This window comes from Melanotaenia boesemani, chromosome 5 (assembly GCF_017639745.1).
Source record: "Melanotaenia boesemani isolate fMelBoe1 chromosome 5, fMelBoe1.pri, whole genome shotgun sequence".
Classification (NCBI taxonomy): domain Eukaryota; kingdom Metazoa; phylum Chordata; class Actinopteri; order Atheriniformes; family Melanotaeniidae; genus Melanotaenia; species Melanotaenia boesemani.
In genome coordinates, this window is record NC_055686.1 from 11,010,420 (window position 1) to 11,082,508 (window position 72,089).

The 72,089-nt window shown below is 38.7% G+C and overlaps 2 protein-coding genes across 9 annotated transcripts; one reads left to right on the forward strand and one right to left on the reverse strand.

Moving 5' to 3' along the window:
* The first annotated feature begins 443 nt into the window (after positions 1 to 443).
* On the forward strand, positions 444 to 6,161 carry LOC121639761 (gastrula zinc finger protein XlCGF57.1-like). 6 transcript variants are annotated; one of them, XM_041985236.1, is made up of 4 exons: positions 444 to 708; positions 3,704 to 4,585; positions 4,754 to 4,787; positions 4,956 to 6,161. In XM_041985236.1, the coding sequence occupies exons 1-4, from the start codon at positions 626 to 628 to the stop codon at positions 5,175 to 5,177; spliced, it is 1,221 nt and encodes a 406-aa protein (XP_041841170.1). In that variant the 5' UTR covers positions 444 to 625; the 3' UTR covers positions 5,178 to 6,161. The 6 variants fall into 6 exon arrangements, with proteins under 6 accessions (XP_041841170.1, XP_041841166.1, XP_041841168.1 ...); XM_041985232.1 differs by having other exon boundaries at positions 3,704 to 4,787; XM_041985234.1 differs by having other exon boundaries at positions 4,754 to 6,161.
* Positions 6,162 to 17,580: 11,419 nt separating this feature from the next.
* LOC121639725 (GRB2-associated-binding protein 1-like) lies at positions 17,581 to 39,823 on the reverse strand. 3 transcript variants are annotated; one of them, XM_041985184.1, is made up of 13 exons: positions 39,257 to 39,823; positions 31,400 to 31,528; positions 31,118 to 31,283; positions 28,716 to 28,908; positions 27,271 to 27,920; positions 24,919 to 25,001; positions 24,676 to 24,785; positions 24,140 to 24,423; positions 23,531 to 23,602; positions 21,325 to 21,421; positions 20,871 to 21,000; positions 20,563 to 20,697; positions 17,581 to 19,275 (listed from the first exon to the last, which is right to left on the reverse strand). In XM_041985184.1, the coding sequence occupies exons 1-13, from the start codon at positions 39,329 to 39,331 to the stop codon at positions 19,090 to 19,092; spliced, it is 2,310 nt and encodes a 769-aa protein (XP_041841118.1). In that variant the 5' UTR covers positions 39,332 to 39,823; the 3' UTR covers positions 17,581 to 19,089. The 3 variants fall into 3 exon arrangements, with proteins under 3 accessions (XP_041841118.1, XP_041841117.1, XP_041841119.1); XM_041985183.1 differs by having other exon boundaries at positions 20,563 to 20,721; XM_041985185.1 differs by lacking the exon at positions 23,531 to 23,602 and having other exon boundaries at positions 20,563 to 20,721.
* Positions 39,824 to 72,089: the final 32,266 nt, after the last annotated feature.

Sequence of the window (72,089 nt, forward strand, 5' to 3'; positions counted from 1 at the left end):
TTTCCCCCTCCTTTTTAATGTTGTTTGTCTGTTCAATCATTTGGATTTTTTTTGTTTGTAATATAAACTAAATAAAAAAAGTTATTATGCCTGTACTGATCCACAACAATATGTTTGTTTAATATTGTATTTTTGTAGCTTTGGTAATAAGTAAATTTCATATTTTTTAAAAAAAGGGACTTCATACCTCCATTTCTTTCACATTTTCTATAATTATAGAGGCGTTCTTATATCTTTTACATATATTATATCTTTATTTTTACTTATTTATGTGTCAATAATGACAATAAAGATCTTTAATCTTGAACACCGTTTGGTGGAGGTAATGCACCACTCGTTCTTTGCCAACCACAAAATAAAAAACAGCAGAAGACGGGGAAAGAGACGAAGAAAGAGCAAGAACAAGAAGAGAAAAAAAGAAGCGCTCGAGCATGACGTCACTTCCGCTTGGTTTCCAAACGGAGCGGGTTTGCAGGCTTTGTTGCAACACTGTGTTGTGTTTGTTGGACAGCAAGCTGAGGTAAAGATTGTAGATCTCGAGAATCTACTTAATTCCATTTAAAGGTATTTTCTGCAACTTTATTTAATTATTTAATTAATAGTCGGTGACGCCGACGTATCTTGGATGCTGACGATTGCTCCTCTCTGTCTTCTGTGGAGAGCAGCTCGCTGGGGAGAAGGAGGAACGGACAAAGAGTTGTTAACGAGGTGAGAATGTACATGTCGTTGTGTGATGTGTTTGGTTTAATGAGCATTTGGTAATATTCTTGGGAGCAGTGTGGTTGTGGTTTTTGGTGCTTTGTTAGGTTAAGTTGTTGGTGCGGCGGAGTGGCGCTCTGTGAGGTTAATAATGGATTTGAGTTGCGGTGGAAAATGCTTTATTTTCTTTAAGCCTTGCTTTCTTTGCAAGATGAATTTTATATTGTATTTACTTGGGCTGTCGGGGTTCCAGTTCGGCATGGGCGTATAGTGGGTATCCCGGCTTGTTTTATAGGTAACACCTGGGAAGGTCGTACATGCTTTTGAATGGGTAAAACAGCTAGAACCCGTCTGACTTTATTGATGCTGCTCTCAACTAACAAATGTTAAATTTGTAAAAACAAATTAAGTTGAAATAATAACAGTCTGACACAGTCTGTGTGTGTGTGTAACTATTTCAATTTTATATAAATCCTTTTGTAATCCTTGAGGTTATAAAATGTGAACAGTTAGCTTTGAGCTGTTCATCTGCAGTGCTGCTGCTTCTTGGTTGACTTGTAGTTGTATTCCAACATACAGAACATTTACCCTGTTTCGCCACCGCATTGAGTCTGATGTGTCCACTATACTGCATATATTTTTCCATTGACGTATTCAGATCTCTTATATCAGAATGATTTTACAAAGCAACTGATCGATCAGAGTAATCAGATGATATAACAGACAGACGAGTTACCTTCCACTGATCTGTAAAGTCAAATGAAAGTGTCTCCGTAGAGACAGAGAGAGTAAAAACTCTGTTGAGTTTTGAAGAGTCTTGTTTTAGTCTATAAAGTCTCGAAGTGGACTGCAGCACAAATCTGGAAAAAAAAAATAGACACCGGCAGAACGTGAGGCAAAGCCTGTTGCGGCGGGTGAAAAGCTCTGATCTGATCTGCCAGTAAATATTCTTGCTTTTTTTCTACATGCACATGCTTCTTTGTGCACGACTGCAGCATGCATGTGGTTGATACGACTGCAGTCCGGCAACAAACTGTATCTCTGTTTTCCTTCATAAACTCTGCTAGGTGCTCCTCCGCAGCTGCTGCAGAAACTGAGCTATTTGGGTTTTAATGCACAGATGATGTGGACATTTATTCCTCCAAGATCTCGTATTATAAAACATGCAGCAAAAAAACAACAAAACAAACAAACAAACAAACAAACAAACAAAAAAAACAGCATGGATCCATCTCTGCATACCAGAGTACTCCCATCTGATCTAGAACAACAGGAGCTGACCCTGTACAACGGGCTGCTGTCAAACGAGATAACTGGAAACTGTCTCTCAGCTCTCAGCTATGTAGCGAACACTTATATATATATATAATTTTCTTTTCTATTTTCCTGATTATTTGTAGAGCATGTACATGTCTGAACTGTTTGTTGCTTCTTCCTCTTCAATCCCTTTTTGACCAGGACTACTTACACTTTTAATGATGTGTCCATTGGATGTCTGACCTTTTTATGTTTAAGTAACAAAACTAATTTTTGTCGTATTTTCAGCTGGTTGGTTGCTGTGGTTGTGCTATCGCTCAGTCAGTAGGCCTCATGACGGAATTTTTCCATAACTTTCACCTCTTAAATTTTCACCCTCTTGAAGACAGTTGTAATATGAGGTGGTGGTAGTTTTTGCTTGAAAACCTTATACAGATAATGGTTGAGATCATTGATTGCATATCAGTGCTGCAGTATATTTAATTATCGGTAGTCACTGGGCACTATTCGAGGTGTAGTTATTTAATCAGGCTAACATATGACATAACATATTTTAGGGCAGTCTTGGAGTCACAACTGTTGCTCATTTCCATCCTGTTTCTGGACGTTTTCTAGTTGGGGTAATACGTCTACTTCTGTTGTCATCAGTATGCAAGTTGAAAATTTGGTAAAAGTTTTATCACCTTCCAAATGAGGGGTTGTAGTGGTCTGAAATGGTTGATACTAGTCAAATGTAAATAAAATATGTTCAGTAGCAGTTTAACCAAGCTGCTCATATAAGTAAGGCACAAAATGGGAACTATGTGACCAGTCATTTACTTAAGGCTGAGTGGGGAAATAAATAACTTTGCTGTGAATGGAAAATTGGTTCAAAAGACTAAATCCTGCAACAGATTCCCTGCAATGTTAAGAAGTGCAGTAGACTGAGCTAAGCTGTTGTATAAGATAGGGCTGCAACGATTAGTTGACGTTGTCGACAATAAAAAATAGTCAACACCGAATTTATCCGTCAACTATTGTCAGCAAAAAAAAAAAAACTACAGTGAGACATCGTCTTCTAATCCTATCTCTGCTGAGAGTTGCACAATGCACATGTGCAAAGACAGGAAAAAAATACAGAGTGAGACATTGTCTTCTTTTTTTTTTATCTCTGCTGATAGTTGCACATGCGCAATAAAGTCCGCCAGGGGAAAAATGTGGTGACGGGCTAGGGAGGAAAACTTCAGCGGAGAATGTTAAAAGTCTGGGATAACTTCACGTTAAGCTTACAGTAAAAAATTAAATACATGTGAGATTTGTAAAGCGGACCTTGTGTACCACGGAAGTACGTCTTCAATGCTCCAACACTTAAAGAGGAGGCACGTCGGACTTACTTAACAACCTTATGCAAAATTTCAGACAGTTTGAGACAGGAAGTTTGATTCCTGGGCAAATCACCCGAGAGAAAGAATGAAACTAGGGGGTATTATAGTGTGAGAGAGTCAATGAAAATAAAAAAGAATTACAGGAATTTGTCATTACTGCAACACAGTGTTTTGTTTGATCAGGTGGTAATAAGCTTTTCTTTACAAAGTCTTCACTGCAACATTAGTACATTTTTTTTATACAACACAGCTCTTCTTGACTGAGGTATTGTGCATGCAGACATTTTAAAAGTGTTACTTTGAAGAAACTCTGAAGGGATGAGGTGGGAATTTCTCTGCTGTGTGGTCTTGAATTCCAACTTTATATCTTTTTTTCCTTTCAGTGTTCTCTGCAGATGTGCAACAGAAGTTGGGGGTTACAGAGAGGGTTCCTTGTACATGGAGTCTGGACAAGCAGGACCAGGAGGGCCGTCCCAATCAGGATGGAGAGCAGCTGGTGATGGTTTGGTGATGAGTGTCACCAGTGTACCAGTGATAATGGCTCCTCTGAAAAGTGAAGATGATGATAAAGAATCTCAGGCCCATCTTCATCAAATCAAAACTGAAGGCAACACAGAGGTAGAGGCTCCAACCAACAACCCAGCTAAACAGATAAAACCTGAACGTGATGGAGAGGACTATACAGGACCAGAAAAGACCAGTAACCCAGACCCAAACAGTTATTTACAACCAAATAGTGACCAAAAATCTTCACGCTCTTCTGAGATAAAACATTTGTCACATTTTGGACCTGAAATGGACGACAGTGATGATAGCTTGGATGACAACAAGGCACATAGGTCAGTTGTAAACAGTGATGTGGAGAGCAACACCACCAAAAAATCCCTCAGCTGCTCCGAATGTGGTAAAGAGTTTCACTGCCAACGATCTCTCCAGAGACACATGAAAAGGACTTTGAGCTGTTTTAACACTAAGAAATGTTTTGGAGTGACACAAAATGTAAATCTGCAGAAAAAAGTCCACACAGGGAACAAAAGAGTTCGATGTGATGACCTTAGGATACACACGAAAAGCTACACAGCAAAAACACCATTCAGCTGTGATGAATGTGGGCAAAGATTTATTCGAAAAGCAAGCTTAAACCAACATGTTAGAAGCCACACAGGAGAGAGACCATTTAGTTGTGATGAATGTGGGCAAAGATTTAGTCGAAAGGAAGGTTTAAACCAACACATGAGAATCCACACAGGAGACAAACCATTCAGATGTGATGAATGTGGATTTAGAAGTAGTCACGGGGCAAGCTTAAAGCTACACATGAGAATCCACACAGGCGATAAACCATTTAGCTGTGATGAATGTGGACACAGATTTAGGCAAAAGGCAAACTTAAACCGTCACCTGAAAATCCACACAGGTGACAGACCATTCAGCTGTGATGAATGTGGACTTAGATTTAATCAAAAGGTACATTTAAATCTACATTTGAGAATCCACGCAGGAGACAGACCATTCATCTGCGATACGTGTGGACAAAGATTTAGTCGAAATACGCAGCTAATCTCACACATGAGAATCCACACAGGAGAGAGACCATTCAGGTGTGATACATGTGAACAAAAGTTCAGTCACAAGACAGACTTAAACCGACACATGAGAATCCACACAGGAGAAAAACCATTCATCTGTGGTGAATGTGGACAAAGATTTACTCGAAAGACGCACCTAATCCCACACATGAGAGTCCACACAGGAGACAAACCTTTCGGCTGTGATAAATGTGAACAAAAATTTACTCGAAAGGCACGCTTAATCCGTCACATGAAAACGCACACACGAGAGACCATTCAGTTATAGGCAAGGCGATAGGCAAACACAAAACCGACACGACAGATTTTGTTTGAGGTTTGTGTTGAATTATTTAGGTTTAGGACTGATCTTTTCCAATATTGGTATTGGGCTCTGAATTCTCTATCTCAACAATCCACAGAGGGAGCTTTTATGGTCCCGTGTTTATAACACCTCACCCAGATATTCTGTCCATAGAAGTAATGAAATCATTTGGTGACTTTGGTGAAATCCAACCCTCACTGGAAACAAATGCAGTGGAATCCAAATCTAGCTCTGGCAAAGCTCTTCGAATTATTCATCCCTCTGACCCACAATAATCTGAATCAAGGTCAGCGACCACCCATCCCCCAGTACAAGGTGTTGATGGTTAACAGCTTCCCCCTCCTGAGTCTTCAGATGATCCTTCGCTGATAGAAAGATGATATTCCATGTCCCTAGAGAAATTATCCGACCGCCTGGTTCCCTTCCACAGGTGGTGAGTCCTCAGGAAGGATAACTAAGGTTTATGGGGTAAAACGTTAAGCTAAAAAGGGATGAGAAAATAGTGCGTCATAAAGCGGTTAACATGCAATAGACAAGGGGAAAACTGAAGGGAGGAGCCCACAGAAAAGTTGCTCCAATTCATCATTCCAGCCAGTCAATGTATATATTAAGGAAAATTCTAGAAAAGACTGCTAGCTAAAATGTTTCTGTCCTTCGGGACAATGTGACTCACATGCAGAAGGTGAAGGAAGACATGGGAATCTTCAGCTTGGGTTATTTTGCTCATACGCTGCAGCTTGTTGAGCCCGATGGACTAATTTTGTTATTGATGTTTTCACTAATGCACATAAAGTTGTACTGCTTCAACTTTAGTTTTTTTTTTTTTTTTTTTGGTCAAACTTCCCCTTAATCTTGCTTCATGAAATACCTAACCAGGTTTAACATATATTATTATATATTGCAGTTTTTTGTATAAAATATTTTAATTAAAGTGGATTTTTATGCTGACTTTGTTTTGACTTTTTTTTTTTTTAAATTACTGCATTTCCCCCCTATAACCATCAGTTTTCTTTCCAACGATGTAAAAAAAAAAAAAAAAAAAACACCAATAACTTCTTTTAGCTTTTCTTTTCTTGTCTGTTTCTTTATCAGATATATAATTATATACTACATATATTATATACTATAATTCTAGAATGCGCCGCTAGGTGGCAGCAGCAATTGTAGTAGCTCTGTTTTTAACTTGTGATTTTTTACAATATAGCCGTCTTTTTTAAGACATCAGCTGTCAATCTGTGTCTGTTCGGGTAGATTTTTTCGCGCTGGTCAGAGGCTGTGCTATACGGGAGATTTTTCTGAATATTTTTTCTTTTTTGCAAGACTTGTTATTGTGAGTCTCCATGGCAACGAGACTTGTTTACCATCGGGATCAACTGATAAAACTCTCCAAACTCAAGATTATCAGTGAAACAACACTTCAAATCCCAACGGAGTTGAAAAGAAAGAGAAGAGGATGCAGGGCAGGAGCGAGGCAGAGAGAAAAACGGTGGCGATTCAAACCGTTTCTTCCAACGGTTGTTATGGGAAACGTGAGATCGCTAGTTAACAAAATCGATGAACTTCAGGTGCTAACCAGGTCTCTTAAAGAATACAGAGAGTGCAGTATTATGTGCTTCACCGAGACATGGCTGCATGAAAACATCCCAGACTGTAATGCGTCTGTACACGGCTTCAGGACGGTCCGTGCAGACCGCAATAAACAACTCAGCGGGAAGCTGAAGGGAGGTGGAATTGCGGTGCTGGTAAACCAGCGCTGGTGTTATCCTGAACATGTCACTGTTAAAGAGAAGATCTGCAAAAGAGACATTGAACTGCTAGCTGTGAGTCTCCGCCCGTATTATTTACCCAGAGAGTTCACATGCGTTATTCTGGTAGCGGTATATATATTACCTGGTACCGCTCCAGACGCAGCCTGTGATGTCATTAACTCTGTAGTGGCCAGGCTTCAAACACAACATCCAAACGCATTTGTGGCTATCTCTGGAGATTTTAACAACATCTCCCTCTCTGCAACTCTACCAACTTTCCAACAGTTTGTCAGCTGCTCCACCAGAGAAAACAAAACGTTGGACTTATTTTATGCAAATATTAAAAATGCATACAGCTCCTTTGCCCTGCCACCTTTAGGAAGATCAGACCATAACCTAGTTCTTCTCTCCTCCTCCTACAAGCCCATCGTTCAGCAACAACCAGTCATTAGAAAGGCTATTAGAACCTGGTCTAATGAAGCTGAAGATGCTCTGAGAGGATGCTTCGAGGCTACAAACTGGAACGTCCTATGTGAACCTCATGGAGATGACATCAATGCCTTGACTGAGTGTGTGACAGATTATATTAACTTCTGTGTGGACAGCACCGTTCCAACAAGAACAGTGAGGTGCTTCCCCAATAACAAACCCTGGATCACCAGTGACCTGAAAAAGCTGCTGAACATCAAAAAGAATGCTTTTAGGGATGGAGACAGGGAGTTATTGAAGTCCACACAAAAACAACTTAAAACACAAATGAAGAAGTGCAAGGAGGACTACAGGAAGAAGTTGGAAAGTAAGCTTCAGAAAAACAATGTGAGGGATGTGTGGTCAGGAATGAAGAAGATCACTGGCTTCGGGATAAAGGAGGATCAGACTGATGGAGGTCTGGACAGAGCGAATGAACTGAACATGTTCTTCAATAGGTTTAGCTCACCTCCTGCTTCAACCCCAACTAGCCACACACCCTCCATGAGCCCACAGCTTTCCTGTCACACCTCCACTCTGTCACCCTGCAGCTCAGTCAAGGACCTGGACACAACCTCATCTCCCTCCACATCAGGACTTCCTGAAACCTCCTCTGCCTCCACCTCCACTCTGTCTGTCTCCTGTAACCAAGTCATGCAACAACTGGTGAAACTGAACCAGAACAAGGCTGCAGGTCCAGATGGTGTCAGTCCCAGAGTTCTCAAGACCTGCTCAAAACAGCTATGTCCGATTCTCCAGCACCTGTTCAACACCAGCCTGAGCCAGAGAAGAATCCCGGTGCTGTGGAAAACATCCTGCCTTGTTCCAGTGCCTAAAAAACCACAACCAGCTGAACCAAAAGACTACAGACCAGTCGCCCTGACATCTCACGTCATGAAAGTCCTGGAGAGACTCTTACTGGCTCACCTCAGCAAGCAGGTGAACACCTTTCAGGACCCATTACAGTTTGCATACCGTAATGGGCTTGGGGTTGAAGATGCCATCATATACCTGCTTCAGAGAGCCCACTCTCATCTGGACCAGTCAGGCAGCACTTTGAGGGTCATGTTCTTTGATTTCTCAAGTGCTTTTAATACGATTCAGCCTGCTCTGCTGTGTGAGAAGCTGCAGAAATTCCAGGTGGATCCCTCCACAACCACCTGGATTTACGAATACCTCACAAACAGACCACAGTTTGTGAGACTGAAAGGTTGTGTGTCTGAGATGGTGGTCAGCTGCACTGGAACACCACAAGGGACTGTACTTTCACCATTTCTATTCACGCTGTACACCTCAGACTTCCAGTACAACTCTGAGTTCTGTCATCTGCAGAAATACTCTGATGACTCAGCAGTTGTTGGGTGTATTAGTGATGGACAAGAAGCAGAGTACAGAGAACTGGTCGGTCAGTTTGTGAAATGGTGCGGTGACAATCATCTCATCTTGAATACCAAGAAAACAAAGGAGATGATTGTTGACTTCAGGAGGAACAAGAACACACATAGAAGTGTTTCCATCATGGGAGAGGAGGTGGAGGTGGTGGAGGAATACAAGTACCTTGGAGTTCAGCTGGACAACAGACTTGAGTGGAAAAGCAACACTGAGTACATTTACAAGAAAGGTCAGAGCAGACTCTACTTCTTAAGGAAGCTGAGATCTTTTAACGTCTGCACCAAAATGTTGCAAATGTTCTACAGGTCTGTTGTTGAAAGTGCAATCAGCTTTGCAGCAATCTGCTGGGGCAGCGGCATCAGAACCAGAGACTTGAAAAGAATTAACAAACTGATCAAGAAAGCCGGTTCTGTGCTTGGAGTAACTCTGGAGCCGCTGGAGTTGATCATCAAAAAAAGAATTCTGTACAAGCTGACGAAGATAATGGAAGATCCTTCACACCCTCTACACAACGCCGTGACGAAACAACAGAGTGTGTTCAGTGGGAGGCTTGTTCAAGTCCGATGCAAGACAGAGAGATACAGAAGATCCTTCCTTCCAGCAGCTATCAGGCTGAAGAACAAAGCCCTTAATTAATTAATGTGATTGTTTTACTAAAAAATTACTACTACTACAATATTGAATTTCCCTTTGGGATTAATAAAGTATTTTTCATTTCATTCATTCATTTCATTTCATCATGCTGTTTAACCCATTTGGCCCAACAGATCCGGTACCAGGTTAGGTAGCTGTACTATTTCACGTGTATAAAAAGTTATCAAAGTGCAGAGGGGATATTTTTATTCTATTTTTTTTTCTAAAACAAGAAACCCAAACACCACTTAAACAACTCGTGTTTTGTCAACAGAGTATTTGTTCTTTTACAAACCAGTGAGAAGGATGACATCCCTGCTGTGACCCACCCTGAAGCACAGCAGCCTTTTAAGGATTCTGGTTGTTTTTCTTTTATTATACACATTGCAAGTTGCCTTTCTTATACTTTAACAGTTTATACAGCAAAATATACATATTGTGTTTGCATGTTCATTATTGTTGCTTTATAAGTGATGTCTGAGCTTTCATATTGCAACAAGTTCGTATTTTTATGTAGTTGATTGTAAGAAATTTGTTCCATTCGGAGACAAAATTATATAAATAGGCAGTTTTATTGATTTTATACTTTTCACAATTATACAAACGTGCATAGAAATACATTTTATAACAAATGTGATAGCTTAATGAGGACAGGACCTTTATAGAATGAATGTTGACTCATTCATTAAATACTGGTTTGTGAAAACATCTCAGTTTTAAAAAAAATCTACCTGTAATTTACAGAAATTTACACTGAGGTATAATTGTGCTTTCAGACAGTGAAAACAATTTAAATTCACCCAATAAAACAACCAAAAGGAAAGATTAGCTACAAATCTGCTTTAGTTTTCTGTGTGTGACTTTCTGCTGATGAGTTGCCCTTTTCTTGTACGTTTTTCACATTTTACAAATAAAAAAAACAACAGTAGAGGTAATCTCATTGACACCAATGTGTTTATCACACCTGTGATAGAATGGCAACCAAAATCCTTGTAAACTGTTTCTGTTCTTCAAACATGCATGAAAAAAGCATTTCAGTGCAAAATCTGAAAATGTCTGCCTTAATACATGTTTCCAAAATAATGTTTGTGGACAGAAAGCAGAACTCACAATAGAAAAACCTGCACGAGACATGCAGAAATCACAGAAGATAAAAGCTGGACTTGTCATCACCACTTTTTATAATTTACTTCTATCAACTTGACCTGTTTTGTTTGACATGTATGAAACTTAACACTAAATTAAACTTTCTAAGTGCAATACATTCAAATTGTAAATATATGTATATATCTGCTTTCTAGTACTTTTATTTTACTTTAAGTATTTATTTCTATTTATTTCCTCCTTTTGCCTTTATTCTTAACATATTCTTTTTATTATGATGCAAACACCATAAGGAGTAGCACCCCCTAATCTCGTTGTATGCTCTGGTTTACAATGACAATAAAGGCTTTCTGATTCTGATTCTGATTCTGACTAAACCAAGAGACAGAAGAAAAGACTACTGTCCCTACACCTGCATGGTTCTGATTTTACCAGTAGGGGGCAGCAGAGGTATGGTTATACAACAGGCAGAGCGCTCCTACTGCACACAGGTAACTTTGAGCAGCATGGGGTCCAGTATCTGATAAATGAGCTCACAGCCAGAGCAGCTACAGCTGCACCCACTACTGCCAGTCCAATAATGACACTGGTTCTGTCTCCACCTGCTGGTTCTGGTGGTTCAGTCACTGGTCTTGGCTCCTCTGTGGCTGCTTTAAAGGGAGAAGAGAAAACTGTGAGATCTGAGATGGGGACATTAATGTCCACACAGTGAATGACAAGTAAAACTGAGCAGTTCTGATGGTGATTCTAGTACAGGGGTGTGCAAGGCATAAAGCTCTACTGGGGCACAGCCCCCCTGCCACATATACCCCTTCACCCATACACACACACACACACACACAGCCCCCTCCACTGCCACATTCCCACCAAAAATACTAATTGAGTGTAAGAACATATTTATTTTAACAAACATGAACACAAACATGGCAGCAAAAGCATAAATGACATAACAAACGATAGAAAGTCAGAACTCTCTTCATACACATTCCACAGTAATGGTTTTTACCTGGTTTTCAGGGTGATAGTTCAACTCATTCTGAACAGTTTGTTTAATTTTTGAGCATTAAAGCTACTGTCTATTTTTCAATTCCAGAAAGTGGTCAATCATTTGACTGTGACTCAGCTTTAAGAAAATCAGAAAGAGTTGTATATTGTTTGGATGGTCATCTGCTTCAATTCAGCTTTGGTTTGAAGTGACTTGGTCACTTGGTTTAGGAGCTATTGGATTTTTTTTTCTTAAAAGATTATTAAACTCTCAATTAAAATTTGAAGCAATTCAAAAGATTTGGCACCCTGTATGAAAAAATTATGTGTTTTTTCTCTCTGTTTACGTCAGAAGTCCGCTTTTCTTTAGTATGAAAATATTGTTATATGAATTTCCGTTTCACAGAAAAGCTGTCATTTGTTGGTGGTCCCTAAATGAGATGCTGGTAGCTCCAGTGCAAATATCTGTCGAATATCCAACCTATATCAACCGCTCTCCTGAGCTGTTTCTTCTATTTGGAGTTAACGCTCTTGCTACTCATTTGAGTTGAAATATATATCTTCTCCCGTCTGAATTATCTGAGTTAATGTATGATAAATATTTGTTGTCGAACATTAATCGTAGCATCTATACTGGGACACAGCTCATTTATACTGGGGCATGTGTCCCAGTAAAAGGGGTCTGGCGACACCTCAGTTGTAGTATATGAAGCGTAAGCCTTCCAAATAGTAGGCTAATCTTCATTTTGTCATTTTAAACATGTTCTGTCATTTACAATATTTCATATCTTCACATTCCATGTCTCAAAAGGAGCAGACAGAAGTATTAACTTGTGCGACCCTAGCCCATTTCTACAATACACACATCTCAAATCTTCTTCACAAAGATTTACACCACACAAAACGTCACAATATTTCTGGTTCTAAAGGGGTAGTGCACCCTAAAATGTGACAGCCGTGTGGCGTAGGTGCTCTGTGAATCTTGCTTTCCATCTGGCTAGTGGCCGTTGAGCTGCTGTCTGTCATTCAATCATTTCTGCCTTTGTATCCCCAACCTGACCACCCTCCACCCCTGATCACCCACCATCTCACCCCCCAACCCTTGCAGTTTCTGGCATTTTGGCAAAATTTGGCAGTGGGTGGAGTTACGCAAAAAGTAGGGGGTGTAGTTACACTTTAAACACCATCTCACCATCATTACCAGACTGGATTAGACTCTTCTCCAATATTTCTTAAATATCTACATTTTGTACCTTCTCTTAAACTGGTAGATGTTTTAACTTTCCTTTAGGTGGTCTGTTAAACTGTTCCATAATTTTACCCAATATTGAAACTCATACTTTTTAAAGTTGTTCTGACATGCTGCATTTTAAAATTCAGTTTCCCTCTTGTATATGACTGTATATGTATTTCTTCACACAGTAACTCATGTATGGTAAAAATGAATGTACAATCTAAAGCATACAGAGCTTTTGTATGTGTCTTGTTTGCCCCAGGATGGCGATGCAACATATTAACTGTGCAATAACTGATGATAATAACTCATGTTAATGTGCTACAAATTACGCCAGGTTTAAGTGATGTTTTGAATATGGAAATGTAAAAATAAAAAAAAAAGTTTAAAAGAGAAAGTGAAAGTTTTTCTTAATCAGTCTAGATTGATTTCATTCTACTCTGTGTCAATGTGATTAGAGATAATCTTTTCATTCTGCAGCCCAAAACAGTTTTGGTAAATATATTGACAATCTGTGATTTAATTGAGAATATATAATGTCTAACGTGCACAGCTATGTAAAAAAATAAACGTTACCAAGTCTACAAATGTGCATATTCACTAAGAACATGTTGGTTTAAAGATGGCCAAAAAGACTATTTTCAGTTTTTACCAACATTTTTTCATGCTTTTTTTTCAATGCTCTTTTGTAATAAAATGCTTTTTAAAAAATGGACAAAATTGTTTAAATGTGCATAAAAACTTACAAATGATGTTAAGCGCAAACTCCTTAACTTTTCTGCCAAATTCCGTGGCCATCCTGCAGAGGTACTTTCCCGAGTCATCAGTCCTGACTCTGGACAGGTGCAGCCTGACTCGCCCTGTCGTCAGCGCCTCTTCATCACACAGAACTCTTCCTGCAAACTGCTCATCCTGATCCTCCTTAACACTGCTGTCCAGTTGAAAGAAAACCTTCAGATCAGGGAGATGAACACAGTGGATCTTCACGGAGGAAACTGTAATGCCAGATTTGGATGCAAAGCACCATTCCACCGTTATGTTGCTGTTTTCCTCAGCTTGATAGGATAGGGCCTTGCTGTAACTGAGACAGATCCCTGTAAGAAACACACGTTTTATTAAAGCTTTAAATATAGTAAAAGCATTGGTTGCAAAGTAACATATGCTACGATGATGTATCTGTACCTTTCAGAACCCATTTGTGTTCAGATTCTATCAACAATTGGTTAGAAAGTGTCCCTTTCTAAGTAAACAAGGTGTGGCTGTCTGCTGTGCACCTTTTGTGTTTGCAGTGCAATTATTTCAGATCAGATAAACGACTGACAATGACTAAACAAAGACATAACACCAGTTTTTTAGTGAGGAAATGATTTTATAAACAAGATGAGTCATAGTCGCTGATGCCTTCAAGACTAATATGAATAGGTTACTTAACAGTCTCATTGGGTGTAAAGAAAATAACATGGGCATAAGCAGTGTGTTACAGCTTAACCTCAGTGGTCATGATATCATTTAAGTCAGTTATATTTATGCGATTTATAAGATAATGACTGATATTTTCCATTGTGCTAGTATCATTATCATTATTCTCAGCAGCATTTTAAGATGACCAAACCTCAAATTGTCTAGATTTAACTAATTTTAGATGATTTCCCATTGTGTTTAATGCTTAAAGATTTATACTAACCACAGACATTAGAGGCCAGGGTGATGAGCAGCAGAGCTCCACAGATCATCCTTTCCCTGTGGTCAAAAAAACAAATATAAAAGCATAGGTAAAATACTACAAAACTATGAGAAGATTTACAGTGCCAGTACTAGGATTTATTATGAAGACGGTGCATTAGTGGAAATGCATTAAGCAAACAGACATGTTTCCACAGACATGCACACAGTTATAGCATTTTCTTTCTAAACAGTCCTTTTCAGTGTGTATACTCACATATTTATATCCTTTTCAAAGAGACTGATCTCAGTGCTCCCCTGGAATCTTCCCTCTACTAATGAGTAGCAAGTTGAACACTAACTGTTATATGCTATTACTTGGATGTAAGTATGCATCGTGCACACTCACCTGACTGCCTCTGCTGCAAGCCATGCATATTTCTGAGTCAAGTGCTTCAGATAAAGAGGGTGAGGAAATGCAAGTGAATGTAGTGATTGGCTGGTTGACACGCTCCCTCACACTTCTCATGACATTTAGAAGAAAAAGAAGAAGAAGAAAAAGAAGAAGAAGAAGAAGAAGAAGAAGAAGAAGAAGAAGAAGAAGAAATACTTTATTAATCCCTTTGGAAAGTCCTCAGGGAAATTTGTGATTGATGTAATGACAGCAGGGTGTAAACACAGTTGGTTTCTAAGTAATGGGGAATCCCTTTCCACTGAAAAGTGAAAAATGTTTAGCTTGCTGAAATGCATCAAGCAAATATGGAACTTCACTTTATAAAATAAAATTAGTGCAAGTCTAAGAAACATGTAACTAAAGAAAGGGAGGAAAGGCATTTGCCTTTAAGGCTGGTTGTTTAAAAAGGAATCGTTGCCAAATTTTCTGTTATGTGTAGACATGATACTGGTTCATGGGGTTTTTATTAATTTTTCATTAATATTGACATTGATTTTATATATGATTTTGTATATTATATATATATATATATATATATATATATATATATATATATATATATATATATATATATATATGTATATATTTTATATATATATTTATATAGTATATATATATCTTCTATATTTATAATGCTACATATTTATTTGCTTTTCTTAGACTTTTCTTGTAAATAATTTATATTGCACCTTCTTGTTGTGATGCATGTTCACCTTATTCTGTCTGCTTTCTGCACTTTATTCTATAACAAGAGCTGCTGTAACAAGTGAATTTCTCCACTGTGAGATTAATAAAGTCTAATCTAATCTAATCTAATCTAATCTAATCTAATCTAATCTAATTGATTTGCATGACTGACAGGATGTAGCAGAGTGCAGGTGAAATGCTTCTCTTCCATGCTGCTGGAGTTCTCCACCCCTCCCATGGACTGCACATACTGGTTTTTGTACAGTGTTTTTGGCAGGGAAAAGTGCAAATTTTGCTGTGTCATGCTGGAAATGTATGGCTGGAGTATCCGAGTGACTGAAAAGTGGTACCGTGGGATGAGATGTTCAAGAAATGTAAACAAGTCTGCTCATATTTTGAAAAATCTTTTCCTTAATAAATTAATCATTGTACAATAATTTAATTCAGCTTCTAAATGTCTGGAATTGTGTTGGTATGGGCAACCCATGTCTGACAGCTGCTGCAGGTGGGGGAAAATCGGGGTTTCTTTAAGGTTAACCTGCCAGCGAGGAGGGTTACTTCATGGAGTCAGTTACCAGACTGGTTTCCTGGAGCATAAAACCTAATATTTCCCTAAAGTCAGGGTTAAGATACTAGATAAGAGTTTCAACATGACTCATTCTGGAACAGGCCCCAGGTCACACTTGAGCGACTTTGATAGTGTCGATAGGGCGATTGTGCAGCAAACCTGAGAACAAAGGAAGGTTACCAAAGCACTGAGCTAATGGGAAACAAAAAAGTCAATTTAGTCTAAATTTCTGTTTTTGTTTTAATTGTTTTTCCAGCTTATACTTGTCAGGTCGGTACTCCAGAAGCTTTTAGCTGCAGAGGAAATCCACAGCTGAGACGCACACTTCTTGATCAGTAGTGTTACGACAGTTGTCAAGGTTGCATTCAAGTTGTTGTCTGAGCCAGAATTTTATAGCTGTATAAACGAGGTGTGCTCCTAGTGCCTGAGGAGTTGACCAACAGACCCCCCCCCACCTTGCTGAATTGTGGTTATTCTTGAATTCATTCATTCTTCACTCTTAAAATTTCAATAAATTGTCAAATTTGTGCTCTCAAGTTAAATTAATGTAGGTGAACAAGTTATGTTGAACCTAAACCCAGAATTTTTTATTGTCACAAAGGTGGCATTCTCTTTTTTTTACATGCACAGGCCGCCATGCTAACTGGTGCTGCACACCTAACCTGCTCATGTCCATGTTTGAATTTAAACTGACAATAAAATGCACCAACTGCTGACAAATTCTTTTCCTGATTGGGTTTTTTTTAAAAGAACTGCAGCATTTTATGCGTCTTAACCTGCAGAGCTTTAGGTTATTAAAATCACTGAAACAAGCCTGCAGCTACGAACTGCATCGTCTTGGTTTGAAATTGAAATGGCATAAATGCATTTATGCATATTTAATTACATTACCTTGATTTGTGCACTGTTGTTTCCTCTTTCTTCTGTTTTCATCTTTGGACTGCCTCAATGTTGCGTCATATTTATGCACTAATGTTGGTTTTGTTACTCTTTTGCTTTGCATTTGCAGTTTTAAGTTTGTCTTCTCACTGTTTATGTCTGAGGTTTGCATCTCATTTCTGGATCTGTCTCATCTCTGCATGCTTTTGGTCTGTTTCTAGCTTCTACTTTATTTTGGTCCTGCTATTATCTTGTCCCTGCACCTTTCTCTGATTGGTTTTTGGACTAATTTTGTCTTATCTGCTTTTTTTCCTGCTTTAACAGATTCCTCTGCAGATTTCAGCTAGATTATAAATCATCTGTGTCATGCATGACTAATTTAAAGCCAAACTTAAATTTTTTCTTACAAATACTTATAACTTTTTCATCCCTTAGAAAGAGGAGATTTTAAATATGCAGTGAGGAGCCATGTACCAGTTAAAGCATGCAAATATCTTACACATGGATTAAAGTCTTGTTATTTATTAGTAAAAACACACAAGAATAACAAAGAGTGACTTTTTACTCTTTATTCAAACTTTGACTGTATATTTAAACGGTCACAGATTACTTACATCGTGTTTTGATTTAAAATCATTCACTCCAGGATTTCTTTTTACATTAGAAAATAATTTATCTGATTTTGTCTATTTTCTTTCTTCACAGCTCACTTTCTATCTCTACTCCAAGAGGAAAATGTGATGTTAAGAGAGTAACCGTGCTTGAAATAATGCCATATTTTGCATACATCTCTGGTCTTTGTGGTCTTACTGCAGATTTTATATTTATTTCATTAAGAAAACCAGTTAATAAGAGAAAAAAACTTTTCTATGCATTTTCAAAAACATTTTACAGTTTCTAAAAGGAGAAATTCAACAAGGAGAGCAAATAACCCTGAGACCTTATTTTATATCTTTTTCTGGGCCAAAGACACACTGGAAAGGGAACAATCAAGTCAGCTGACTTGAACCTCAGTAGTTCTGGTTCTCTGGCAGAAACAGTTTAAACTTAATGTTGATTTTTAGTGAAATCTCACGTTGTATTACTTCCTTTTTTGGTGGCACTTCTTTCCATCCAAGGAAACTGGTCTTCCTGCAGATTTAGCTGTTTTTAAAATGTAGACTTGAGTGTGTAAAGGAGAAGTTCCTCTGCTGCATTAATAACTTTTGACACACATCTCATTAATTCATAAAAGCCGTAATGTGACAAACTTGTCCATCTTTTATCAGGCTGGATCTCAAACAGCTACTTAAAGTCATACATTTCTCCTTCTAACCTCACACTGGATCATCCTTATAGCAAACATTAGAAATTAAAGGGTTTATAAGTTGTCACAAAGTGCTTATTAAAGCATTAAAAATAAATAATTTACCCACTTAACCTAACTGAAACATAACAGAGGTAATGTACCTTCTTATTTATTATTAAGTGTAACTTATTTCTCTTGAAAATTGGTTGATTTATGGCATGAGAAGGACTTTTCTAGTGCTCATGCTTCACTCTTAAAGACTAAAACAGCTTTAAATGCAGAAGTTGGAGTTGTAAAGCTAAAATGAACAAGAAGATCATGTTGGGAAGGTTTTGAAAATGATTACTCGAGAAATTAAGTTTGGATGCCAAATAGATATACTATGTGAGAGTGACACCTGTGGTCTGTACTGGAAACAGTCCAACTCTCGTGGTGTTTGCTGTAACTACAGAGAGCTGTTTTGGAATATCAGAGTCTTTCATAAATTTAAGCTGTTTTTGTAAGGAATGCTGAAACACAAGCTAATGCTAAGCTAATACCTTAGGCTAATGTGGTCCATCATTCACATGTATGATAGATACATGTATCTACATTTGATTAATGTGCCTGCTGGAGTATTTTTTATCACTGTTAAGAATTTGGTGACAACTTACAAACACTTAGTGATTTAATTGCTAAGTAGTATGAAACTTGTTCAATAGCCAGAAATAAACACTAGAAAATGAGGCGAGAGATCTGGAGGTTAATGATTTGCTGTTTCTGTGTGCTCTTGTGACTAGTTTTTCTCCTTCTCTGTGGACATTCTTCCATCGTGCCACGCTTCGCGGGTGTTTTTCAGGGCCTTGGTCCTTTTAGGGTCCACCACCACATAGTCCACACGTGTGCGCTCGCCTCGTGCACGCTCCTCACCCACTCCACCCTGCTCATTGCAGCTGGCTCCACCTTCAGCTGTACAGCGTTTCTGGTTTTGCAGAGACACAGAAAACAGGTCAACTTCTCAGCTTGCAATTATCTTTGTTTATTTGCTGGGAAAAAAAATGAAACATACTATGCAATACTGGGATGTGAGAGCAAAGCTAAAGCAAGATTTTACGGGATAAAATAGTGATTATTTATTTATTTTTTTGTCTTCTAATGGTCAAAATTCCATCATTTTTGTTTGCTAGATAATTGAAAATATTCAAACAGCTATATAGTCTATATAAGTCTAAAATTAGATCATTTCTGTAACCAAAACATTTTTGCACGCTTTCATTGTTTTTACATCTCATCCTGTATCACCTGTTGGGCCAGGCATGTGAATCTGCCATCAGACCTCTAGTATGACCATAAAACAAGCTATAAAAATCATGTAAGATTCTTCAGAAACATAACTTATTGAGTTTTAGCCTATTTTTAAACTTGAGTCTAGTACGACCATAAATGGTCTGCCCCTGCATGTTTACTGGATTCTGTCTGCTATCACCCTGTTCTGTAAGATCCACCAGAACAGCTTCCATCTACACCCTTCTGCAGCACAACTTTTGGACAATTAGCCCTTTCTTTTAAAACTACTACACAGTGGAATGCACTCAGTGACAACATAAAGAGCTGCAGCTCCATAAACTGTTTTAAATCTGACCTGAAGTTGTTTTTAAAAACAATCCAAATCTGTACCCACTGACATGGTGCTGAATAAACGTGTTTGTCTGGGTGGGAGGGGGGTTGGGGGGCATATATGGTAACTGTATGGTTTTTAGTATTCCCTGCCAGGTGATTGCAGGTGTAAATTAGCCTACTCTGGTACAACGAATCGAATGGCAACATGTTTAAATTGTACATGATGTCTTATAAATATAAACAAAAACTACTATAAAAGTAAACAATATTTAAGTGTTTTTTTTTTACCTATGCAGAGGCAGAGGTCATGTATTGTGGTATTGGTTTGTCTGTTAGCAACATAACTCAAAAAGTTATTAACCGATTTTGATGAAATCTTCAAGAAATCTCAGAAATGGAATGAAGAACATTTGATTAGATTTTGGGAGTGATCTGGATCACCACCTGGAACCAGGAATTTTTAAAAGGATTCTTTACTATGGGAAGATAAGGATAACTTTGCCATTAGAGCTTCTAGCTCAAAAATAATACCAACAATCATTAGCTAATAAATAAATAAATAAATTACAAAGACTTGGTGGAGGTCTGTGCTCTCTGAGTGCTTCTAGTTTGCGATTTTTTTATTACTAACATGATAGGGCAGTGTTACCTGTCTTGTAGGTGTTGATCGTCCTGTGTGGAGGTCCAGGTCCAGATATTCCACCTGTTTTTCACTTTTGGCTCGCCGTAGCAACGGACTGCTGACCCCACCTTCTGAAGCCCGGTGCAGCATAAGCCTCAGAGACTGCAAACACAAACATTCACCGTTCTGTGACCAAATTAGGATTTTAAAGGATGTAGGGGGAAAAAAAAAAAAAAAAACAGCTTAAGTGATTGTACAAATATGTGAATAATTGTAAAACAAATGTAAATAAAGGTTAAAGGAAGTAAAGAAAATTAAAGAAACGTAATGTTTACCGGCTCCCCAGCACTAAAACTGAGATTGGAGGTTGACATGGCAACATAGCTGTCATCCGGGTCATCAGAATCAGACGAGGGGGAGGAGCTTTGAGTAGAGCTCGGCTGGACTGACCGTCGACTGGATGGACTGAAACAAACAAACAATAAGTTAACTTATGAATTAATTAATGATTCATTCATAAGGTATGTATTAAGCAAAATATTTATTTAATATAAATAAGACTTTTTGGGGTTGATCAGAGAGATCATCACACTATGAAGTTTATACTCTTTATACTGTACATCCAATCCATTCCAGGATCCCTGTTTGCCAGTAATAGATTGCAGTACCCTTCCATCTCCACAAGGTGGCAGCAGAGCACAGTTGTTGAAATGTTTGGCATTTCCCTCTTCCTCTTCACATTGCTGTAAAAACTTGAATCTTTGCACAGGCAAACATTCACAAACTCACCCTCGTGTGAAAGTTCGAGTGACAGGTGAGCGTACAGGGGGCGGGACTTCCTGCCAGTCCTGTGGGACCTGAGAGATGTCCAGAGGAGCCGGCTTCACTGGGAGACAGAAAAGAGGAAATATTTCTTTCTTTCTTTCTTTCTTTTTTTTACTTTAATTTGAACTTTTTAAAATGGTGGTGGATGTAATCAGCTAATCTTTTTTGCCACTGTTAAGAACCAATACACCAATTCTGTATTTAAGATAAGATTTTATTGATCCCACAATGGGGACATTTATTTGTATTATTTATTATTCTGCAGCGGAATCTGCTACTAGTGTCATATCCTGCTTCAGAGTTATAGCTCAGAGAGCTAGGCTGTTGGACAGTCTGGAGATATTATTAAAAGCAGCTTTATGTGTTGGCTGATTCTAGAAATATGTGCTTCAAGGTGCAGTTTTCCTCTGTTTATAATTTTTTTATAAGCTAAGCTAAGCTAAGCTAAACAGTCCCAGTGCTTGGCTCTATGATGGGAAACCACAATATATCTTAAAGTATGTCTGAAGTTGACCAGATGATAATCTGACCTCTTAAATTACTGAGAAAATACAATTAAGGAACGTTCAAGGCCTAAAAAGTGAAAATTATATCAACACAGGATGCTAACACTCGCATCCTTGTTATTGAAGATTTAGAATTATCTCTCTCTCTCTCTTTTTTTTATATCTCACTAGGACTGCTTCTGCTTCCTGGTAAACACGCCCCATAAAAATCAACAAGCAACATGAACCGTTTTCACATTTCTCTGTGAAAAAAAAAAAAAAAAAAAAAAAAAACTAAGCAGCTTGAGATAGATAATATTATAAGTGGGCTATAACATTTCTAACAACTTTATAGGAAGTAAACATTAAAACTGAGTGTTACAAAAACATCTCCTGAACTCCGAACCCTGATTAATATTTAAACATTTATATAAGCTGCTGCTTCACATGTTTTGTGGTGGAATTGTGTGTCAGGATCTTATGCTGCCGCCTTGTCAAGCAAAGTGCGAGCAGGTAAATAATTAAAACTCAAAGAGGCAGAAGGGGAACAAGAGAGATATGACATGAAACAGAAAGGACCTCTGGAAGAAGAGAAACTTATTAACTGGTTCAGGAACAGAAACCGTTTCAGTTTAAATGGGTTATGAAATATTTCGAAATACAAGCGGATTTACGGTTGAGTTAATCATTTTCTGTCTGTAGATGCAGCAGAAACAATCATTTCTTATTCTACACACACATTCTGTAGTTAAGAAAATATAACTGTAAAATTGACACTAGATTTAATGAAATTGCATTTTTATCAAACTGCTAAAAATATTAAAAAGTTGAGTTGTTTGTAGACAGCAAAGATTTACTCTGGTCTCAGCAGCGTTTAGCTTTGCTTGCCCATAAAAAATCCCTGATTCTTCAATCTCAGCTACTAAATATCCCCTTTCAGTTCAGAGAGCTCTCTTAGGTGCAATCACTGGAGGCAGGCTGACCACTCAAGCTGAGGTAAATAAGTAAAGGCAAGACAATCTTCCTTCTTGGCCACACTCGGTTGACTAATGAGAAAAGAGAGTTTGTCTTTTTCCCATATATGATCCCATGGGGCGTTTGTTCATGCTGGCCACAATTACCTCCATACTTTGCAAGGCACCATTAGGAGTACGATCAAGTTACCCATCATGAATGTTTCAACTGGAGAGCATGTTGGGGAAAAGTGTGGGAAGTTGCAAATAAAAGGGTTTAATGAGTTTATATAGGGCTTTAAAAATGGGATAATTTTAGCTTTTAAGTATAATGCCAAGTTTTTTCTTCTATAAGGACCATTAACCATGGGTCTGTTGCATTTCTTATTACAGGAAGTCGTGGACATAAGTACATTTTTCTAAGTATGAGGAATGTTGGATTTTGGTTTGTTGTTTTTTATTTGAAAAAGTTGTTTTCACAGCATGTAAAGTCTTCTGTTAACAATCCTTTTTTTTAATAATGTTACTTATACTACTTATGATATTAAGCTAAAAGGTTAGTTTTGTAATGTCTGACATTTACTCGTTGAAGTAGACATATTTCAAATGTTGCCTTCAGAGCTGCTCACTGTTGTTTTTTTTCTGTTCTGCTTCATAGATCATTTTTTAAACAATCATAGATGATATGAAGTTTTAAGAAATGATTCTCATTTTATTCACTGCGATTTGTACCTTTGGTTTTAAGCGCTGGATCTCCAGCAGCATGGCTGTCATTTTTTTCCACAGGCTGACTGGCACAAACCCCTGCAAAGGAGATTAACCATTCACTGTCTACATAATGCCAATAAACCTTTGCACAGACGGTGTGTTGGATAAGTATGGCGAAGCTTGGTCTTTTGTTTTAAAAAGATCAAAATAACCCCTCCAGCAGAGTTTTGCTGCAAAATTAAAGAAAAATTAAACAGCAAAAAAGATGTTTTTACATCCTTAATTTGAACACTGTCCTACTGTCCTTTTAAGTACCAACAAAATGCAGAGATGTACCTTGTTGCATTTCTTCTTGGCTTAACATGGAGGTTTAAGCTACACTGCAGACTTCTACTGCAACCCCAGCTGTTGTTTAATCAAATAAGCTTCGGCAACTGCATTGTGCATATCTTAATGCAAACACTTTCAAACACATTTCTGTGAAATAATTAATAAAATAAAGCTGTTAAATGCCAGTTTGTAATAGAAGCTTCATTCCATTTAGACTGAGACACACAGTGTTTACTCTGTTAAAGTCTGCAGTTGTTCATGCAAAAACAGACAAGAACCAAACGTTCCCGAGCATATCCATACCTTTCCGTTGTGGTTTCAGATTGCGGTGGATCGGAGGGGGCATGGCTTTGATTTCACCTCCATTGGTATTCTTCTGCATTGGCGGGGTGAGGGGGATCCCTGGAGTCAGTGGGGAGTTACGGAATCCCATGTGGGCAGGTGGCGGTACTTGCCGCCCCAACAATGCCAAGTCAACCGTGGCAGGGCTCGGGTGAGTGGGAATGGAAGGAGTCAGAGGGGTCATGGGGACGTAGTTATTGTCTTGGAGTTGGACAGAAGGATCAGAGGAAGCATAAGGAGGCACTCTGGAAAAAGATCAAAGTAAGAAAAAGATGAATAATGAATTCACAAACAGCATGGAGTGTGAATGGCCACAGTCTCACGCAAATGAATGTTGAAACAAGAAAGCAACTGTGCGAGACGTAGTGACATCATCAACTCCAACAGCTATGCAGTGGTATCTTTTAGAAGTTTAGAGACCTTGTAAAACTGTTTAAAAAGCACAAAAATCTAAAAACTAAGTTTTTTGTGGAAGACATTTCTTGGTTCCAACTCACCTTGGAGCAACTGGTGGCTCAGTGGTGGCAGCGCTCATAGGAACATAGTTTTCATCCACATCATCATCCTCAGAACAAACACTGCCCAGAGGTACCATGCCTTTATTGAACTGGGAGAAAAGAAATCGGGAGAGGAAGTTGAAGAGAGATAAACTGGGAAACTAAGAAACTGAGTTAAAATCACCAGCATGCAGATAAAATATAACATGTTTTATTTTAGCAGTTTTAAATGTTTAAACTTACGAAGTAACTGTTGAAGCTCTCGCTGAACTCAAACATGCTCGCTCTGTCAGACAAAGACCGAGGAATGAAAAAAGTCTCAGAGCCTGAAACACAGTGCAGACACATCACGGCTTTGTACCACAAAGAAAAAACAGTGGCATTTTAAAACAAGATGGCAGTAAGTGGCTTATCAGACATTTTTATGAAAATTTACTATAAATAATGTCCAATGAACTTTATTTATATGCAGTCTAGTTAAAAATAAAAAATAAAACAACATGCAGAAAGCTTAATTTTTTGCTGAAAGATTTCTTTGTGTAATTATTGGTCAAAGTTCTCATCTCATTAATGACTCTAATGCTAATGAAATTATGGTGCAAACAAGCACACAATGTTTCAGCTGTCAGGAAATAATCCATTAATGCTGTTACTTCAGCACAATTAAGCCTCTTAACGATAGTGTTCTGATCTTTTCTGAGGTCCCAAGGTTAAAGCTCTTGCACCTGTTAGTAATGCAACCGCTGAAACTAAGTATTAACATGTCATTAATTTTACTAACTTAGAACACTGCTGCTCAATGTTCATTCACCAGTTTACATTTAAGATATTTGCATTAATGTTTACATTTAAGTTTCTGTAGAATCAGAGTGGCCTGCTTCTAACCTGCATGACAAATTGATCCACAGGAAAGTAGATAGCTGATTTAAAAAAAAAAAAAGTTAAAATTGAAGTGCTTTTGAATATCAAGGACATATCTGGTATGTCATCAAATCTCTGTAGACTGTTTCCATGTTAAGAATCATTCAAAAGACGATGTCCTTCCTTCTGTGACACCACAGAAGAAGTCAGTTTCTGCACATTATACATTTAAATGTAAACAAGTTTTTTCTCTTATTATGTAGGCAATATAAAGTTGTACACATTGTGATGTGTTCCATCAAAGCAAAGCAAAATATGAACTGCCAATATTGCTGTTAGATACTGTTAGCCGCTACCTAGTAGCCATGCTTTTTTTTTGTTTTGTTTTTTTGTGCGTTTCAACGTCGACAATAGACAGTGATGTAATTTAGACCCATCTTACTTAAGGCTCATTTATGTTCAACTTTAAATACTAATATAGACAGAATCCGTCCTCTTGTGGATCTATATCCAAACGCAGCAAACATAGCCAGAGGCGGTTTTTCGCTATGGGCGAAGTGAACAAGCGTGCAGGGTACAATCTATATAAGGGAAATTAAAATCTATAAAATTAGTCCCAAACAGTTTTCTAGACCATCACTAATTCCAATTAAATTTTAGAGGAGTGGGTTCCCTCACGTCAGAGTGCCGTTCACCCAGCGCATAATACAGACCATGACTGCCCCTTAACGTAGCGGAACATAGTTGGGGTAGCGTCGTAGCGTATAGCTCACATACGAACTGCGAAAAAGCCCGTTTAAACCACCACCATCTACTGCGCTGCCTCTTTTTATTTCCTCCACTGTTACCAAGTTTCTTATTATTTATAACCACTACATATACGTCTATACATCAATTCAATACAAATATTAGAAAAACACAGACAAAAGTAAATTATTATACATTCATTAGCTATTTGTTTGTCAGCCTTGTCTTGAACAAGCATTTAAACTTCCTAATGAGATTTTCAAAACTTCATGTTATAAATTTTGAGAAAAAGGAGCAGCGTATATAAAACAGTAAGGTTTTACCTGGTTACCACCGTGCAGTAGCTCATGGGTTTTATGCATTGGTTGATGGTTGTTTTCGGCCATAAAACATTAATAAGCATGCTGAGTCAAGCACTCTACTTTTATCTGTGGAGAAGGTTTGATTTTAGAATGAAAGTGGGTTGAGTTGCCAGTGCACTCGTATCTGTAACCTGGGACAATTGTAGATGTTGTATCTAAGTCTAAGGGAAATTTTGTTGGCCCCCTAATTTGATACCTAAGCAAACTTTTTTGTCCATTGTACAAGTCTTGTCCTATACTCTAAAGCACATATGTCAAACTGGTCCAGCAAAGGGCCGTGTGGCTGCAGGTTTTTGTTCCAACCAAGCAGCAGCACACCAGATTTGACTGATTCAATCAACTGATCTCAGTCTTCAGACAGCTGATTGGTCAAACTGTGTGCTCTTGGCTGGCTGGAACAAAAACCTGCAGCCACACGGCCCTTTGCTGGACCAGTTTGACATGCCTGCTCTAAAGCAGAGTATGCATTAATGTACTGTTGTGGTGAGACTTCAAATGTGACATCTGGTTTCAAAAGATTTACAAAACACTGCTGGAAATGTTGAACCTGAGACGCCATTCAGCAAGAAAACATACCAGTGAATTTCCTAAAATAATGAACACCAGGATAGCGTTCTCGTCTTACTTGTGTGTGTACGTCCTGGGGTATTGATAGTGTTACTCCTTGGCAAATGTCCTCCATCCACACATCCATCCCTCTGCTCTGGTTCTGAGTTGGTTCGGGGTAGCGTGGCAGGTCCCACATATACAGAGTTCTCTCCATGGGTTGTGATGGCAAACGGTTTGGGTGGCCGAGGAGGTGGAGTAGGGATGGAGGTGTGGAGCTCTGCCTGGGTTAGAGAGTCCACACTGGGGGTAGAAGACGGGCGACGAGGGGGAGGAGGTTGTGGTGTGGATGCTGGACGAGGAATCTGGTAACCACTGGTGGACAGCGATTGTGCATTTAGATGCACATTGGCGTGTGTGTCATCACTCAGAGGTATTGCCACAGGACGCAGGTGGAAATCTAAAGAGTGCTTTCTGGGATGAGGGGAAGGGTGGCAGCGAGGTCTGCCGGCTCGTTTCTGGAAGTCAGGGGTCATGCTGGCATCCAGAGACTGGCTGAGAGGGCTTGTCATCGCTGCTACTGTCCATGGGGCTGTTTTAAAGCAGGAGGAGGATGGAGGAGGGAGGGAAGGGGAGGAGGAAGAGGAGGAGGAGGAGGAGGTGGCAGAGGGTGGAGCGTATGGGTTGTCGCAGTTAGTTTCAAGAGAAGTGGAGGAACCTAAAGGAGGCCTGGAGACAGAAAAATGATGTATTTATTACATGTGTTTTGTTAAAGGGTCAGTTTATTCATACATAGAAAGTTGGTGGTTGTATTTTGGTCAAAGTCTAAAAGAATAAAAAGTTTTTTTTTATGTTTTTCTGAGCAGGTTTTGCTTATGAAATGGCATTTACATGACCTAGAAAGATTAAAATCTAGTTTGCAGAAGTGGAAAATGTTTTCATAAACTGTGTTTCTGATAAACTGTCCTGCAGGCTTTTGTCACATCTGGCCTTCAAAAAACCTGTGGGCGTAATCCAAAATAAACATCTAATTCCCGTTTAGATGAAACACGTCTAAACCTGTAGGGTTTAACTCAACATGACTTTGGTATATTTTTTTATCTCTTCGTCCTCCAAGGCATCAGCAGGTAATCTTTAAACTCACATGAGTCACAAACTATTTTAAAGAGTTATAAGTTAATTAATTTAATACCTCGAAACCACATGAGATTGGAAGCAGGTCCCAGCTTTGAAATTTACACAATTTATAAAGCAATTTATTTGCTTTATTCCTTGAAATAGTCAGTATGTTGTCGCTTAATTAGTCAAACAAGATTAAATTTAGGTTTGCACACCTTAAAGAATTATGTGAATTATATTAAAGAATCTTCAGACACAGAATATAAGTAATTATATGGCAGTTGAACCTACCAGGACCTTTAAATCCATATCTAAATGAAGCTCCAACCACAGAAAAAGCAGAAAATGATTCATTTGTTTATTTCTCTAATTCTTTGTCCCTTCAGAGTGGGTCTGCAAGTGTACCTGATGTGACTCTGGCAGTTTGATAGCCACAGGTAGTCGTCCTCTGCGCTGCTATCTTGGTCCAGGTGTCGAACACTCACCGGATCATATGGGGATGGTACTGATCCTGTTACCATGGTGATGGTGGGGGTGCCACTGGTTGTGGTCATAGATGTGACTGACGAGGAGCTTGAGCTTGAAGGTCTTTCTGGAACTGTAGAAGACGAGGTCAACCAAGAAAACAATATTTTCTTTGTAGGGTCAGAAGGACTTTCACGTTTGATTGTGGAAATGTGGTGTAACACTTTTTATTATTCTGACTTTTTTCTGTCACTTTTTTCTGAAATTCAAATTTGGACAAAAAGGAATTGTGATAAGAATTCAAAGCAAACATGAGGACATGAATGGGTGCACACAATGATACCCACTAAGTGCCCAACCAAAAAAAAAAAAAAATAAAATAAAAAAAAATAAAATCCCTGAGCTGTCCACTAAACTTTGTTGGGTTGGGTTATCTTCTGGTCTTGTACTCATATCTGGTAAAACTCTGACATGTTCCCTTTTTATCTTTTTCCTTGGTGGTGTGAATGTGGATTTACACAACACATTCAGAACAAGTCAAAAGAAACATGTATCTGGAATAATACAGAAATATAAAAATAGAAATCACCCATAACAAAAATATCTGGAGAGAAGTGATTGGTCTCTGTAAATATGAAGACATTAAGACAACTGTAAAGAAAAAACGTATGGCTGATCGAGAACTGAGTGTAGGGATTAATAAGTATTGACCCACATGCTCCCTTTCAGACTTCATATCTGAGGTGTTTCTTTTCTAACTATTTCGTGTTTTTTTTTTTTTTTTTCACTCTCTGGATGTATTTACTTTGTCACATTTTCTGTAATTTCTTTAATTATAATCTTGTTAACTGTTTTCCTTTTTTGTTTTTGTAAAGAGCTGAAGTAAAAATGATGAGTAAAAAGTTTGGACATCCACTTCACGGAAAGGTAGATTTGTTTATATAGCACATTTCATATATGAGGCAACTCGTTGTGCTGTACATACTCAAATTTAATGGGTAGATGTGTCCAAACTATTGACTATATGTCTACCGAAGGCCAGCAATTCCAGACGCAGGATGAAAAAAATGGGATGGAAGGGGACTATTTTCTCTTCTCTTCTCTTCTTTCCTCTTCTCATGTCTCAGTCAGCTTGTTGCACTGAGACTAAACACAAACTGGTTTCAGGTGTCAGTGACATCCTGCTAACATCTTGCTGAACATTGTAATGGGAACCAGATGTGGCAGCTGCCATTAATTTCATATAGATTAGCTAAGATTGCACGTGTTAGCTAGGTGGTTCCAGTAAAACTGTTTGTTTACCTAACTTTTTAAAAAAGATAGCTGCAAAACCATTGCACAGAATGTTTTGCAGCACTTGACCAAACTATATTTCACCCTCTAAATGTTATAAGATACCACTCATTTAAGTTCTAATTAATTTAGAACATATTTTATGACTTAGCTTGATAGCTAGCTAGTTTTGTGGTTAAAAATAGTGTTAAATTTATTGTTTTTCCACCATACCCTGAATTATTTGTTGGAATCTTGGTATATAATTAGTTTTTTTTCCCCAAACGTTCAATTCAATCAAATTCAACTTCATCTGCAAAGAGTTAATTCATACAAGTCATTTCAACATACTTTACAGACACAATTAATTTAAACCAGTTTGTCATGATCTTAGGGTTTTGATTTAAGGCTTTTAGTCTTTTCATTTTTAGTTCTGGTTTCCTGTTTTATTTTGTAGGTTAATTCTTTGTGTGTTCTGTTTTTGCTTCCCGTTCATTAGCGCACCTGGTTTAATTTTCTCATTCACTTCACCTGTTTCTTAATAATCCCTCACTGTATTTATACCGCTTCATTTTCAGTTTAATTTGTTAGATCCTTGTTGTATTTCCCTCTTGTGTGGTTCCTGAGTTTTTTTTTTAATTTTTGGAATAAAACCTTTATTTCTGCCCTCTGTCCTGCACACTTAAAAAAATTAGGCTCCATTTTCATGGCAAAATTTTCATGCAAAACTCAAAACCTTTCCCATTGTGTATTTGACAAAAAAATGACACACACACAACAATGGAATGAAAACTATTTCCATGCAGCCAACAAATGCAATACTGAAAACGATAGTTTCCAACTTTATAATGGTGTCAGTTGGTATATCATAGTCAGACACTTGAATGAAAAGTCATACTTTTTACTTTGATTTTTAAGCTCACAATCCTCAAAGACCTTTTTTTCTATTCTTGTATATTTTGCATGTTCTCTTCTCCTCCTACTAGCTTTCACACTGACTCAACCACAACCCACCCACACACAGCCATTTCAAATGCTACACAAGTATCTGTATGAACTTTTTTGTTTACCATTATCAGTAGGGTTGAAGCCGCAGAGCAGGCAGATGGATGTCACCCAGCGGTTCATATCCTCTTCAGACTCGGCCACTAGGTACCAAATCCTCTCCTCCGTCCTCAGGTCGAAAACAAAGCTGCTCTCCAGCTCTTTCTTTGTGAACGATAGACCGGCATCCACCTGGAGGAGGGAGAGTAAAACAGATGGGTCTGTTAAAATATTATTGGCAAGTATTTAGACTCATGGCTACCAACCTGACTTCCTCTTAAAAGCTGTCCTGTTTCTTGTGCACGTACCTGTTCACAAAGATTCAAGTTGATGGTCCTGATTGGTCGGCGGGACTGCTGGTTCTTGTAGTACTGCAGGACATCTGGTTCTCCGCTTAGCCGGCCGCTCCGCAGCACAAACCATCGCCTTTTCCACGCCTAGACAGATTGATAAAGTTACTATGGGAACATGGAAAAGTAAGACACTTTTCTGTTCAAAATGTTTGTGTTTCCTAAAGAAATATTTAGGTAGGTTGTGTATTTTAAGGTTAGATTAACAAATTTTTTCATTTTGTTCTCTCCTACACAAACTATAGGAATAACTGTTGTCTCGTTCCCATGTCCAAAGTTTCACACTTCAATGCTAAAGGTTTGACACCAATATATGGTTGTTGCCATCATATCCCAGGCATTACCATGAGTGAGCCACCTTGTTTCAGACATGAGTCATCACCTGAGTTTGTGTGTGTGTGCATGTATTTGGAGTGTTAATGTGTAGGTAGAGTGAGAAAGACACACTGTGATTGATTTAAAAGGTGTGAAGCCAAGCATGAAGAATCTCAGCTTTTCAGTTTAACAGCTCAGAGAGCGTTTACTTCATTATTGAAAAGACAAAACTTTGTTCTTTTGTTTTAGTAGCTATGTATGTCCTGCTTGTGTGGAAGTACATTTCCACCAGTCCAGCCAATCCATCTCTTCTGATCCCCACTGAGAAGTGTTTCTCAACAAAAGCAGGACTCCACAGGCCCAAATCTCTATGGGTGTGTGTGTGAATAATCAAAGTGTGCAGCAATTAAGTAGTGTAAAGCAACCGCCACCACCCCCCACCCCCACCCTTTCTCCAAACACAGACAGGAAGAGGAAGTAGCTGAACAGGAAATGCTGGTAAAAGATGGCAGTGGAAGTGTGTGTTTATTTTGTCCCCGTGTTTCTGATGATCAGTTGTCTTCGTGCTGATGGCCTGATGAAAGCAGCAGCATGACCGGAGCTCGTATGAAAATATTTTTCTAAACTTTCTAATTAAAGAAACTTTGATGACAGTTATTTGTAATTCCACCACTTTATGCACTCCTTGCAAGTCTGAACAGCCTCAGTTCCTATTAAACTTGTCATTTATCACTCAGAACCATGAAGACGTGGTGGCAAAAGCACCACAAATCGTTGGGTAACACGTAACCCAAAACACTAGCTGCTGGGTCCAAGAAGTCTCAGGCCTCAGTAGGCTGCCGCTCTGAAAGTGTGAACTTCTCTTGTGAAACTGTAGAAATGTTCTTCTTAGAAATTATTAGCATTTTGGAAATCTACACCTTTATTAGTGCTCCAGAGCACATGTCTATAAATAAGTTGATACTGGCTCATAGAAATGAAATAGTTCATGGCAAAGTTGGTTCACAGACATATGTAAGGAATCAGTGGAAACAGCTGATGGTTAATTTGGGGGAGACTGATGTATACTGTGGTGTTTTGTATATAGACTAAGCAAAATGTTTAACATTCTCTTGTTTTAACCACTTTCCAAATAATAATCTGTGCAGTTTAAGTGAATTTCCAGTAACTGTTAAGCCTGACAAATAAAATGGAGAATCTATTCGTTTCTGGTATAACTGTAACCATTGGAGGCAGACATTTTTGTAAATGATTGCCTAAAAATAACATTATGTAGGTTTTTCATTCATTATGCACATTCCTAAAGCCATCGTTGCCCTGCAGCATCTGAATGCTGAGATACACAACTTTATTTTGCTATTTGGAGCATCATGTAACAGCTCCGTTTTGCTTGCACGCAGTGTTGCATGCCAGCTACTGAATATCAACACATTGGCCTTTTTTGAACACGCCACCTTTAAACCAGCTGTAGTTAATCCCCTCTTCAGCTGGACTTGAGGATGCATTATTGACCATTATTAACTTATTTATTACCATGTCAAGCAGAATATAGTTACCATGCTTTTTTTGACCACAACTTATTACAACATCCCAAAATAGCAGCTTTTTTTAACAAGCTAACTGATTTGGTTGCCGTGTATAAATGAGATGAAAAGAGAACAAATGCTGTGGAAAATGAAGGACACATAATGTTACAGTCATAGCATAAATGCTTATAATTTGTTAATCAAAACCTTGGGATCACAATGAAATATTTCTTATTAATATTTTTAATAGTTATTAAGGCTTGGGCGATCAGTCTATCTTTCATTCTATTGATATTTTGACACTTACATTCAGTTAGGGGCAGTAACCAAGGATGAGAGTTCATTTTTGTACCGAATGGGCATGGGTGGGGGGAGTGTACATACACTTTGTTTGTATATGTGTGCATGTGTGTGATATTGTATTTGAAAAAGATTATTATGAGGTGTGTTTTAATTTCCTGTTATATACCTAGGTATGTGAAGGCTTTTAAATTTTGTTTTTAATATGCATAATTTGTTTTTAAGCACAAAGCACTTTGTGTTGCTTTGTGCATGAAAAGGGCTCTATAAATGAAATTTGATTTGATCTAAGGGCCCTGCGTCTGTGCTTGTTTTCAGAGAACATTTGGACAGTGTGGAGATTTATTAGGAATTTATTTTTCTGGTAAATTTATCTGGGAACAGCTATGAATTATGATGAATTGAGCTTAGCTGGGAGTTTAAGACGTCAACCAGTGACCCCTAATTCCTCTGGTCGTTGTTACTCATCTGCTGTCCTTTGGGTCAGGTGACAGTCGGTCCAGCTCATTTCTTAGCTAAGGTGGGGTTTTCCCTGCTGTAATGGAACTGCAGATGGCTCATGGATCAGCCCGCCCTGGATCAGCACAGTCTTTTTGTGCAATCCACTTCTCCTCGGAATTCAGAGGAATTTTTACTGGAACAACAAAGTGATCTTGTTTTGTCGAATGGCAGACTTGTAAGTTTCTGAGGACCCCGAAATTCCAGATTTAAAGATGTTGCGGCCAGCACCACCTGTAGTCCATTATTCTCCTTTTTAACATTCTTTATAATATATTTTATGTCCGTTAAGATTCTACTGTAAACAGAAGTGTCATGTTTGTGCCGCTACATCTCTTTAATTTATTTAGTCTGTTGCAGCAAAACCTGTTTCTGGTAGAGTATTTATGCCACCAGCGAAGAAGCACAGGTTACATGCATAGACAGTATATAAAAGATGGACGGAGCCTCCATGACGTCACCCATAGGTTTCTGAAGAGTAAAAGTGAAGCTTGTGGGGCATTTCCTACCATCGCCATCTTGGCAGCATCATGCCTGCCGTCACTCCCGGAAAATACAAAAATGGACAAAGTGGCAGAGCTGAGAGGGTGCTGTGGGCGTGGGAGTGGATGATTGACATCTATGAAATTCAGTGTAGCGACGAGGTAACTGAACCAGCTCAGATCTAATGTGAGCTAACCGGCTAATGAAGGTAGGTGGGCTACCTAAGGCACACTCTTAGCCGGTTGTGCTGAACTCTCCCTTCTTGCAGCGGATATTGGATACATGTCAATCAAAAGGACACGCCCCTGTTTATGCCAAATTTCAAGATTAAATAACATCCAAACGGATGCATTAGAAAAAAATTCACCCCCTCACAGTTGTCATGAAGGTAAACTTGACCTAGTAATCCTATTAATTATATTAAACATATTAAACATGTTTATTTCTGCTGTGAAGTTGGTCTTTTTAACATGGGAGTCTATGGGAATTTGCTCTGTTTTGGAGCCAGCCCCTAGTGGATGAGGGGTGAACTGCAATTTTTTGCACTTCCACATAGGCTTCACATTTCACAGCCAGAGGTATCCTCTTGGTTACATGCTCCAGATAATTAGCAGTTGACATGTAACTCTTCTGTTGTTGTGTGGTGTTTCCCGGTCTTAAGGGAATGCAGTATTGTTGCAAAGTTTCACTGCCCACTTGAAGCCTGACATGTGCATTGCATCATTTCTGGTCTTCTTTGCTTTGTAACCTGCACAGACAAAGTTTTCATTGCACGGCATTAAAAAAAAAAAAAAAACACAAAGGAAAAATATTTAAGTTTTATGTGGAAACAGTGTCGTGTAAACAGGGCCTTAGTTTCTCTTGACATCTGATTGACAGAGTCTCATCAGGCGTGGTAACCTGTGGACCAGAGTTCAAAATACCACAGGACTTTCAGGGAGCCTTATTTTTGGGTTTGCACCTCGACTTTGCATGTCACGTGCACACACATATATATTAGTGAATGTAATGTGGTCAAAAATATGGTTACTAACAAAAAACCTCTCTGCTGCTACTATATGCAGCAATCAGAAACAGGGACAGAAAGTTCTTTTAACAACCACAAAGAAAGCAGATCAAGTGTTTATGGCACACAACAAACAAACAATGCTGTTGAAGGAAACACAATGGATCCCCTGTATCGTTTGGAAGATTTAAAATAAATAAATAAACACACAATGCTGACAAAATAATGCTATTCTTTTCAAGAACTATCAGGAACCTTATTGAAAAATTAAATGTAACATAAAAGCGGTTCTTAGGGGAGCTCCTCTGCCTTTCAGGGGAGCCGAGCTCCCCTTAGCTCCCCTGTAATTTGAACCCTGCTGTGGACAGTTATCACTGACAACCATGTCTATGTCAAACAGTCATCGTAAACCCAACAGGGTTATTACTCCAAAGGGCTTTCACAAGCATATAGAACAACAAAGCAAGATGAATAGGGAGGAAGATAGAAGTAAATTCCTTTTGGGGAAAGTGTCTAACCCCCCCCCCCCCAAAAAGGTACAATAACTTCTAATAAACTTTATAATTCAGCATCAGATCATTATGGATCAAGCAGGTGGCAGCAAAGAGGTTAAAATTATGCTGTAGAATGAGTTCCCATATAGCTGAGTAAAACTGCTTAAGGTTCCACAAAATCTTTAGAAAAGATAACATCAGCAGAGGAGCTAAGCAATACTGAAGCCTCAGTGGAGCTTTACAAGAGTGTTAATAATAACTCCAGGTGGAAATCTTACAGCAGGAGAAGGTCTTGTGCAATTTGTCGTTAGCCATTCGTAACGTCTTATTCAGTTTCCCATCAGTTACCATGTTTTTATGCTTTAGTGTTCCTCTGGTGGGAAAATAAGTATTTCCTGTTTTCTATGAAAGATACACACAGAGGCGTAAGATACATTTATTTAGATCTTAGGACAAGTTTTTTTTTTGTTGTTGTTTTTTGTTTTAATCTTTGTGTCATCTTTAATGAATTATAAAATCAGATCACATCAACACAGTCTTGCATAAATAAAGAAAAATAGAAGACAACAAAAAACTTCAGGATTAAACGATAATCTGTAGGAAAACTGTTTATATCATCATCGTCTGTTGCAAAGAAAACCTAATTTTAAGTGCCACCATGACTAGACAAGACTCCACCTGAGCAGAAGAAAAACATGCTGCCTATGTTTACTTAAGCTCAGGGTGTCACAGGTGATTTAACCATCAAATAGCAAGAAAAGGAGAAGCAAGAGATTTTGAACTTATTCTCAAAGCTATTGTTTGCTGCTTGTTATTTAGGTAAAATATTAATTTCAGCTGCACTTTCAGAACTAATAATGATAACTCTTGCCTTGCCACAGTCTTTAACTCCTCACATTTCATTATGTTTTTTCCTTTGACCTTTGACCCCATGCAGGAAGCGGGCACAATAGATCTAAAATAACACTTCCCACTTCCTGCCTCTCGACCAAAATTAACACCAACAATTTTCCTCTGGTACACTTTCTCATTCACTGCATTTATTCCTAATGTTTTTCTCACATTTACTGCTGCGTTCTCAGAACTACGCACATATTTGACCTAATGATGCTTTCAGTTAGCTAGCAATGAACTCTGAAATCTAATAAGGTCTAATTAGTTGTAGTTAAAGAAGCAATGAATGCTACATTTGCAATGGAAACTTTAAATGTTTGGTCTCTAAATAATTAGAGATGTTTACAGTAGTGTGTTTGCTTTACCTTTCCAATGCTAAAAAAATGCAAAAAATAAAAGACCAAACTATAAGTAGTTGTATATTTTCCTTATTGTAGCTTTGCTGTGCTCCATGCAAGCCAGGGTCATGAATTTCCACAATGAAAATTCTGAATATTGCCACTCTCCTACCAAAAAATGAATACAATCAACATATTTGCTTTTAGTGCAGAAGCAGCATCTGTATTGTTTTACTAGATTCTAAACCATCCACACAGTAGGGTTCATGGCAGGCTTAAGAAGCTGTCACATGTTCATCGTACTGAATATTGCACACTCCAGTGTGAATGTTTTATAGCCTTTACTTAAATATGCTCACCTTAGGAGGCCAGAAATTATCAAAAATGCAACTTTAGGACTCAGCCAGACTGTGCACGCTAAAGAGTCTTCAGCTACATTTGACCCTACGGTGTATCTGTGACACATCTGTTATTGTACTCAAGGTTACAGAATTTACATCATTTTCTGTGGTTTTGTTCCATTATTGTATTTCCAAATCTAAATCTTTAGGGAGGCCCCCCCTCTTCAAGGCAGCCCCAGCTGAGAGCGATTAGTTTATTACATAACACACACACACACGTACGCACAGCCTTCAACAGAGCAGGGAGTGTACGATGAGGTAAACTTCACAAACTTTATCCCAGTACTTACCAATGAACATGTAGAGCCCTCTGCTGCCATTATAGGCCTCTTTGTGCAGGTTTGTGAATGTGTGTGTGTGTTGACAATAGAAACACAGCTGGCCAGACAGTGTGTGTATGTACACACTGGGTTGTGTATACCACCATGACTGATTGTATTAACAGTCTCAACAATGGACGGTTCGTTTGAAGCTCTCTCTGCTTCTACTTTCACCTAATGATGAGAATTATGGGTAATGAGGAGCTGCTAGTCAAATCCACACAACTCAGGGCTTCATTATTACACCTTTCAGGACTTTCAGTAAAGAATATTAGCCATTTTGGCTAAATAAGCTCAGGTTCGCTTTGATGTGAGCACTGTTAGCTGATTTTTCTTACTGTCTCCTAAAACAATATTTTTTCTGCCTCATTTATTTCTCCTTCATGTTGCTTACACATGTATGCTTCTGAGAAAGGAAAGCATATGACAATAGAAGAGGAAGAGAAAGTACAATGAATGAAAGAGAAAGCAAATGGAAAGAGAGGTTTGTTAGTGGAAAAAAGGACAGAGAAAGGCTTTCTCTGCAAATGGGAAGATTAAGTGAAAATATAGAAAGGAGAGATGAGATTAGCCCCACTCACTGGGAAGGCATGTCAGAAATGTGGTGTGTGTGTGTGTGTGTGTGTGTGTTTCTGTGTGTGAAACTAAGCTGGTGCTTTTCTCAAGAGCAAGCTGAGTCGCCTTTGAGCAAACAAGCTTGTGCTGATGTTGTGATTTAAGGTTGTGTTTTTAATTGAGCCAAAAAAAAACAAAAATTTCTCCAAGTCCAGCAACTGGATATTAATTTGAAAGCTGTGAATCCTGAACATTTTTTGTGGCTTAGTTACTTAGAAAATATTTTTTTTGTACTCTCTATATCAATATATGAACATCTGTTCAGGGAAAATGGACACATTTATAAGGAAATTGTAAATGTTTAGAGATACTTTTCAAAATCAAGTAGTTTAGGTCAAACTAAAACAAAGGATTACTTTATGCCCAGCAGCTGACAGCTGTACTCTGCAGGAGGCTTTATTGTTTTATAATCATGACTTTAGGAAATGACTCCTTCTGTCAATAGTGATGATGTATAGAGATAACCTTCAACTTAATTAAAAACTACTCAGGAGAGCATCTGTGGACTGCCAGTGGTCCCGCTGCAGTGTCAGCGTTAGTCCTGAATACTCTGCATGCCAACGTGCTCAGTGAATGTGAGATTAGATGTGTCATCTGTGCATTTAAAGGAAAGTGAAGTACTTACATAGCGCCGTAACTTTTTCTCCGGTGGTGATTTCCGCAGCCATCCTTCACACACCACATTCCCTGCTCCGCTCATGCCGACTCTGGTAATCAATCACAGTAATTAAACTGAGCCTCCAATCAGCTGATCAGGCGTCCAATCAGATGTCAATTAAGATTCCCAGGAGTCAGGCTCAGCCATTCAAGCATCAAGTCTATCAATTAGACACCGAATCTATAAGATCGGTAAGATAATAAAGCTTCTCCTTAGACCCCTAATCAATCAATCAGGCTTTCAGTCAGATTTGAGGTTAGATGTTCTGGCTTTAGATCATGTAAAAAGGAGTCCAAGCTTTACAATATTCCAATGTTCAATCAGGAAAAAACAGGCTTTCAAAAATTTCCCAGGACTTGAAATCAGCTGACTTCCAGGTTGTGTCTCTGAGGTGAAATCTTGCTGGAGTCAGTCAGCTCGGCTCAGCATTTACCGTCCACACATGGCAGCGCTGCTGCGTGTCCTCCGATGGCTGAGTAAGCCAGTCACACCTCCTTCACAGTGGCTTGCTACTTCCCAGCAGACACTCCTCCCTCTGCTCTCTGCTCGTGTGATAACCAAGCACAATAGCTCAGCGCAGACATTCCTTCTCTCCTCTCCTCCCTCTTTTCCCTCCTCCTCTTCCTCCTCACTCCTCCCATTCTGCCTCTGCTCTGTTAAACAGGAAACTCCCCCTGTGGATCTGCATGTGTCTGAAAGAGAAGCAGGGAGTTTTGTTCTCATGGTGAAATGTCCTCTTCTTTAGTTAGGAGTATTTTCTTTAAGAACAAATAAGTGATAAAATAAAGAAAAGGCAACTTTGAAGTATGTGTTTGTAAAATATTTGAAAAATTTGAGGGAATAATGTATAAATCAAGATGTGGAATTACAGGGTAATATAGATAAAGATATATAGATAGATATAGATAACTATCAGCCACCAGTCCAGCTCTTTTCTCTCCCCTACCCTCATCTAAGGGCTCAATACAAGTAGGATTCCCATAATAATAGGGGTTTCCAAACTTTTTCAGGCAGCAGCCACCTGTGGAGGTGTTTGGTTCAGCAGGACTCATCAAATATGTTATGTAGTAAAATAAGCTATGTCAATACCATGAAGACAGCAGCACATCCGCGAACACACACTCCGTGTGGAGTTGTAAACAAAACCTTAGACATCAGCATTTAACCAGCAAACCCCCTGTAAGTTTAACGAAGCACATAATATGTTCTAAATCAGGGATCTCCTAGTCCTCGTGAGCTACTGTCCTGCAGGTTTTGGATTCAAACCTGATGCAACACACCTGACTCAAATCACTGGGTCATTAACAGGCTTGTGCAGAGGTGTGTTGTAGTAGGAGACATCTAAAACCTGCAGGACAGTAGCTCACGAGGACTGGAGTTAGAGAGCCCTGTTCAAGATTATACCAGGAAATTACATATATCACTTACTGTACGTCCAAGACTTTAATACTGAGTAGCTTTTAAATTTGGGCTAATGAGAGATATAAAAAACCACGGCAATATTTTCAAGAGAAAAAGGTTTTGCACAGCACAAAGTAATAGTCATTATATCAGCTGCATAAAACAGCCATGAAGAATTCCAGTTAGTGATCATTATGTTATGTTTAGATACACGTCTGCAGCGTTTAACACACTTGCTGCGTCTCTTGTATTACTCATTTATTAAACACTTTCTAACATTTGCCTGCCTCTGTTTACTTTTTTAATCACTCTGTGCATCGCATTTCCTCTTTTTTTCACTAAGTCCATTTACACCACATCGTTCCTCTTTCTCCTGGCTGTTCCACCTCCTTTTGTTTTGCTCATATTGAGTATTCAACAAAGAAAAACTTTATTACTGTCATTTTAATGGTAATTGTCATTTGTGTGTTTTTGACAAGCATGCTAGTCACCACTAAGGCCCCAGGCCACTGGAAATATTCCCACTCCTCCCGTGGGCCAGTCCAGGCCTGCATGTACACGATTCTTAAGATGTAATCTGTAGTGCAGTCATTGTGGCGCCATTGGCCATTGGATCCACTCTAAGATGAAAACATGACTATGTCTGGAAGAATTCTGGCCACTGACAGCCACTGTCCATTCATAACTGAGCTTGACCTGAAGGCCTGCAGATTCAAACCTGCAGATCTGGACCCATTTCTAGACCCTTTTTTGAAACAGTGCCACCTTCTGGATAATTTTAAAACTGCAACTGCATTTCTGGAGCAGCAGAAGAAATGCTCTGGAAACTGCACCAAGTCAGCATCTAACTTAAATATCTATTTTTCTCAAAAGTCACACTTTTAAAGCTTTATAAGAAGTTATAATCTTAAAGTAAACACTGATTTGCACGCAATTAAAAATACTGTATGTAATTGTTCCTGAATCTTCCCACTTAAGAATTTTCCTCTGGAAATCAGTACTTTGTAGGTTTATTACAGAATAAATTCTTATAGTTTGAAAGATTTAGTTCCTGTGAAATACCGAACAGTTTGGCTTATTACACCAAACTATTAAACACTAAGGATAAACCAGAAGTTTGTTTAAATTCAATGTTTCTTAAACTTTATTACAGAGAAATATGTATTATTGTTTAAATTCATATATAGCATTCACATATGCTTCAAACCTGTTAAACATAGAACAGAAAGTATCTGGTCCCTGATGTCCGGTCCTCATTTTGTTGTGGGAATTTGAGGTAAAGACTGAAACACTGAAATGGTTTGAAATCTTTTATTAACTGGTCACAAATCAGGGAAATCTGCAGTGAAAATAAGGAAATCAAACACATCTCTCATAAAGCTAAAAAACAGAAAGAATTTTTCACAATATGTAAATATCACAGTCACAGTCAGAAAGGACAGAGAAAGTCTTTGCAGCAGATCCTGCATCTGTCCAGATGGACAGGTTTGTCCTCGCTGCATTGCTAGTCTCTAAATATTATATACAGGCTGTGCAGAATTATTAGGCAAGTCGTATTTTTGAGGATTAAATTTATTATAGAACAACAACTATGTTCGCAATAAACACAAAAGACATAAATATCAAAGCTGAATACTTTTGGAAGTTGGAGTGGGGCTTTTTTAGTTTTAGTATCTTAGGAGGATATCTGTGTGTGCAGGTGACTATTACTGTGCATAATTATTAGGCAACTTAACAAAAACCAAATATATACCCATTTCACTTATTTATTTTCACCAGGGAAACCAATATAACAACTCAAAATTTACAAATATACATTTCTGGCATTCAAAAACAAAACAAAAACAAATCAGTGACCAATATAACCACCTTTCTTTGCGAGGACACTCAAAAGCCTGCCATCCATAGATTCTGTCAGTGTCTTGATCTGTTCACCATCAACATTGTGTGCAGCAGCAACCACAGCCTCCCAGACACTGTTCAGAGAGGTGTACTGTTTTCCCTCCCTGTAGATCTCACATTTGATGAGGGACCACAGGTTCTCTATGGGGTTAAGATCAGGTGAACAAGGAGGCCATGTCATTATTTTTTCTTCTTTTAGACCTTTTCTGGCCAGCCACGCAGTGGAGTACTTGGATGTGTGTGATGGTCCATTGTCCTCCATGAAAATTCTGTTTTTCTTGAACGATGCTGACTTCTTCCTGTACCACTGCTTGAAGAAGGTGTCTTCCAGAAACTGCCAGTAGGACTGGGAGTTGAGCTTGACTCCATCCTCAACCCGAAAAGGTCCCACAAGCTCATCTTTGATGATACCAGCCCATACCAGTATCCCACCTCCACCTTGCTGGTGTCTGAGTCGGAGTGGAGCTCTCTGCCCTGTACTGATCCAGCCACGGGCCCATCCATCTGGCCCATCAAGACTCACTCTCATTTCATCAGTCCATAAAACCTTAGAAAAATCAGTCTTATGATATTTCTTGGCCCAGTCTTGACGTTTTATCTTGTGTGTCTTGTTCTGTGGTGGTCGTTTTTCAGCCTTCCTTACCTTGGCCATGTCCCTGAGTATTGCACACCTTGTGCTTCTTGGCACTCCAGTGATGTTACAGCTCTGAAATATGGCAAAACTGGTGGCCAATGGCATCTTGGCAGCTTCATGCTTGATTTTCCTCAGTTCATGGGCAGTTATTTTGCACCTTGTTTTTTCAACATGCTTCTTGCGACCCTGTTGACTATTTTGAATGAAACGCTTGGTTGTTCAATGATCACGCCTCAAAAGCTTGGCAATTTTAAGAGTGTTGCATCCCTCTGCAAGACATCCCACTATTTTTGACTTTTCAGAGTCCGTCAAATCTCTCTTCTGACCCATTTTGCCAAAGGAGTGGAAGTTGCCTAATAATTATGCACACCTGATATAGGGTGTTGATGTCATTAGACCACACCCCTTCTCATCACAGAGATGCACATCACCTGATATGCTTAATTGGTAGTAGGCTTTCAAGCCTGTACCGGTTGGAGTAGAACAACATGCATAAAGAGGATGATGTGGTCAAAATATTCTGCACACACTGTAGATACAAATAGAGATTTAAACATACATGATTTATAATAGAAATGCTAAATGAAACTTTCATTTGAATATTTTGAATATGTTATGATACAAAATAAACTTTTAGCAAAATGTATAAACTGCATGTGTTTCTGTAATTTCTGCCTTTTGGAAAATGTAAACAAATGTAAGCTTTTATAAGTGTTTTCGTCTTAACATTCATTTCATTACCTTTATTTCGTTGTTTGCAAAATAGTTTGAGGGTATTAAATAATGACATTCCTGTTCAATACCTCCAATCATTCATAATAAACTACAATGGAATAGAAGCTGCTGTCAAGAAATAGACAAAGGTTGAAGTGCGGGTCTAGATCTGCAGGTCTGAATCTGCGGGTCTTTGGGTCTGCAGACATTGCTGTGCCCATCTTTACCACTAGATATCAGTAATTCTTACACAGTGCACTTAAAAAATATTCCCACATTTGTTATTTTGTTTTTCAAATTCTTAATATATGTCAGCATCAGGTTCCTAATCTTTTACACATTTATTCATTAACTTGTTAGTGAGCCTCTGTACAAAGATCAAGATGCAATGCCCCCTCCTTCTTCCTAAATCACCTTATTGGCAGCATCTTCAGTTACTGAATTATGTGAAGAACTTCATAGGCTTCATAGGTTAAGTCAGGTGTGCACAAGCAGGGACACATTGGTAACCCGCAGGACTGCGTACCTCATGGGACCAAAACACAATGCCCTGTCTTAGAGTACAGCAATTCTGTCACTGAAATACTGTACAGCACCCTCAAGTGTTCAAAGATGAAAATAGCTTGATCTGACTAAACATGTCACTTATCTTTTGTTGTACTTTTTTTTTCCAAAATATAAATCTTTTCTCATTTCCTGAACTGCAGTTTTTATGAAATCCCAAATGTTTTTTTCTTTTTTGTAACGTTTTGTAACATAAAAATAATAAAGCAGTCCTGTAACCAAATCCTGTTCATGTGCAAGCAAAATTGTTAAAGCAGCTCTCCTGCAAGTGCAGCCAAATGCAATTTCTTTTAGAATAAGAATAACTAGAATAACTTACATAACTACAAATTAAAAGAAAACACACAAAACATAGAAAAAACAAAAGCAATGCAAAATTGAAAAAATGACTTCTACTGAAGAAATGTCCCATCATAATATATATATATATATATAAATTTGCTGTGGATATGGATCACCTCATTGTTAGCTATCTGTACATATTTAACCAGAAATGTGACCTTCACTCAAAAAAAAGTGTGGTGGATTATTATGCCAAATCATGGCTCTGGGAATCTGATGAATGAAATATTTCTCTGTGATAAAGTTAAATACCGCCATCTGCTGTCACATTTACTGTACTACAGGTCTTTGAAGTGAAAGAATGTTTTAAAAATATGTACAGAATAAAATGGCACATATGCTAAAATATTAAAATTAGATTAGCCATTAGAATCAATGGCTTATACATGTATAATAATACATATAAAAATAACATGAAACTATGCAGAAAGTCATGCCAACTGGACGATTGTGACTTTTTAACCTTGTTGTTTAACACCTCATGAAACAAAATGAGGACATGAACTATATGTGTTTTGAATAAAATAGAAAGTCAGCTGTTTTAGACCCACCAGTCCTTGTTTATAGCAGAGATGTCCAGGTTTAGTCCACAAGGGCTAATTAGATGAAATTGATCTGTTGTTAAGTTTTATTTATTGCAACAATGCCATGGATTTCTGTTTCAGTGTTCTGGAACGAGACACATTGATGCTGTGCTCTGGTCATTAACCTGTGCTCTAGCCTCACTGGAAATACAGTGATTAGTATATTTGCCTGCAGAAATGGACCGCATGAAAAGACTGGCAAATTGCAGGTTTGTTTTACAGCATGCAAAAACTCCCCAGCGCTTATTCTACCTGCTACACAAACACACTGATGTTTTTGAGTATGGTAGATTTAATCAGACATCATTTTCCAGCAGTCTGAGATAGTGTAATGCAGCAGGAGGTGAGTGTCCTTTACATAATATCACTTATTATTGGTTAGATAAGAAAATTAAAGATAGATCAAATTTTTGGTTCATCTAATAAGTATCTTGTCAAAAAAATCCCTACTATTTCCTAATTAAGAACGATGCTTTATTTTAGGAGATATTCAGCTTTCAATTGTTCATGTCTAACAGACAAAAGTCTATAAAATCCCATTTGTTGTATTTTTGTATTTAACCTTTTTTAAAATCAGGGAGTGTCTTGAGACTACAGTTTCTTTTTGAGGACGACCTTGCAAAGAAAGCACGCTATAGCAGTCAACATATATAAAACATAACACAATAAAATAGTTACATAAAACAGATACAGAACACATGAAGTCCTTTAAAAAGCAGCATTTACAGACTTCAGTTAAATTAGTTCTTAATAAAGCTTTAAAGTGGCCAAAGTTAGAAGTTACTAAGGGGTCCTGAAGGACATTCCAGGAACAGGAAGCAATGCAAGAACTTTTAGATCTACCTAGCTTACCAAGAGTTTTTGGTGTGTTAAACAGCAAGCAGTAAACGTTATTGATTGGAATTAGGAAACTACAGCAGGAGTTTACTCAGTATAATTTGCTGACTAAAACTGACTAGTTATGTTTTCTACTAAGGGTCTGTGAGGGCCAGGAGGCCAGCTTATATGTGCTGGAGAAGGAACTTGTGATAAAACACGGGGAACTATGAGATTCTGGAACCAGAAAATTGTTTCAAACTGTTTATTCATAAATGTCAGTATTGATGATTAAAATGATTAAGATTCAGATTATTTCTGGTAACTAATTAAGTAGAAACAAACACTTAGATTTCATTTTTTTCATCCTATTTAAAGATTTTAATTCAAATTTACTGCTTTAGATATTAAACTTTTTTCCAAAAATTGTACATTAAAGAATTTAATAATAGAATTTCAACACTAAAAGATACGTTTGTAGATTTCTTATAGAAGGTCTCAGAATTTCACATGGCTGGTGAGTAGTGGTGGCTGAGTTGATCCAAATATTGACAAGATTGATACCAATGTTGATATCAGTCGATACCAAAGTTAGTATCGATATCAATTGATACTGTTGTGAAAACTGCTGTAATATGGCATTTACATGCCCCAAATCTGCTTCTCTTCCTGAGACAATGCCAAATTTTTATTTTTATGGCGTGAGTAATAACTTTAAAAATTATTGCTTTAATTCCACAGATTAATCTAGCCCTTATTTACTGGGTATCAGGTCGATACCAAATCTTGCAATATTCCACAACCTATAGTGGAGATCCCTTGTCTATAACCAACATACAGTTGAAGCAATTTTATATGTCTAATCCATTTTATTTTATTCTTTTTCCCCTCTAGATATGTTGACAACATTGTTAAATGACTCCTTTCCTCCTCCACACCGCTTCTTTTTCAACCCCAACCTCCTCTTTGATTTTTATTGCTTCATCTCCAGACCATACTCCTTCATCTTCACAGCCTTCATCATCACCAGGACCCTCCTCCTCCTTCCTCTCTGCATCTTCATTCTGTACCATGGTCTCCAGCTATGGAGGAAAAAGTGCCTCGCCTCATCAGCTGGTGCAATGAGTCACACCGACTGCTTCACCTACCAAGTGGTCATCATGGAGCTGATCTCCATCATTGCGTGTATTTTCAGCTTTTGTGGGATCTACATGAAGAACTTGAACACCATGGTAGTGTCAATTCTTCTTGCCATTTTCACCTGGTATGGAGAGCTGTTCTTTCACATCCTGACCTGTGTGGAGCGCTACCTGGCTGTCGTTCATCCCATCATCTACATGAGTTTGAAAAATGAAAAATGGATCAGAATCAGAAATATCGGCTCTGCTTGTGTCTGGCTGCTTTGCTTTGTGGGGATGAGCATGGAACTAAAGTTAACCATTGTTGGTTGGGGGTTCTGCCTATTCACGTTATCCTTAGCGGTTGTGTTTTTCTGCAGCATTTCTGCAGTCTGTGTTTTGATTCGTCAAAGCCCAGGGGAACACGGTAGGGTCCGGAAAAAGATTAGCCAATCAAAGCAGAGAGCCTTGTTCACCATTTTGGCCATACTGGTTGTGCTGGTAATGAGATTTGCTTGGGATATAATTTGGGTGGTGAAGAGTGCATCGGATGAAAGTGATAAATGTTTGCTCAACTCATTTGGCATGTGGTTTAATCTGCCCAGCAGTTTAGTGCTACCTTTGCTGTTTGTTCACAAAGCAGGAAAATTAGTGTGTAAAAGCATCTAATGAGAAAAACAACTTTAAATAAATTAAAGCTGCCACTTTTTCTGATAGATTGTAAAAATAGTATAATTAAAGGGAAGAAAGATCTGGAACACAGCTGAATATTTGGATGTCATCTCCTTCTAAAAGAAAACATTACCTTCAGTGAGGATAGCAGCCCGATTCATCCAGGAATTAGGAATCAACAATCAGTTGCTGTGCACAAATAAAAGTAAAAAAAAAAAAAAAAAATCTGCACAATTTTAATAGAAGTGTAAATATCTCAGGAACCAATCAGCAGATTTTGATTAGTGACTCAACAGTCAGTCAGGAGAAACGAGGCACAGCCCCTAAATTCAGCTTAGAAACACCATGAAGATCCTGAAAGAAGAGAAGCCCAAGATAATATCACTATAAAACCTCCTTCATCTCCATGGAAACTAGCAGGACCTTCATTATTCATTTCAAACAGAGTCATAGAGAACACATTAGCAGTTTTTAGAGCTGGAATCAAACTTTTCACCACATAAAAGCAAAAGACATGATTTCTGATTGTTATTATTTCTATGCTACTCTTTTGCAGCTAGCTAACAGTGATGAGACATATGTTTCTGTAATATGCAGCATCTCTGCTTTCATGACACCTTGTTTGTGAGGTTTGCTTGACGTGAAGAAATTAGCAACAGCTCTGAAGTGGACAGTGCTCTTCTCATGTTCTTCTAACATTCCCATATAATTGGCTGGGGTTTGAACTGTGTTTTGTTTCAGTGCCAGTGCTTAGTAAAGTCTTTTAGCTGAGTTTCTCCCTGTGATCATGGTAGGCCATATGTTAGGATTAGAATAGTTTCATATATTTTCTTGTTTTTAAAGTAGCTAAAAGGGCTGACAGCTGAACTTTATTCGTAGTGTTTCTTGTCATTAATATTGTAAAATTGTGAAGAGTTTAAATAGATTAAAAGTAAAGCACGGTACAAATGAACTTTGTTACTGGGTCATTTGGAAGCATGAATATGGCTCTGAAATTAATCATTTCAATTGTGGGAAACATACATACACTGCCAGTAAAAGGTTTATGCACATTTTGCCGGAAGCTCTACTTCTATGGTTTGTGTAAAGTGGGACTGAAACTTGACCAGGTCTGTGTCAGTCAGACGTATCTGAAACCTAATTTGTTTTGGGCTTGTTTGTAAATTGCCAGATTTCTAATACACCCCAAAAATGTGAGCACATTAAACTTAACTTTTTCATTTCTGTTTTAAAATTGAGTCATTAAATTGTATGAAACAGTTATTTTTTTTTTTTTTTCATTTTTTCCACTTTGCTTCTTTGATTAGTAATTAAACCATTTTCATCGAAGTTTGTGTGTGAATCCTGTTTAGTCGCCTATGTTTACCCTTTTTTAATTATCCCAATTAAACATTAAATGATTAATGTTTTGTGACTTTATAATTTATTTTTCCCTACAGAAAACAAAACACCAGCATTTATTTCCATTCTAGATTTCCAATGTTTAGCAAAATGTTAAGAGTTTAAATTAAGTTAGGGAGGTTTTCCTTTTTCGTTATGTTACGTCCCGATTCATGGGTATGAGTGGGCGCAACACAAAGGTACGTCATGGACGGATGTAAAAGTGAAACACAGCACATTTTATTGTCAGAAGCATAAATAAAAAATAAAAACCTGAAATCAAACATATACAACTGTTAGGGTTAGTGAAACTGCTGAAAGGAATACAAAAGGTTAAATCTAAAACCATACACAAAACTTGCCGAATAATACAAAAGAGGTAGACAAACAAGGAGTGCACATAACTCGGTGTGTTAACTAACCTAACAAAAAGGTGCAGCAGTTCCAAATAAGCTATGTGACCACAGTCACAGACGAATAGCCTATGCTAGCCCAACACATGAGATGAAGGTTTAACACAAAGGTTAACAAAATGGCAGATCACATACTAATATGGAGCGCAGCTCAAGCCCAAACTGTGTGTAACACAAAGGTAAGCCCAAACTAACAAGACTATTATTATATCCATTCGATCCTTTTTCTATATTTGGAGTCGATCCTAGCAGCTACTAGACAGGACAGTTGAAGCTAACCTTAGCTAAATGTGTAATGTAGGGGTCCTGCTAACAGTGACTGTGTTTTACATACAGCAGGAATCCTGCAGATTAAATTTCTGCATCATGCTTTTATGTAAAAGCTGGAACTGAGCTGTGAAATGTATCCAACCATCTAAACTGATTTAGATGACTTGAATTAGACTTGAATTCAATTAAATGATGACATCTTTTCCAATTGCAAGCAAAATCTGGGGAATCTGGGGTCAATAATCCAGTTTGGCATCAGAATCTAAGTTCCTAATCTTGTTTCTGGACAGTGCAATCTCGTTTTTCACATTTACGATCTATTACCTCTCTCCTTTTCATAATCATCTTCTCTCTTTGTGACCAGAGATGTTACAGTGGGTGTAAGTTTACAAATGTCCTTGCTGTATGAGGTGGATCAGTTAATTTTTGTTCTGTGTAGAGGGGGTGGCTGATGGTTGGAACCAGTCTAAATAGCCAATCTTTGTAATAGACTTGCTGAGGAGTCTCAGGCTTATCCAGAACAGCAGCAGGGAAAGGGCATCTCCTTGGTAGACATCACTTGAGGGTGACTTAACAGTTGGTTTTGAGCCAGCATCCAGCGTAGTCGTCAATACTTCTATTGACTTATTGATGAAGGCTCTCAGTGTCCTGTTGGTGTTTTACAGATTCAAGCAATGCAGTAACCACGTGTGCAGCATGAAGTAATAAGGCATCTTGTAGTCATTTCAGTCAGTGCACAGATTCATATGAACCTTTGTGATTAATTTCTAACAAAGGAGGAGACTTTAGCAGCATTTTTTCCAGCTGAAACCACAAAACGGCAAAAGTAGACAGACTTTGTGATTTTTTTTAAAAAAGGTTTGTGTGATTTTTTAAAAACGTTTTTGGTATGCTTTATGTTAAGATTGGTTCTTCTTAGTGTGCACATAAATTGTTTGCACTACAAGTGCCTTCACAGTGGGGCTATGTTTAGCTAGCCTGATAGCAGTGTTGCCAACATAACAAGTTTCTCAGTATATTTAGTGAGTTTTCAGACCCCTCTAGTGATTTTTTTTTCTTTTTTTAAAAAGCAACTAGCAACAAATCTAGCAATTTTTTCCCCTTGTGGTATTATTGGTAACTCTCTGGTATTATTGGAGAATTTTGGAGACTGATGTAATTGAACGTAGTTTACTCTGTGCTGTGCAGACTCCTCCCCCTGTCCAAAAGCACTCAGAAGAGGTTTGATCTTTACCAAGCAGCAGCAGCAACAGCTGCATTCGGAGCACCTTTGTTTCATGACCATGCTAAAAATTAAACATACAAAGCTGCTGCTGGCTGATCCCACGCTGGCTTAGCATCAGATAGTAATGTCTATTTATGTCTATGTATATATATATATATATATATATATATATATATATATATAATATAATAATTGTCCCATCACCCTCCATGGGTGGTCTCTCATCCATCCAAGCTCAGGTCCTCTACCAGAGACCTGGGAGCTTGAGGGTTCTGTGCAGTATCTTTGCTGTTCCTAGGACTGCACTCTTCTGGACCTAGATACCCCTTCTGTATGGACTACCTTCCCTCTCTTTGTCACCATCCGCCCACACTTCTCAAGTCTGAATGACATTCCGATGTCATTGCTGTAGATCCTGGTTGTGTGGATCAATGAGTCAATGTCGCGCTCGCTCTTGGCGTACAGCCTGATGTCATGTAGAGGAGGTGATTATTTGGATTATTTGGTTGAGGGGGTTCAGACCTATGCAGAACAGCACAGGGGACAGGGCATCTCCTTGGTATATGCCATATTTGATGGACACTTGTGCAATCGGCTTGCAGTTGGCCTCAAAGGTGGTCTTCCACTGCCGCATTGAGTTTGCAATGAAGGCTCTTAGAGTCCTGTTGATGTTATACATCTCCAAGCATTCCATGATCCATGTGTGTGGCATTTAGTCGTAGGCTTTGTTGTAATCAATCCAGGCAGTGCACAGATTGGTATTCCTGGTTCTGCAGTCCCAAGCGACTGTTCTACCTACCAGCAGCTGGTGTTTTGCTCTTCTGGTATTTTTACCAATGCCCTTCTGTGCTGTGCTCATGTATTAATCCATGTGCCATTAAAAAAAAAAAAAAAAAAAATTGTCACCTCATCCTCCGTGGGTGGTCTCTCATCCATCCAAGCTCAGGTCCTCTACCAGAGGCCTGGGAACTTGAGGGTTCTGCACAGTATCTTTGCTGTTCCTAGGACTGCACTCTTCTGGACCGAGATGTGTGAGGTTTGTCCTGGGATCTGCTGTAGCCACTCTTCCAGTTTGGGGGTTACTGCCCCGAGTGCTTCAATGACCACGGGCACCACTGTTGCCTTCACTTTCCAGGCCTTCTTAAGTTCTTCTTTCCGACCTTGGTATTTCTCCATTTTCTCATCTTTCTTTTTCCTGATGTTGGAATCGCTTGGTATTGCGATGTCAACCACAACGGCTTTCCTCTGCTGTTTGTCCATCACCACAATGTCCAGCAGGTTTGCCATTACCATTTTGTCGGTCTGGATCTGGAAGTCCGACAGGATCTTAGCTCGGTTATTCTCTACCACCTTCGGAGGTGTTTCCCACCTTGACCTCGGGGCTTCCAGTCTGTACTCCGCACAGATGTTCCTGAAAACTATACCAGCCACTTGGTTATGACGCTCCTTGTAAGCTTTCCCTGCCAGCGTCTTGCTGCAGTTATGTGATGGATTGTCTCAGGGGCCTCTTTGCACAGTCTACACCTGGGGTCTTGTCTTGTATGGTAGATCTGGGCCTCTATTGCTCTGGTGCACAAGGCCTGCTCCTGTGCAGCTATGATCAGTGCCTCTGTGCTGTCTTTCAGTCCAGCCCTTTCTAGCCATTGGTAGGATTTCTCGATATCAGCCACTTCAGTTATCTGTCGGTGGTACATCCCATGGAGGGGCTTTTCCTCCCATGATGGTTCCTCCATCACCACATGATCTGTTTTCCACTGCCTGAGACATTCACCGAACACTTCGTCCGTTGAGGCCATCTTCCTGATGTATTCAAGGATGCTGGATGTTTCATCCTGGATAGTGGTTCTGATATATATATATATATAATTTTATTAGTTTTTGCTTTTCCCACAACATCCCTGTCCATGACAACATCCATTACAACTCTATGTACTAGGCTGATTTTTCAGATTAGATGATAACATAATAAAGGTCACAAGACTCACAAAGTGATTGTTAAAATGTAGGGAAATTACTTGTATTTCAGGTGCACTGCAACTGAAATTGACTTTTGTGCAACCTGCAGTGACAAAACAGGCAGAGAACCCTCAAAACAAAGGCCACACTAACTTAGTGTGAAAGTGTGATTAGTGTGATATTTTGTAATGTTTCTTTTCCTTAGAAAATTTTAAAAAGTTTTCATCTTCTAGCAAAATCACTGCATTTTTCTCAGTTATTCTAAAATGTGTAGCAGCATCACTGCTTTTTATTGGATGCTATGCGATGCGGTTTGTGAACATGACAAAGTTGGATTTTCATATTGCCATTTGTTTTGCAGTATGCAAAATCACACTAACATGTGTTTTACATAAATGGCATCTGACCCAAATCTTGAGCATAAGATTTGAAACAAACAACTTTACTACAGTCTCAGACTCTTTGATACAGCAGAAGGAAAGCGAGGAATTAACATTACTGACAAGGTGGGTGTCTTTTAAACTATTGCATTCATTCATACAATATTATGAATATGTTATTTTGTATTGCTTAGGGGCGTTTGAAGATTTAAAATATATTCTTGAAAGATATACTAATCAATTTCCCAGCTAAATTCTTTAGAATTTAACCTTCTCTTGGTTTGTTAAACAAAATTTGGAATTCCAAACAAACTGTATCTTGCTTTAAGTCTGACAAAAAACAAAAGAAAGAAGGAATGAAATGAAACAAAATTTAAAAAATTCCATTCATTCTAATGTTTATTTATTTAATTAATTGTTGGCAATTTTCTTGATTTTTATTTTTTATACACAGAGTGGCCTAATTGGTAATTTCCTATAAATTTAAGTAAACTCATAATAAAATGAGATAAAAGTAGAGTTTGGGGGAATAATTAGGATGGTTTATAAGTTCTGATGGGTGTTACAAGTCATCAATATTTAATTATTACATATACAAACAAGTATGTTTAATTGGCCAATATATCCCTCTTACACTTTTGTCTGTTTGGTTTGTTTCTTTATTATTTTTATATGCAAAGTCACACATCTAATGATGAATTTCAAGATGCTCATGTAAGTCTGCATTGCATATTCTTAAAGTAAGTTTTGCATATAATCAGGGCTCGAATTACACTGGCACTTTTGGGGCACGCACATATACATTAGTGTGCACGCGCATATACATTAGTGCACGTAGCGCAGTCAAAAATGTGGTTACTACAAAAAAAACTTCTGCTGCTACTGTATGCAGCTTGTTTAATCAGAAACAGGGACTGAAAGTTCTTTTAACAACCACAAAAAAAAGCATATTAAGTGTTGTTTGTATGGACGCTCACAGCATGCTACAAACAAACAACACTGCTGTCCATGGTGCTGAAAGAAACAGAACGGATCACATTTGGAGGATGTAATTAATTAAATTAAATAAATAAAACACAAAGCTGACAAATTATTGCTATTCTTTTCAAGACAAATCAGGAACCATTTTGAAAAATTAAATGTAACTTGAAAATGAACTTTTTTAGGGCTTCCCCTCAAAGTATCAGCTGAATGTTTTTAGGGGAGCTCCTGTGCCTTTTAGGGGAGCCGAGCTCCCCTTAGCTCCCCCGTAATTCGAACCCTGCATATAATGGTGCTGACTAAAATTGCTGCCAAGTTGCTGGAAGGGAAGAATCTCTCTTTTAAGTCACACAAATGTCATTTAAGATATTTTCTTTTCCAGATATGTCTACAAACTCCTCGTCCTCCTTTAATGACTCCCTTCTTCCTCCACACCAGTCCTCCCTCTCTTTATACACATACTGCCTCTTATCCAGCTCAAGTTCTTTCATCTTCATCGCAGTTGACATCGCTGTCGTTTTACTCATCCTTCCTCTTTGCATCCTCATCCTCTACCTTGGGCTCCAACAACGGCAGCACAGTTGTTCCTCCTCTGTAGCAGCAACAATGAGTCCCTCTGATCGCTTCACCTACCACATGGTCATCATGGAACTGAGTGGTGTCTTTGGATATATTCTCAACTTAGTTGGTATCTGCAATGGTCAACTGAATGTTTTATTTATTGGGGGCTTTTTTACAGGCCTCAATTGGTATGGACAGATATTCTTTCACATCCTGACCTGTGTGGAGCGCTACCTGGCTGTAGTTCATCCCATCATCTACGTAAGCCTGAGAAATGAGCGAGGGATCCGGATAAGAAACATCTGCATCAGCTGTGCCTGGCTGCTTAGCCTTGCAGGAATGTTGCTGATGATGATGACACGCTTGTTCTCCATTGTGGACATTTGTATTTTGATATTAACTGTAGGAGTTGTCTCATTCTGCAGCCTCTCTGTTCTACTTGTTCTGCTTCGTCCAAGCCCAGGAGAACAGGGGGGAGACAGGCAGAGGGTTGACCAATCAAGACTGAAGGCATTCTACACCATCATGGCCATTCTGGGAGTGCTGGTTGTGAGATTTGTTTGGAATGTGGTTTGGGAGGTCATGTTTATGCGGGGAGGGAGTAGTGATTGTGTCATAATGGCAACTTGTGTGTGGTTTAATTTGCCAACTAGTCTGGTCTTACCTTTATTATATCTACAGAGGGAAGGGATATTATTATGTTGTAAGAAAACATTGAATGAGGACATGGCTGTTAATTGTTCACAAAAATAAAGCCACTTCACAGAAAAAAATAAAGAGAGGAGGGTGGGAATAATATTACAGTAGTTATGGGTTTTTATTTACTCTGGCTCTGATCAGCACTGATAGGAACACAGTAATTATAAATATTAAAGCCAGCAGAAACATTGCCATCCCTTCATGCTTATCTCGACGTTTCAAGAAAACAAACTTAGTTCTGTCGAGGTAACGAGAAAATTATCTTGTGTTCTTGAGATTACCATTTAAAAAAAGAATAGTAGTTGAGCATGGCTGCTCTCATCTACCAAAGATATCATCTCCAGTGAAAAATGTACATAAATATAAAAAGAAAATGGGAACACTGATAATTTTTAAAATATTGCTTCTTCTGGGATTCATGATTAATTTGTCATGACAGCAATGCATCTCTAAACTGTTGGAATGGAAGGTTGGTAAAAATGGACCATACTAAAACAGATGAAGCTGTTTCATTAATGAATGTTTTTATGATTCTGGTGTTTGTCATGTTTAGTTCAGTTTGTAGTTTTCCCACATGTGCTCTTCACCTGTTCCTCATTACTCCTCTGTGTATATATGCCCCTTGGTTTTCAGTTGTCTTTGTCAGGTCCTTATGTTCATCCATGCCATGCCTCAGGTCCTGTTTTGAGTTCTGGATTAAATCTCAGTCAACAGCATCATTTTGCCTCTTGCCTTTACTGTCTGTATTTGGGTCCTCACTTCCACCGCATTGTGACAATAATGCAGTGATAATATATTAAAACCTCCTCAGATTTTTTTCCAGAAGTATCCCATGCAATGTGATCTCCTGCTGCATCCGTGCTCTGGCTTTTCCAGAAACCGAGAGAACAGCGCCAACATTTGCTTTTAGTAATTGGTGTTTGTTTGACAGTATGCAAAACGTCACCTAGCCCTTGTACCACCTGTTACAAAAACACACACTGATTATTTTAATCTGCTTCATATTGAGTCAGGTATCAGTGTACAAGAGGCCATGAGTCTGTAACGCTGCAGGAGGAAGGTCATAAACTCCACAGAGAAGGTGGGTGTCCTTTAAAGTTATTCTGACATATGCTGGTTATTACAGTTTGAAACTAACATTAAAAGAAAAACTAACTGAAAAAAGTCTTATTTGTTGCGCAATTGTCTCAACTCCTTGCAAGATAATGTCCTGTTTAAACAAGATTATAAAACTCCAAAAATTCTTAAAGATAAGGAGTTTAGAATAATACATCTGTAAGTGTATTTAATCTCTCATTTAAGGAGCTGTAACATTTCATGTGTCATTTTATGTAAACTTTCAATACAGCAACAGGAATAGAAAATAGATGGACAATTCAATCCGTCTCACAATTTTATGTTAACTGAAGTATCATTATTGGAAAATCTATAGGCCATCAGTCAGTACTTTATATTCTGTATATTTTTGCCAAGTTCTTTTAAGTTGACAAATTAGAGCTTGCTTTGAAAGTCATAAACAGAAATGAAGGAAGAGTTCAGGCCGAACGTAATGGTTTCAGAGATCCAAACAAACACCTGTTTATCACCGATGTCTCACACACATGCACACACACACACACGCACACACACACATTGGTGTTTATTGTGACAACACAAACCTATAAACATGAACATAATCATCTGTTGAAATGTTAAAAATTTTATCTTCGTTTCAGATTACAATTAAAAAGGTTAACTTTGATTAACTCATGAGTGCCCTAAGACTTCACAGTTCAGTGTAACTCTAATTATTTTTATTTCATTCTTATGTATTTATCTTTTTATGGTTCAGGATCAGAAACCATGTAGTAAGTGAGGTCCAGTCATAAAAGCCTGATATTTGGTTGAATAACATAAGCAAGGGAAATGTCTCTGATTCAAAAACCCATTTTAAACTGGGTAAACACCCCTGGGATGTTTATCTAGTCATTACTAGAGAAAGTGTGAACTTTAACATAAACCTGTTTGTGCTTCACTAGAACTTCACTGTTTAGTAAATCATTGTTATTTTCCTCTGTACTCAACACAAATTAATTTGATGACAAAATCTCACCTACAAAAAAAAAAAAAAAATGTTTTAAAGATAAACAAATTTAAATGAAATGAAGAACAAACAGCTGCAAAAATTAAATTGTTGTCTTCTGTTGCTGGTGTTATTTTTGTATAAATGAGAAAACTCTTTTTTTTAACACACACCCATCCTCAGCCCTGGTGAAGACATTGCCTGTGTCTCTTTAATGCAGTACCATTTGTTTTTGGTGTTAAAAATGTTGCAGTAGTCAGTAACCACAAGCACAAGTACAGCAGATCACTGCATGAATCAGTTGAGTTCTCTCCTCCTTAGATTTTACAATCTGAGAAGTAAAGTCTGATAAATTCTTATGCAACAGGGCTGTGTGAAAAAAATAAAAATTTCCAAGTAGTCACTTGATTTATGAGCTTTTTTTCTTTTACAGTTTTGTGCTTGATATAACATGTTTTATGCATGAGTTGATTAAATTAAATTAGTTTTACATAAGAGCTCATATTGATTATGTTTTTAGTGTTTTTGTCCTGCAAATTTCCTGGTTGGTATGCATATTTAGTTGGAGAATATATATATATATATATATATATATATATATATATATATATATATATATATATATATATGTATATTTACAAGCATGATCATTATAAATGACATAAAAAGATTAAAGGGAATTTTACGCAGGTCTTGTAAATTTTTGGGAGGCTGAAATAAGAAAGAAAGGCAGGATCTTCTGTGTTCTAGAATTTAGATCCAATTCATTTAATCATTGAATGTTTTCATTCATGTTTTCTTCATGTCTAGATATGCTGTCACACTCCTCCTCATCAAATGGCTCCCTTGTTGATCCCCACCTGGGCAGCATCAACTCGTCTCTTAATTTGTACATATTTTGCTTAATCTCCAGACCGAGCTCCATTATCTTCACAACTTCCTTTATCACCAACATCCTCCTCCTTTTCCCTCTCTGCATCTTCATCCTCTACCATGGTTTCCAGCAATGGAAGCAAAAGCGCTCCTCAGCACCAACGATGAGCCACTCTGACATCTTCACCTATAACATCGTCACCACTGAGCTAATAGGTGTATTTGGGAACATCCTATTCTGTTGTGGTATCTTCAGGGAGGACTTGAACCTTTTATTTGTAGGAAGCCTTTTTTCTTTTTTTTTATGGTATGCACAGGTATTTGTTCACGTCCTGATGTGTGTGGAGCGCTACCTGGCTGTCATTCATCCCATCACCTACCGGAGTCTGAGAACTGAAAGAGTGATCAGATTCAGAAATATCAGCATTGGGTGCGTCTGGTTTCTTTCCATCACAGGGATGGGCTTTGTTATGATCGAAGTTGTCTCCATTACTCTGAATTTTTGCATTTTGATATTGTCTGTAGCAGTGGTCTCCTTCAGCAGCCTCTCTGTTCTCTGTGTTTTGATTCGTCCAGGCCCAGGGGAGCAGGGTGGGGACAGGGAAAGAGTTGACCAATCAAAACAGAGAGCATTCAACACCATCATGGTCATCATGGGTGCGCTGGTAGTGAAGCTTATTTGGAACATAATTGGGCAAATAACATACATGTCACAGGATAGAAGATATTGTCTACTAATGGCACTTGATGTTTTGTTTAACTTGCCCAGCAGTCTTGTTTTACCCTTGTTGTTTCTACACAGGCTGAAAAAGTAGTGTGCTGTCAGAACCACGTCACATGACTTAAAAGACCTCCAGATACAAGAATCTAAAAATGTGTAAAACACCAGACAATTAAATGCTTTTTATCATTTTATTTGATTTTTCTGTTTTTCTTCTTTCCTTCCCCATCAGTGTTCTCTCTATGTTTTTAACAGAGTAAAGTCTCACAAGTAAAACTGTAGTTATGAGCTTTCTTTACTCACTATGTATTTATCATCTTTTTGGCATCAACATGCAGATAAGTCCTGCTTGATGTCTTGTTTAATCTCACTATTTTATGATAATCCAAGTTTTGTAAAGTGCATGATGAAGTTAACTTTTCTCATCTTCCCACAGTTTCTGTGTATATTTGACCCCAGGAGGCTGCAGTTTATTGCATGTCAATGCAACAACACAACTCTAAAGCCCATTTTGCACTTAGTGTAGGATTTCCATTGCTATTTCTCTCTCAATACTAATTCACAAAGAAAAAGAAAGGAAGAAAAAAAAAAACCCTTCTAAATAGCAACTTTCAGCTGGCTAGGATTAGAAGTTAGCCATGATCTGGGTGGTTCCTGTCGTTGGCCTCTGTGGTCATGGGTGGGGGAGGGGGCTCCTGGTGTGGATGAATCCCTAAGATATTAGTTCCTTACAGCAGCATTAAATCTAATATTAGGTATTTGAGGCTTGTGTGCTTTATCTGCATGTGTGAGAGAAATTGATTAGGTGTGTGTTATTAATTTGTTTTGGTTGTAAAGTTTGGGTATGTAAAGGCTCATCTTATATTGTTTTATTTGACGTTGAAATCATTTAAATTTGGTATTTGTTTATTGCTGTTGTTATGTAAAGTACTCTGTGTTGCTCTTTTGTATGAAAAGTGCTATATAAATAAAATTTGACAGATTAACAAATAACAAATCTCTGAAATCATAATTCCACTCCTGTCTTGATAAAGGCATTTTCTGGTCCTAAGTTTATGCTCTGTGTGAGAACATTTGCATAGAGAAATTAACTGTAAAAGACAATCAAAGAGCACTGATTTGTTTTCACACATGCAAAATCATCACAGCCTTTAGTCCACTTGTTGGATACACTGAAGGACAGACCTGGACAACTACAGAGAGCTGTCTAATTCTGTAACAAAGCAGGAGGAAAGTGAGAAAGAAGTGTCAGTTAAAAGGTTAGTGTCATGTTTGATGATTGATTATAAGATCTTATTACTTTTTGCAGTTGAGAAATTATAACAATTTTCCATTAAGTTAAACAATGTATGGAAAATGTGAATGTTTTTATTGCTCATTTTGTTTTATTTGGTCTAAAACATTACTCCAAAGATCTGATGTGCTACCTTTTTATGTCTATCTAGTTCTCTTTTTCCTCCAGCTGCACATTTTCTTGCATGCAGGTGTGACCGTGCGCTAAGGTCCAGCAAACCAGAAAAAACAATGGTTCTTTCCTAGACGATCACCTTAATTAAGCGCCCAGATCCTACCAATACGGAATCCTGTTTAGTAAAGGACGGGCGGAGGCAACTTATCCCCTCAAGATCACAATGTTTATTACAAAAAAAATACAAAACAAAATACAACCCTAATCCACAGCAGGAGGGAGGGGCCACCCCACTGGCGACAGCTATAACTAGAAAGAAAAGGTCAAAGTGGAGTGTGAATACCGAGCGGGCCCAATCCGCTTAGATAAAACCACATGCAATAAAACCAATTAATTAGATTTAAGAAAACCACAGAAACCTATATTCCACTATACATAAATAATAAAAGCAAAACCATCACAGACAACGTGGTGATGGGCCACCCTACTCCACACCCAGTCCTGTCTGCTGTCGCCATTGTGAGGCCTCCACACCAACCACTGGTAACAGCTTAAAAACAGTATCCTGAGGGGAACACAACAATGGACAAGTATTAGTAAAAAAAGGAAACAAAAGAAGAAATAAATAATCAATAAAAGTAGTTCGAGAAAAATAATAAAAACACCCGGAACAAAACGGCAGTGGCAAGGACGTTGGCACCTATAAACAAACAAAATCAAATGATTAATAAAAACTCTAGGTGCCACACAAAGCTTGCCACACACACGGTTACCTTTTCATCAAAAGACAGGAGGCAGAGAACGACCCCAACCCTCCTGGTACACCCGTCTTTATAAAACACAAGAAAAGGAACCATTATTCCCAATAATAAAACACAATAAAACACACGCCCAAGACGCTGTACCTTCTATCCTTGTAAGGTGTTCCGCTCGTGTGGCAATCAATCACCTGGACCTTAAAATGGTACCTACACCGGCAGGGGAGAAGGCAATTCAGCATGCTGTTCCGTACACAGACTACAACAACCTTAAATCGTTTACCCACCAAGCCAGGGGTGCATGACGCAAATGGATGCAGACGACTACGCACACGAACCTACTATTGTGGCGTTCTAGCTGTCTTTTATAACAGCCATCAATCACGAAGCCGGTGTGCACACAGTTCGCCAACCCGGAAGTGTGTCGCCCGCTCCTTCCAGTTCTTTCCGGTTACATTCGTTCCGTCTGGTTACACAGGCACAATTTAAACATGTGGGGCAGATTTTACTCATTTATAATATAATTCTACATATGTGATAATGCAGATCTATTTTAAACAATTTTATGACACATTAATGTTGAGACTTTTATTTGCAGAGAATTTATTTAAATTGTAAAAGATGGCCTTTATTACATGTCTGTACTGTAGAATGTGGACTAATGTAATGTTCAGGCCTGACATGGTTTAAAGATGGTGAGACCCGATGTAATATCTTTTCACTGGAAAACGGGATCCTTGTTTTCAAACTGACACTGACAACATTTCTGTCTTCGAGATATGATGGTAAACTTCTCCTTATTCTCCAATGGTTCCCTTCTTCACCCACACTTTTCTTCCATCAACTTCTCTCATCCTCCACACTTGTATTGCCTCGTCTCCAGACCAAGCTCCTATATCTTCACTGCGTTCCTCGTCACTTACACCTTCTTCCTCCTACCTCTCAGCATCGGAAATTGCGCTCCATCTCCTCAGCAACAGTCACGAGTCACTCTGACTGCTTCATCTACCACTTGGCTAGCTTTGAGCTAATTGGTGCTTGTGGTATTATTCTTTTCTGCTGTGGTACTTATAATGAAGATTTAAAGAAGTTAACTGGTGGAAGCTGTTTGATGTCATTGATTTAGCATGGACAGACATCAGTTCATGTTCTTAGATGAGTGTAGCGCTACCTGGCTGTTGTTCATCCCATCACCTACCAGAATCTGAGGGCTGAAAGGGGGATCATAATCAGAAACATCAGCATAGGTTGTATCTGGCAGCTTTGCTTTGTACGGATGGGTTTGATGACAATAGAAGATGCTACAAATATCATAGACCTCTGCATCTTGGTATGGGCCTTGTTAATTACTTCTTTCTGTAGTATTTCGGTTCTCTGTGTTTGATTCATCCAGGTTCAAGGGAGCAGGATGGGGGCAACGAAAGGGCTGACGCATCAAAGGGCTTAATTTTTTAAAATATTATTTCCTTCTGGGATTCATGATTTATTTGTCATGGCAGCAATGCATCTCTAAAATGTTGGAATGGAAGGTTTGTAAAAATGGACCATACTAAAACAGATAGAGCTGTTTAATTAATGATTGTTGCTGGTTTCAAATTCAGTAAAAAAAAAAAAAAAAAAAAAAAAATGAAAGAAAACCCTTAAAGCTAATACAAAATAATGTGAAAATATATAAACTTCCTCAGATTTTTTTCCAGAATTATCCCATGCAATGTGATCTCCTGCTGCATCCGTGCTCTGGCTTTTCCAGAAACCGAGAGAACAGGGTCAACATTTGCTTTTAGTAATTAGTCATATAGAAGAGTGCGAAATGGTGTATTTGTTTGACAGTATGCAAAATGTTGCCCAGCCCTTGCACCACCTGTTACAAAAACACACACTGATTATTTTATTCTGCTTCATATTGAGTCAGGTATCAGTGCACAAGATGCCATGAGTCTGTAACGCTGCAGGAGGAAGGTCATAAACGCCACAGAGAAGGTGGGTGTCCTTTATAGTTATTCTGACATATGCTGGTTATTACAGTTTGAGACTAACATTAAAAGAAAAAACTAAACAAAGAATTCTTATTTGTTGTGTAATTGTCTCAACTCCTTGCAAAATAATGTGTTGTTTGAGAGGCTGTAACATTCTATGTGTCATTTTATTTAAACTTTCAATATAGCAGCAGGAATAGAAAACAGATGGACAACTATATTAGTCTCACAATTTTATGTTAACTGAAATTATATCTTTATTGGAAAATCTATAGGCTAACAGATTCCTACGCAGGTCTTGTAAATTTTTGGGAGGCTGAAGTAAGAAAGAAAGGTAGGATCTACTGTGTTCTAGAATTAAGATCCAATTCATTTAATCATTGAATGTTTTTATTCATGTTTTCTTCATGTCTAGATATGCTGTCACACTCCTCATCAAATGGCTCCCTCGTTGATCCCCACCTGGGCAGCATCAACTCGTCTCTTAATTTGTACATATTTTGCTTAATCTCCAGACCGAACTCCATAATCTTCACAACTTCCTCTATCACCAACAGCCTCCTCCTTCTCCCTCTCTGCATCTTCATCCTCTACCATGGTTTCCAGCAATGGAAGCAAAAGCGCTCCTCAGCACCAACGATGAGCCACTCTGACATCTTCACCTATAACATCGTCACCACTGAGCTAATGGGTGTACTTGGGTACATCCTATTCTGTTGTGGTATCTTCAGGGAGGATTTAAACGTTTTATCTGTGGGAATATTTTTTTCTTTTTTTTTATGGTATGCACAGGTATTTTTTCACGTCCTGATGTGTGTGGAGCGCTACCTGGCTGTCATTCATCCCATCACCTACCGGAGTCTGAGAACTGAAAGAGGGATCAGATTCAGAAATATCAGCATTGGGTGCGCCTGGTTTCTTTCCATCACCGGGATGGGCTTTGTTATGATCGACGTTGTCTCCATTACTCTGAATTTTTGCGTTTTGATATTGTCTGTAGCAGTGATCTCCTTCAGCAGCCTCTCTGTTCTCTGTGTTTTGATTCGTCCAGGCCCAGGGGAGCAGGGTGGGGACAGGGAGAGAGTTGACCAATCAAAACAGAGAGCATTCAACACCATCATGGTCATCATGGGTGCGCTGGTAGTGAAGCTTATTTGGAGCGTAATTTGGCAAATAACATATATGTCAAAGGAAAGAAGATATTGTCTAGTAATGGCACTTGATGTTTTGTTTAATTTGCCCAGCAGTCTTGTTTTACCCTTGTTGTTTCTACACAGGCTAAAAAAGTAGTGTGCTGTCAGAACCATGTCACATGACTTAAAAGACCTCCAGATACAAGAAGTTAAAAATGTGTAAAACTCCACACAATTAAATGCTTTGTATCATTTTATTTGATTTTTCTGTTTTTCTTCTTTCCATCCCCATCAGTGTTCTCTCTATGTTTTTAACAGAGTATTGTCTCACAAGTAAAATTGTAGTTATGAGCTTTCTTTACTCACTTCTTCCTGTACTCGACGGAGGCGGACGGCTTTTCTTTCTCTCCCTCCCCACACTGTGTCGCGCTACTTTTCCTGTCATCTCTGAGCCTCTATCTGCATTATTGTTCTAAATTTAGAACTATGGATCTGATCAGCCGGTCTCTCAATGCAATTGACCAAATTTATTTGAAACGCAAACTGAGCGTAGGGGAGCCCGCTTGTCATGGCAGAATGTTTGCGGCTGGATACGTGATGGACTCCTGTGGGGTGTGGAAGGTCATGTTTCTGTCAATTCTTTCTATCGAGGATGTTGAGGACATCTTCATGTATGATAGTTTAAGTTTTGTAAAGGGCATCATGAAGTTAACTTTTCTTGTCTTCCCTACAGTTTATGTGTATGTTTAACCCCAGAATGCTGCAGTCCATTGCATTTCAATGCAGCAACACATTGCTATTTCTCTCTCAATACTAATTCACCAAAAAAAAAAAAAAAAAAAAAAAACTTCTCAAAACCAACTTTCAGCTGACTAGGGTTTGAATTTAAGGTATATGATGGGTTCCAGTTCTAATCATACCACATGGTTGCTGCCCTGAACAGTAAGGGGATGCGTTGCTAGCTTATGATTTGGGTGGTTGGTGAGGTCCTGCGCTACATCTTAATCGTTGTGGTGTGGGACTTGGCCAGCCATGATCTGGGTGGTTCCTGTGGTGGCAGCCTCTGTGGTCATGGGTGGGGGAGGGGGCTCCTGGTGTGGACGGATCCCCAAGATATCAGTTCCTTACAGGAGCATCAAGTCTAATATTAGGTATTGGGGACTTGTGTGCTTTATCTGAGAGTGTGAGAGAAATTGATTAGGTGTGTGTGTAGCGTAATGCCTCCATATTAAAGTGAAATCTTAATGTTAGAAATTAATATTACAATTCGTGAAATGGAATAATTTTATTTAGTTTAAATTGCTTCGTAGGGCACCACTCTTCTATAGAAATCTGATTTAACTTTCACAGCCCAGAAGAGAAAACCGTGAGTGGGTATTTTAATAAAAAATATATTGATTTTAATTCAATCTAGTGTCATACCTGGAGCCGTGAATTCAACGTCTGAAGGGACCATGACTCAGTCCACATAAGCAATGCTGAATTACATTAATGCAAGCAATTTATTAACCACCAATAAAATAATTAACAGCAAACAGTAAGAAATGTCAAAAATTCTGAAATTATCAATATCAGTTTTGAGGCCTTCAGTTGCGCCAAGAGGGTAAATCAGCTTAAAAGACAGTGGAAATAGAGCAGACTAGTGGAAAATAAAATCAGGAGAAAAATTAAATTAAACCAAACCAAAGATTTTAAAGAAATTAATACCTGGACTTTATGAAGTTTGGAATATGGGAAAATTAACTAAACTAATGCAGAATTTAGTTAACCTCGGTCAGAACTAACAGAGTAAACAGGAAGGAAGTAGGTGAGGCAATTTGGGATAACCAATTGAAATAAAAAAGAAGTTAACTGGATGGGATGTTGGAATAAAAGCTTAATTTAGAGTTTAGAAAGACACCAGCTAGACCTAGTTGGACGTTCGGTTCGGTCTTATTTGGCGCAGATGGTGGGGTCTATTAGGGGAGCAAGGCAAGACGTCAAGGTGGTATGCTCCCTGAAGTCTGGGTCAATGCTCAGCAGGAGACAGCCCGTCCAGAACCTGTCTGGTTCAGCATCCAAGGCGAACCGGGTTGATTCCAACGCTTTACTGGCTTGGAGAAAAGAATGGCTGGTGTGGTAACAGTGGCTTCCAAAGGCCTTCGGATACCGCAATCAGAGCCTTTTATTGAAGATGTCCACAAACGGGCATTACTGATCAAAGCGCTCCCGTTTGAAATTGGCTCTCAAGACTAGAACTTTCGACTGGCTCCCCAAAGTTTTTCCAACAGAAAAAGTAATTAAAATTTCAGCAAGTTTTGAATATATCTCGTGCTGTATACCAAAAATTTATATCTTGGTTTCGTAGCAATGGTTCCAGGTTATTTTGAGCATAATACAAAAACATACAAATAGACGAGGACAATAGACAAAACTAAGTTGAACATTCTAATGTCAATCCATGGATTTATTTCTTCTTACTGATCTATCGTTCCTTATTCTTTCTCTTTTTCTTTCTTGACTCTCTTCTCCTTCTTAAGTTTCTAGTAATACTTCCTGACTAAGGTGGAGCTTTACGCGGTTAGTCCAATCACAGCATAAGATATTGCCGCGGTTTAAGGTTAATTTACATACAAAGACTATGGGTTTTAATCACTGTCTATCAGTGGTTTTGTCTAGTTCATTCTAGTGGGGATACTCTGATCACCTCCACCCTTATACATCATGTCCTGTCATGGGGATCCTTCACGTCAGGAGCTTTGCCTGATTGGCCTGGGGTTGTTGCCGTGGTGATCGCCCTCGTCACAGTGGCTGGGGGTTCTGCACTGCAGTCCTACAGCTGTGATGTGGACTCTGGCTTGTCCTGATCTGGGTGGTTGCTGTGGTGGCCTCTTTGGAAATAGGTGGGCTGGCTCTTGGTGTGATCAGATCCCCAAGATGTTTCTTACTTTTATTATTTTTGTACTAAGAAACAGAAATTAGGGAGTTCATGTTTGTGTATAATGGAGGGAATAGGGACTGCTCTTTGTACATGTATGTGGATGTCTGTGTGACTGTGAGAGAGACCATGATGGGTGTGTTTTTAAATTGCTATGTCATATACTTTGGTGTGTGAAGGCTTGTTGCATATATTTTTTTCATCATGTAAAGCACTTTGTGTTGCTTTTGGCAAGAAAAATGTTTTATAAAAAAAGTTTGATGTGAATTCATTAACAGCTGCACTTTAATTAACTACTGAACAGCCACTGGCAGAACAAGACAAATCCATTTTCAATAAATAAATTCATGAAAAAGATGTTGAAAAATGTTGAAAAAGAGGCAAATACTCCACTCTTGGAATAGCTAATGAGACAAATAAGATATTTATTTGATGGTGTACAAGGTGTGCAAATTAATAGATATTTAAGATGACTATGACTTGTCTTAATTTTTATTTAACTATAATAACATCCAAATATAGCATTAACTTTGTATATTTAAATAGTTTCTATCAGCTTTAAATGTTTTCAGATATTTACCTAACTTTCTGTTTCTCCGCTCTTACCAAGGATACCTGTTTTTAAATTCCCCTACCTGACTCTCAGTCCACAAGGTCGGCCAGGTCCAATTCTCTTTTAGACACACAGAACAGCAGTACCTCCCTTAATTTCCATGAAACCACCAGTTTAGTTAGCTAGTTTTGGATATCATTTAATGTAATATCATCACCTGCTGTTTAACACACAAATTCCACTCAACAGCGCCCCGTTTCAGAAAGCGGGCTAAACAAACTCTTGAGTTAAAAGCGTAACTCTGGGTTGACCAACTCTGAGCTGTCAAACTCAGAGTTCTCACTAAACCCGCTTTCTGAAATGGTGGCCTCTTTGTAGCCTCTTTGCAGTCATCAGGCTCCCTTTCTGAACTGTCAGTGTTAGTGTCCCCCGAATCAACAGTGGAAACAGCACAAGTAGCAGCACGCTTACTGAAACACTGAAACTGGAATTTGACTTTGTTTTCTTTTCATGTGTTTTTTCTCTGCGTTCCCTCTCGTTTAAAGGCATTTCTGGTCCTAAGTTTATGCTCTGTGTGAGAACATTTGCATAGAGAAATGAACCGTAAAAGACAATCAAAGAGCACTGATTTGTTTTCACACATGCAAAATCATCACAGTCTTTAGTCCACCTGTTGGACACACTGTAGGACAGACCTGGACAACGGAGAGCTGTCTAATTCTGTAACAAAGCAGGAGGAAAATGAGAAAGAAGTGTCAGTTAAAAGGTTAGTGTCATGTTTGATGATTGATTATAAGATCTTATTACTTTTTGCAGTTGAGAAATTATAACAATTTCCCATTAAATTAAACAATGTATGGAAATATATGGAGCAATATTGTATTGCTCAATTTTACATATTTGATAATGTAGATCTATTTTAAACAATTTTATGACACATTAATGTTGCGACTTTCATTTGCAGAGACTTTATCTAAATTGTAAAAGATGGCCTTTATTACATGTCTGTACTGTAGAATGTGGACTAATGTAATGTTCAGGCCTGACATGGTTTAAAGATGGTGGGACCCAATGTAATATCTTTTCATTGGAAAATGGGGTCACTGTTTTTAAAAAACTGACACTGACAACATTTCTGTCTTCCAGATATGATGGTAAGCTCCTCCTTATTCTCCAATGGTTCCTTTCTTCACCCACACTTTACTTCCATCAACTTCTCTCATCCTCAACACTTGTATTGCCTCGTCTCCAGACCAAGCTCCTATATCTTCACTGCGTTCCTCGTCACTTACACCTTCTTCCTCCTACCTCTCAGGATCTTCATCCTCTACCATGGTCTCCAGCAATGACAGAAAATGCGCTCCATCTCCTCAGCAACAGTCACGAGTCACTCTGACTGCTTTATCTACCACTTGGCTAGCTTTGAGATAATTGGTGCTTGTGGTATTATTCTTTTCTGCTGTAGTACTTATAATGAGGATTTAAAGATGTTAATTGGGGAAGGCTGTTTGATGTAATTGATTTGGTATGGACAGACATCAGTTCATGTCCTTACATGTGTGCAGCGCTACCTGTCTGTTGTTCATCTCATCACCTACTGGAATATGACGGATGAAACAGGGATCAGAATCAGAAACATCGGCTGTATTTGGCTGTTTTGCTTTGTACAGATGATTTTCATGGCAATAGAAGATGCTACAAATATTTTAATTACAACTTAGACACCAATATACATTTAGGGCCTCGTGGGGATGCCCCTGCCCCGTCGCGCCTGGGGGCTCCGCCATGGGGGCTCCGCCATGGGGGCCCATCTGCTATGGGCTGAGTGGAGCCGCTGCTCTCTCTGCTTTGGCTGTCCTGGGCTTTGTGCTCTGTGGACCTGCTGGGCCTTTGGGGCCCCGGGCTCCCCCCTGTTACCCCCTGATGCTTCAGGGTGCAATGTGGTCATGGCCCCCCTGCAAGCAGTTACACAATTAAATGCCATGCTTGTTGTATATGCTTTCATACTTCCTCACCACCTCGATCAGCGGTTAGGGAAAATACGGAACCTACAGCTTTCCACTTCATTCTTTTCTTTGTAAACAACTGCCATAATATATGTCCGACCAATCACACAGTACTTCTCAAAGCCCCACAAGAACTAAGTTCTGCTATGCCAATGTGTCATGATCAAGCTGCAAAATGTCCCCAACCATGTTTGCAGGGGCAAAATGACGTTATATATATATATATATATATATATATATATATATATATATATATATATATATATATATATATATATATTTTTTTTTTCCAATGGTTTCTCTGAATAGGCTAGGTTCACACTGCAGGCTGAAGTGACCCAAATCTGATTTTTTCGCCGATATGCGACCTGTATCTGATCTTTTCAGAACAGTCAGAAACACAGAGATCCGTTTTTTTTTTTTTTTTTTTTTTTTAAATGCGGCCAAGGCCACTTGGATATGTGGTCCTAAATCCGATATGTATCTGATCTTTTGCCATGCGACTTCAGTCTGAACGGCCAGGTCGCATTAATCCGACCTACTTGTCATACACAAAATTGTTTATAAACTTTTATCTGTAAAGGCACTCACATCACTCTGTACCCACACGTTTCTCTGTACAGATGCTGTGTCACGGATCAGCAAACTGGACCACAAATTAATTGGAGCTGAGGAATAGGTGAAAACAGTTTTATTTAGGTGATGAGAACTTCAGCAGGGAAATCAGGTCTGGTTTGTGCAGTCAGCTTAGCCTGCAGGTGGGAGAGCTCAGGTGAGAATCCAGCCAGGATAAAACAGGAATGTACGATAGATATTGCTCACGTACCAGCGGCGGGGATGGAAACCAGCAGGATGGTTTTCAGGAACCGTGATGTTGTGATAGCAGCTCCGCCAGAGCTGTGGGAACTGCAGAACCAGAAAGATAGTTAGTTTGCTCTGATAATGACAGAAGGGGGTAATCCAGGCTGAATAAGATCCTCGGGAATCCTCCAGTGTTCTCCGATGGCCTGGGGCAAAATCCGTAATCCAAAATCCAAATCCTGAGGACAGTCCAAGGGTCAGAGTACCGGTCAGAATGAATCACAGGCAGAGTCAACAGACAGGGAGCAGGCAGAATCGGGTTTTCCAGGTTGAAATACAGGTCAAGGATCAGAGACAGAGTTGCAGGGTTTACCAGACAGGGAGCAGGCTGAGTCGGGATATCCAGGTCCAAAAACGGGTCACAGGTCAGAGATCAGGTAAGCAAGCAGGAGAGAAAGGCTGGAAGCGTACAAGGATAAACCAAGACGATCTGGCAGAGAAGAGTTGTCACAGACTGGTATATAAGGAGCCCAGACCAGGTGGAGCGCATCAGCAATCAGCAGAGTTGGAGGGAGAATGCATTCAGGGATGGCTGGGAAAACTCAGCGCCAACCATGCACTGTGACAGTACCCCCCACCCAAGGGGCGGCTCAAGACGACCCACCCGGCTGATCAGGATGGCAACGATGGAAGTGGGACAGCAGAGTCGGATCCACCACAAAGCGAGCCGGAACCCAGGAACGCTCCTCAGGACCATAACCCTCCCAGTCCACAAGATACTGGAGAGAGCGACCAGAACGGCGGGAGCGCAGGATGCGGCGCACAGTAAACACCGGCCCGTCAGCAAGAACCCGGGCGGGCGGAGGGGGTCTGGAGGCGGGAACCAACGGACAGGTGAGTGCAGGCTTGACCCGAGAAACATGGAACGTGGGATGAATACGAAGAGTCCTGGGAAGCCGCAGACGCACAGCCACTGGATT

What these genes read in the sequence shown, in the direction of transcription:
- LOC121639725 (XM_041985183.1), bottom strand. Translation starts at nt 39,331, where the DNA reads ATGAGCGGAGCAGGGAATGTGGTGTGTGAAGGATGGCTGCGGAAATCA. An exon ending in AGAAAAAGTTACGGCGCTAT is followed by an intron (nt 31,529 to 39,256) that starts GTAAGTACTTCA and finishes CAATCTGTCTAG; the next exon opens with GCGTGGAAAAGGCGATGGTT. An exon ending in ACTTGAATCTTTGTGAACAG is followed by an intron (nt 31,284 to 31,399) that starts GTACGTGCACAA and finishes TCCCTCCTCCAG; the next exon opens with GTGGATGCCGGTCTATCGTT.
- LOC121639761 (XM_041985231.1), top strand. Translation starts at nt 626, where the DNA reads ATGCTGACGATTGCTCCTCTCTGTCTTCTGTGGAGAGCAGCTCGCTGG. An exon ending in GACAAAGAGTTGTTAACGAG is followed by an intron (nt 709 to 3,703) that starts GTGAGAATGTAC and finishes TTTTCCTTTCAG; the next exon opens with TGTTCTCTGCAGATGTGCAA.